Source organism: Gastrolobium bilobum, unplaced genomic scaffold (assembly GCF_033153095.1).
Source record: "Gastrolobium bilobum isolate Gb01-03AN ecotype WA unplaced genomic scaffold, APGP_CSIRO_Gbil_v1 utg39954, whole genome shotgun sequence".
NCBI lineage: Eukaryota > Viridiplantae > Streptophyta > Magnoliopsida > Fabales > Fabaceae > Gastrolobium > Gastrolobium bilobum.
The window spans coordinates 60,274-132,362 of NW_026900114.1; the positions used below are offsets into that span (position 1 = coordinate 60,274).

Genomic DNA, 72,089 nt, shown 5'->3' on the forward strand with positions numbered 1-72,089 from the left:
TCGGGAAACTTATGCTACGCCAATGGGAGGCCATGCTAGTCCTTCAAACTTTTTTGCGGCTTTCTGCAACGTTCTATTGAGCTCTATAAGGAAGGATGTTAAGAAGTATGTGAGTCAATATATGGTTTGCCAACAAGTGAAGTATGAAGCAGCGAAACCTTGTGGCCTTTTACATCCCTTACCCATTCCAGAAGGCATATTTGAAGACCTCTCCATGGACTTCATAGTAGGCTTACCCCCATCAAATGGGTATATTACCATCCTGGTAGTTGTTGATCGGCTCTCCAAATTTGCTTATTTTGGGAGATTGCCTCGTTCGTTTACTGCAGTAGTTGTTGCCAAACTTTTCTGTGAATTGGTGATTTCTGTTCATGGATTTCCTCGATCCATTATTACTTATAGGGACCCTATCTTCGTGAGCCAATTCTAGTCGCAGTTGTTGAAGCTGAGTAGGACATCCTTGCATACGAGTACAACCTACCACCCTCAGACGGGCAAACTGAGGTGACGAATCGTTGCCTTGAGCAATACTTACGTTGTTTCTGTCATGAGAAGCTTCATCGTTGGTCAGACTTCATTGGATGGGCCCAATTCCATTACAACTCTAGTGTTCACTCCAGTATTGGTATGAGCCCTCATTAGGCAGTATTTAGCAAGTGCCCAGTGTTGATACCTCATTACCCCCGTGGGTTAGTGAAGGTAGAAGCTGTTGATTCTTTGTTGGAGCAGCGGAACAAAGTTTTGTTACTTTTGAAGGCGCATCTATCACAAGCACGCAACAGAATGAAGGTTCAGTGCGATAAACATCGCAGGGATCATTCTTTTGCAGTGGGGGACTTAGTTTGGGTCAAACTACAACCGTATCGACAAGTATTTGGTAGAGAAAAAAGCGAACCACAAGCTTTCTAAGCGATTTTGGTGAAGTTGCATACAAGTTACAGCTACCTCATTGTTGCCAAATCCATTCAACTTTTCATGTGTCCTTGTTGAAGCCATATAGAGGAGGTTCAGATGCTCAGCCGCAACCACTTCCACTGTCAGCAATAGAAAATAGACCCCTGCAAGATCTTTTAGCAGTGCTGTCTTCAAGGGTTACAATGGTGAGAGGAGTTCCTCAGCGCCAATTTCTTGTTCAGTGGGCTCATACAGTTCCGAAGGATGCTACATGGGAGTTTGAAGCACATATCCAACATTGTTATCCCACCTTGGACCTTGAGGACAAGGCCACTTCCGAAGAAAGGGGAAATGTTACACGAAGGGTTTCAGTAAAGGAAAAGCAACCTTCTATCATACTTAGAGACTTTGTGGTTTGGAGTTGCCATGTTATTTTAGCTTGGGGCCTCGTGTCATTTTAGCTTAGGGCCACGTCAGATAGCTTGTAACTACAGGCAATTAGATGTGGACACATAAGTATGAAGTGTTATGTTAGTTACCAGTATTAGCATCATGTAAAAAGGGGATTATTGATGTAACAGAGGATTTATCTGAATAAACTTCTCGATTGTTCTTGTTCTCTATCGTTTTCTTTCTCTGTTAGGTTGTAACCTAACAGTTTTGATAGTTTTTTTTTTTTTTTAAATAATTTACCAGCTTATAATGATTGGCACTTTATTAATTATATGCAATATGATAAAAGTCACACGGCCACACTTTTGTTACTGCTCTTGAGCATAATTTAATTAAAAATGTGTTGATTCACGAAAAGAAGAGACACATATCGCAAACAAATATTATAGTACTGTTAACAATTAACAAATTGACTAATTAAGCAAATTAACATGTCTTTTGTTTCATAAAAACGATTCCTTTCCAACCTCTTTGATGGAGTTAATGTGCATATAATCTCAATTTGCGCACGTGTTCAATACCAAGTGATGTATTGGTTATACATACATGCCAAGTTTTATTATAGAAACATAGAAAATAGAAGAATTGCATATCATCTCAGTTTGCCCACGTGTTTAATAACTAGACATATATTGGTTATTCATGCATGCCAAGTTTTATCATAGAAACATAGAACTAAAGTTTAAGAAACATAGAAAATAGAAGAAAATGGGAGAATTTTTTTAAGAAAAAACAAACGTAAACAGCTATTTCAGCTTGAGCAATAGAACTAAATTCAGCAGGGGAAAGACTGCCTAGAGTATTCCCTTCCCCAGACACTCACGAAGTGGGTATTTGAACTGGGTCGGCCCTTATATATATATATATATAGACACACACACACACCGTAGTATATATAAGTAAAGTCTTTTAAACAAAACACAAAGACAAAGACAAAGAAAGGAAACTCCTTCAAATTGTTCAATGTGGCTGAGCAGTCCAGTCCCAAAGAGAAAATCAATAAAATGATTCTATTTCATGAAAATGATTCTATTCCTTAAGAAAGTCAGAGGTAAGGTAACACCCATGAAGATGCGGATGATCTTCTCCAACCACCAAAAAAGAAACAAGATTTTATTTTCCTTCTTCTTACCAAACCCTGAAAAGGAAAAAACAAGAAGATTAAAAAGTTAAAATTTAAGGAACATTATATCATTAGCAGAAGCAAAACTCATGTATCCATAACATACAAACCTCGGGAAGTTCAATGATAGTTGGTTTAACACCAAAAGCATGTGATGACAGGATGTTATAGTGTTCATATTGTCTCCTGCTATTCTCTACATATGCAGCATATGTTTTTGTCTGGCAATAAAAACAACAACATCCTCAGTACTGAAATATTGGCAAAAAAAATAAAAATAAATAAAAAAAGAAACAAAGAAATATTAGGAAAAAAATAAATAAGAGAAAAAAAAAGGGGGGACTGGTAAAGAAAGAAAGAAAGAAAGAAAAGGAGATATAAGGAAAAGGACTATCTGAAATAAAGGAAGAAAAAACAGGTCTAAATTCTTCACAATGTTGATAACTTTTCTCCAATCTATCTCCTAAAACACACCGTCCACCAATCCCTACTACGTTTACAAGTATTTTACAAATTCTAACCATGGACTAATCAGGCAAAACAAACCTTCTCCTCAAGAAGATGTGCTGCTACCATAGACTTCACCACTTCATACAAAACAGTGGCAATCTGAACATTCTTAGCCATCTCCTCCTCCCTTCAAGAAGAATAAGACATTGTAAATCACATGATTCGCGCAACATGTAAACAAAAGTTTTAAGGTCAAGCCTCACGGTTTTCTGGTGTATTCTCCATCCCAGATTCTCTTCTCATAAAATGCTTGGCAGTAGGACTGCAGCTCCCTAGCATCATTTCTTCTAGGCTGATTTTCTGTAAGCTCCTTTTCCTGCAACCAGGAAAATTTTAAAAATATATAATGTATAACGGCAAGTCAGGAACAATGATAAAACTATTCTTTGTGACTGTAAGGTCACTGGTTCAAATACAGAAAACTGTCTCTCTATCTATAAATATACAAGGATAAGGCTACATATAATGATTATCATCACCTCTATCTTCGCTAGTCGGGTTTAATAGAGGGTGGTTTTATTTAATGTATCAACAATTAAGGTCTTTTTTTTTTCTTTATTAGTAAATGATCAGTCTAAAGCTCCAACATAATTGTTGTCTAATATTATTTTTTTCTGATCAACTGAAAAGAGAAAATAATATCAGGCTGAGATTAATATTTAAGATATGAATCTACAGGATCCCCATCATTACCAGCTCATAGACACCAATGTTTAGTAACAAAATACCACCTTCAAGAACTAAAAGAATTGCAAGAAAGCAAAATTAGCCAAGGTACCATTTCAAGTTTGTTCATCTGGTAAATCTTGAACTGAGGAACACCCCACCCACTCGATGTTAGATCCATTCTATGAGCCTTCTCAAAGGCATAGAAGCGACCTAATTAAACAAACAGAGTAAACTTTTTAGTAAATTATCATATACTCTTCTGCATATATAATTGTAAAACACCTTTGACATGCTGAAGGAATATTTATATTCTATTTTCATCTCTCTTTTTTAGATGTTGACTTTGAACTTGTGCTTGCTGTCAGAGTAAGAATAGCCAGATGCAGCTTGAATTACATATGTGAACTATTTTGATGAAGTATTAATAACCTCAAAAAAAAAATTACGAGCTTAGAGCAATGATAAAACTGTTATTTTATAATTGAAAGGTTAAGGATTCGAACATTCGGGAAACAACCACTTTGTAAAATATACAAAGATGATGGGGAGTATTTTTTTTATTAATAGCCTCATAAAACAGACAAAAACAAAAGAAAAAAGAGCAGTTTGGCTGAAAATCTATCTGTACATTCACAGAGAATAATTCTCTAATCAAGAGTAACAAAAATAAGAAAAGGTGATTGATAGTAATATATATCATACAAAGATTAAGCAGAAAAGTACTCTATATCATAGTAAAGGTAATCTTCAATACCTTTACTTCCATTCCTGGGGAACATACTTATCACTTACAAGTAACAACACAACACCTAACACTATCCTGCAGAAAAGTACTCTATATCAAAACCGATTGAAGAATACTCACAAAGTAAGGCAACTCTGGGATTCTCATTCTCAATCTCAAAGGCTGCTCTGAAAATTGGCACAGTAGCAAAAAGGGAGGAAGGCACATACTCCACTGTCCTGTTAGGAACCCTTGTGACACTGTTGCTGGCCATGTCCCTGTCACCACCAATGCAAGTTTAAGGTTGTTTCTCTAATGTTCTCCACCCTGAAAGCACTACAGCACTTGGGGTTAGAGAGAAGAGTGGGGGTGGCTAAATTTATAGTCTTTTTGTCATGGGGGAGAAGAAGGAAACAAAAAGATTCATACTTTGTTTGGGAAAGAGGTTTTGGAATTGCTCTCATTTTTTTTCCTTTTTCAGGTGAAATCAATGTTGTTGTATGGTTACAGCCGTTGAGTCAGATGTTATATTTGAATGGGGTTTAACTGTTTAAGACAAATCTTTATCTTCATGTTTGTTCCATTTATGGAGTTTTTGTTTTCTTGTTTAAGTGGTTTCTTTTCTATGAGCATGAGTTCTTTGTGGGTAATAAGAATTGAAAATTAGTAAAATATATTCAGTGAGAATAATTTATTTAAGGAAAGTGATTAACGTTGCGATTATGTAATAAAAATAAATTGAAACTCTTTAATAAGTGATACCAACCAACCAAACTATGTCATGGGGGTCAATTTGGTTGTGTCATCATTTTTTCTTCTTCTAAAAAACAATGAAGAAAGAAAACACTTCTCTTTCTCTTTTGATGATCATATCATTTTAAAATTATCTCTTTCTCTTTTGTGAGTAATATCAATTAAAAATCAGAAAAATTATGTTGAGTGAGAATTATTTTTTTAAGGAAAATGATCAGTATTGCTGTCACACCCGAAATAAGAAATGTGCAACACTCACAAAGAAGATAAAAGAATACACACCATTGAAAAACACACAATGCTTCATTACAGTGCTATAGGAAGTTCTAAAGCTGTTCACTAGAATTACATTTTCAGCACATGGTTCTCCAGTTCTACAATTTCATAATGCCTTACACAAGGTTTCAAAAGCACATAGATTCAAAATATAAGACAAACTAATCCAGGGAATACAATAAAAAGATCAATGTAATATTGAATGGGAGGGTTGGGGAAGAGGAGATACTTAGTAAAAAAGGTGGGTCTCACAATTGCGATGTCGTAATAAAAGTAATATATTTTTATTTTTGCTGAAATTGTTTAAAATGTTGTACACGATAAATCAAATTATGTCACGCGGCATAATCAGGTTGTCTCCTACCATTATTTTTTTAAAAAAAAAAATGGAAGAAAGAAAACATTCATATTCCTCTTTTGTGTGGGTTATACCAATTAAAATTTGGGTTCGGTTTTTCTATAATTATTGTAGATAATTTATTTATATTGAGTCTAAAACGACATCATTTTAAGGCGGAAATCAAGATATTTTTCTAATTATAATTTATTTTAAGATTATAATAGTTTTTTTCATTATAATTTTTTAATTTTTGACCCAAAATGACTTTGTTTTGGGAATGAAGGTAAATAACTTATCTACGTTCACTTAAGAAACATTAAATTCTTAAAATTTAGCAAAATATGTTGAAGAGAATTAATTTTATAAGGAAAACGATTAATGTTGTGATTTCGTAATAAAAATAACAGAAAAATATTTCTGCAGTTACTGCAGATAAGTTATCTGCATTTACTTCCAAAACGATGTCGTTTTGGGATTGAAATATTAAAAAATTATAACTATAAAGACTGTAATAACCATAAAATAAATTAAAATTATAAAAATACCATGATTTCCGTCCCAAAATGACGTCGTATTGGGCTTACTACAGATAACTTATATGCAGTAACGGCAGAAAAAACATACCCTAAAAATAAAATGTTTTTATGTTTGTTGAATTGTTTAAAAAGTAATATGAACCCACCACATATGAAGTACCGACACTTCAAAAATCCTGATGTGTCGTGTCCGACACTTTCCGACACTCTCGGACACTCGGACACTCCCCGACACTTCAACACGCGTTATAGAAATTCAAGAAAAGGATTAAAGGTTGCGTTGCGTTGAGTTTTTAGTTTCAACTATTAGATTCGTTGGATTACGATTACTATTTTATTGAGTTTAATATAAATATTTGGGATATCTTATGTTTCTTTGCAAAATTTATGAATATTATAAGTTTAGATTCATTTTTTTGTTAAATTATTGAATATTAAATATAATATACACTACATAAATTAAAAATATTATTTAATATCAAAACGTGTCCTAACGTGTCGAAATCTAACATTTTTAGTAATTAACGTGTCAGAGTGTCGTGTCGTGTCGTAGCGTGTCACGTGTCCCGTGTCGGTATCGGTGCTACATAGCCCACCAAAATCTAATTGTCTCGTATCATTTTTTTCTAAAAAAGCAACAATGAAAGAAAATATATTCCTCTTTTGTAAGCCATGTCAATTACAAATTACTGAAAATAGCAAAATATGATGAGCCAGAATTTTTTTTTTTAAAAAAAGTGATTAGTGTTGTGATTCCATAATAAAAATAAGAGAAAAATGATTTTAAATGACATAAAGTTATGTCATTTTAAGAGAGAGATATATAATAATATTTTTTATTTAAAATTTAAATTAAAAAAATCACCCACTTTTTCTCCATGATTTTCATTCCTTGTGTTTATATCTTTCCTAAAGTGACAAACATCAAATCCTAATAATAATTTATTTTTATTTTTGCCGAAATTGTTTAAAAAGTTGTGCAAACTAACCAAATTATGTCAGGTGGCATAATGGGATTATCTCCTACCAATCTACCATTATTTTTCTCAAAAGCATCGAAGAAAGAAAATATTCATCTTCCTCTTGTGGGTTATACCAATTAAAATTTAGCAAAATATGTTGATTGGGAATTATTTTTTTAAGGAAAACGATTAATGTTTTGATTCCGTAATAAAAGTAAAATGTTTTTATATTTGTTGAATTGTTTAAAAAGTAATATCAACCAACCGCAATCTAATTGTCTCGTATTATTTTTTCTAAAAAAGCAACGATGAAAGAAAATAATCCTCTTTTGTAAGTCATATCAATTACAAATTAGCAAAATATGTTGAGCGAGAATTATTTTTTTTGAAAAAAAGTGATTAGCGTTGTGATCCCGTAAAAAAATAATTATTTTTATTTTGCTGAAATTGTTTAAAAAGTTGTACAAACCAACCAAATTGTGCCACGTCACACAATATGGTTGTCCCATACCATTTTTAGTAAAAATGCATCAAGAAAGAAAACATTCATCTTCCTCTTTTCTGGGTCAAACCAATTAAAATTTAGCAAAATATGTTGAGTGAGAATTATTTTTTTGAGGAAAGTGATTAATGTTGCAATGCCGTGATAAAAAATAATATATATTTCTGTTTGTTGAATTGATTAAAAAGTAATATGAACCAATCGCAATCTAAATATTGTCTAATACCTTTTTTTTTTCTTCTAAAAAAGCAACGATGAAAGAAAATATTCCTCTTTTGTAGGTCATACCCTATGTAGTACCGAAATCGACACAGAACACGTGACACGATATGACACGACATTCCGACACGTTAATTCTAAAAAATGTTAGATTTCAACACGTTAGGACACGTTTTGATATTAAATAATATTTTTAATTTATGTAGTGTATATTATATTTAATATTCAATAATTTAACAAAAAAATGAATCTAAACTTATAATATTCATAAATTTTGCAAAGAAACATAAGATATCTCAAATATTTATATTAAACTCAATAAAATGGTAATTGCAATCCAACAAATCTAATAGTTGGAACTAAAAACTCAACGCAACGCAACCTTTGAACCTTTTTTTGAATTTTATAACGTGTGTTGGAGTGTCGGGAAGTGTCGGACACGACACGTCAGAATTTTTGAAGTGTCGGTGCTTTATAGGTCATACCAACTAAAAATTAGCAAAATATTGAGTGAGAATTTTTTTGTTTTTAAGAAAGTGATTAGTGTTGAGATCTCATATATAGTGAAAATGATTTTTTTTTTAATTTTTGTTGAAATTATTTAAGTAGTACGAACCAACCAGATTGTGCCACGTGGTACAATCTGATTGTCTTATACCATATATTTTTTTTTTTTAAAAAAAAAAAAAGCAATTAAGAATGACAATATTCCTATTTCTCTTTTGGGTCATACCAATTACCAAATTAAAACTAGTAAAATATGTTGAATGAGACTGAGAATTATTTTTTCATGGAAAGTGATTAGTCTTATGATCCCGTTGTAAAAGTAATTTATTTTTATTTTTGTTAAAATTATTTAAATGTGGTATGAACCAACCAAATTACACCACATAACGCAATTTGGTTGTCATACCATTTTTTCTAAAAGAAACATCCAATAAAAAAGGCATCCCTCTTTCTCTTTTGTGGGTCATATCAATTAAAAATTAGTAAAATATGTTAAAGTGAGAATTAATTTTTCAAGGAAAATGATCAAGTGTAATGATCCCACAGTAAAAATAATTTCTGAGTGAGGAACAAAGCTTTTTTCTATAAAAATAATATCTTAAAAGTATTTAAGTATAAAATAATAGAAATAGAGCACCCATTAACAAAACTATTAAAAAAACATAACATGTTTGTCTCAATTCTCAATATTTTCAAAAGGTATCAAAACCCTTTTTTTTTTTACAATAAATTTTAGTGGATGTTGAAGAGACCACTTTTTATTTGCAATGGTGATATACACTCATTATCTTGTTGAGTTCCATATTATTTGTTTGATCAATTTTTTTTTATATTTTTTAATTATTATAAGAGAAAAATTCAAATACCTTCTTATGGTTTGGCATTTTATCACTTATCCTGTTATGCTTCTTTCTTTTAATCACTTACTTCTTCTGTGTTTTTTTTTAATTGTTCATAGGCACAAAATGAACAAATAAATCCAATATTTAACGGCGTTAAAGATAGACTTGAAGGAAAAAATTACAAAGGAGTTAAGTAATAGAAAAAAAAAATACAAAAAAATAAATAATTTTATAGCAAAATCAAAAGAAAATTTTTGAACTTCTCCGATTTTTTTTTTATAGCTGCGCTTGTTGCCATCCATTTGTCTTCTAACCACAAATTATACGTGGTCCTTCTATGTTGACATAAGAGGATTTATTCCTGTCTTAGATTGTTATTATTTTGTAAATACTTGTTAAAACCTTAAATTTTGATGACGGATCAAGGAAGACATGCAGATGGTAGAAATTGCAACGATTAATTTTTTCAAAGGCACTAGTTATTTCAAGAGGCGCCTACTAACAAGCATTGGTTCCATTAATATCCACATGTACTTTAAGTTCTAACTAACAACCAAAAAATAAATAAATAAAATAAAAACATTTTGTAAGAAAGGAATCAATATATCATTTTTGCGAGATTCTATGATTCATAATAACAGAACTACATCAATTTTCCATTGTGTGCTCTGTGAAGGTAAATGGATTAGTACTCATTGTTTTCAAAAATAGAAAAAAATAAAAATAAAAATAAAAATTGTACCTAGAAGTGAAGTACTTCACATTACCCTAGATAGTTCCTTCAAAGCATTAGCAATCTTGTCCTCAGTTGTTTCACTAATGTATGCAACAAGAGGACTTTCATTCGGCACAACATCTTCTCTTTGGTAACTTGCTGGACCTCTAAGCAATTCTTCTGAACCCTTAGAAACAACCCCCTTCATGATAATGGTCTTGTGAGTTCCAGAAATCAATTCCTCATAATCAGTATCCCCAGTTTCTCCAACAATGATATACATGTTTGCAACATTCAGTCTCCAACGGACAAAGAGATACCTAACATAATAGTAAACATTCAACCACTGAATATTCAGCATTGTTTGCAATTATAAAGTATAGCATCTAAGTAAGATCTGCATAAACAATGCACTAGCAAATTCCCTCACCTAAAAGAAGGGGAACTGTAGGATTGATCCTTAAAACTACCTATATCCAGCTTGGTTTCTATGGTCATGATAAAATATAACCTTCAATATTACATCAAGAAGTATGAAAAGTTACATCAATACATAATATAAAGCTATCCGGATTGATGTCAAACAGAAACCCTGTTTAGTTGCTTGTTGATTGTAGTTTTAAAGTAAATATTTTATGAGAAAAAGTTTTGTCCTTTTGAAGGACACAAGGTTGTGTCATTTTAGCAGTTATAACTATATACTTCGGGTAGTACATAATTATAATATTAAAGTTATACTTTTTTTCTCTCTCTTCATAAGCTGTCTGCTGACGTAAAAAGTGAAAAAAAATATAACTTTAATATTATAACTATGTACTACCCGTAATACAAAATTATAATTACTAAAATGACATAAGGTTGTGTCCTTTAAAAGGACACTAAACCCATATTTTATATCCTTTAATAAGAATAAACTATTTTTTACACATAGCTTTCAATGGGTTTGAAGGAACAATCTACAAGCAGATTTATTAAACAAATAACTGAATAAATCACTTCCCATTAACCCCGACTAACGATAGCCAGCGTCAGGTCAATTCTTATAATCAACAACAATATCTTTGCATATTTACAAATAGGCTATTTCACGAATTTAAACCCATAATCTTTTAGTTAAAAAGGAGTAACTTTAACCACTACTCGAGGCTCGCCCTCTAAACAAATAACTGAATTAGATTTTTTTTTTCTTGAGACTCACATCCAGTTTTCTTATAGCTTCTCCCCCAAAGGATTAAAATAAGATTTGTGCAAAATCTCTTAGCAAGTTTGCTAGCATCAAAGCCTTGAATTTGAGCAAGTGTTGAGTATTGTTTATAAAGAGCTCTTACCTGAGTGCCTGTGCTCTAGATGCAAGGAGTGGAATAACCTGCATGCTAGATGATCCCCTACAGTACATAGGATGACAACGTAGCCCTCGCATCCTAAGCTTCTGTCTCAAGTCATCAACCTTCCTTGCCTGAAAAACACAATTTCCAGGATCATTTTCATCAATAAAACCAACTGCCATACCTACTGTAAATATGCAACAAGTACAGAAGTGAATTTCACATACCTTAGCAAGATCCTTTATTTTGTATGAGATGCAATGGGCATTGCTTGATTTCAAATCTTCCTCAACGGGGCTGGAAGGTTTTTCTTCACCTTCAGATGTCTTCATAAGATTCCAAAGGGTTTTCTTTAGACCTTCATAACCCCAACGATAGTCAATATGTGCTGTATAATCTGGATCAGGCAAAAGCTTTCCATCTTCTGTATAAGTACCAGGGTAGTAAACTTCACTCCCGCTACTGCAAATTATAGCATCAAAATCATTTACTTGAATATTTCCTGATTTAAGGAGCTCTATTATCTCTTTCATTGGCATAGCTGTTGATAAAGCAAATCCCGAAACTCTGGCAGTTTGATGATCTAGTTGAACAGCTTTAATGATCCTTTGCACTATCTGGATCATCTTCTTATCAGGAGCTCCATTGTTGTCATAGAAATCAAGTGCTATAACAATCAACCTACGTCTTCTCCTTAATAGAGGATATTTTCCAGTTACATTGTCAGGAAGCTTATTTCCACCATCAGTGTCATTTGATCCCAAATCTGGCTTTCTCATCTTGCTTAAGACCCGCTTCACTTGGTCTTGCGTATCAGTCCCAGAACTTGCTGCGGCCAAGTCAGCATCAATGGAAAGCCTAAGGGACATGTCCTGAACATCCATAAGTGAATCATCGAAAGACTCTCTACCAGTTATATCATCCCCTTGAGTATTAGTTTGCCATTGTGGATGCCTCATCCGGCAAGCTGCCACCCGAGTCAAATAAGTACGACAGTGTTCAGGCCACGAGAAAAGGTGTATGTTCTTCCAACCATTTTTCCTGCACTCATGCCACAGGTTCTTCTCTGACAATAACTTGAGCAATGCATTAGTAATTGCTTTGTGATCATGAGGGTCGACAAGCAAACCATTGTTGAGGGCCTAACATATTACAAGAAAACATAATAAGAGGCTACAAGTCACATTATATACATCCAAAGGATCATGTGCATAACATAAAAGGTAAAAGAAATTTTGGAGTTTGAACTTTGTGGCAAGAGATTGTTGCATTTAAATGTGAATTTTATATTTTCCAATCCTATTTGAGAAAATACTTTACCAAGAAACATGGAGGAAGGTCCTCACATGGACCATTTAACTAATATAAAGGTAATTCTTCATTTACCCGATGAATATCCACTGGTCCCCCATTTTTAGTGGCCACCATTGGAAGCCCATGAGCTGCTGCCTGCATGAGTTTGAATATATTTAGAGTAAAAGGAGATCATTTTAACATTAAAATGAGAACAATACCACAAAACTAGCTTAGCTAGTCAAATTGTACCTCAATTAAAGTAAGACCAAAAGGTTCCACTAAAGCAGGATTTATGAAAACACCCTGAGAAAATTCAAATTATTAGCTGCTCATAATCGTTAAAATATAAGAAGTTAGTTTTATATGTATTAACTGCTAAACTTCAATAGACCTTGGTTTTTGCGGCAAATCGGTATATCTCTGGAACATCAGATTGCTTGTGATGTTTAGGGTATGCTACTTGTCCATACAGGTCGTACTTATCAATCATTTTTAACACTGTTGTGAGCATACTAGCATTCCCAGAAGACATCTCATCTATGTCATCCCTGTTTCCCATTATAAGCGTCTGTTTAAAAACATATTAGTCTTTCTACAAGTACTTAACAATAGTTTCCACTGAACTGGATAGTTGAATTAAGTAAACTTACAAGATTAGCAAGTTCTCTTAAGGAACGGCTTTCACCAAAGGCTTTTAAAAGAGTGGTTAGGTTCTTCTTTGGATCTGGTCTTGATAAAGCCAAGATCACAGGCTTGTGAGGATTTGTAAAGAAACGCATCACCTGTGCAAAGTTGTCAGTTGAAAGCCAACAACAGTAGTTAATAGACTTTCTCATGTGTTATTTAATATGATCATGTCATGTAAGATGATCTTAACCATTAATGAAAAAATTAACAGTAATGATTTTATAACTTCTTATGCCAATATTTTTTTTTTTTGTAATCTCTTATATCATTGATTCACTCTTGTATGGTTAGGATCCTCTAACATGACATAGTCATGTTAAATAACACATAAGAGGATCCACTCCTACGTGCAATATATGTAGACATATCAATTACTCACTTCTGACCAAATTTGAGGCATTGCTTTCGGTGAAGACCCTTCAACCCCACCAGTAAGCTGAGCAAGCTCTCCATCAACATCAGGGCCATCTTCTTGGATCACAACATTGCTAAAGTCCATACCGGGGGGGATAACCTGCAGGAAGTTTGAACCACTAGTGCTTAATTGAGTCAATCAACAAAAGTAGTCCATTTAGATGATGCAAAGAGCATATAAAAACAACAAAGAAAAGTAACCAACATATTTATCTGGTACAGAAATTGGTACTTTATAGGCATTGCCTTTTCCAAAGGAAGTTTGACCAAAGTTATTAAGCAAAGGATTAGTTGAGTGGCTAAAATTGTACTTCAATTTGATCATTCCCTCTGCTTTAAATTTTAGAGTGACATCAGTTAACATATTACCGCCATCCTTGGCATGTATCGACCATGACAGTTAACACCGCGTCTAGCACGAGCACGCAACACTTTTTCAAGCTTGACATCAAATCCATCATAAAGTCCCCACTGCTCCTCAATTTCTTGTTTTGTGCTAGTGACAACAAGTTCAGCAGCATCTAGGGAAAGTTCTTCTGCTTCTATCCTCCTCATCATCTTATATGTTGAATTGATATCCTCCTTTGATTGGCGTCCTTGCTTAAGAAGTTGTTCAAGCTTGTTTCTACCAAGTGAATGACCTGTCAGCACCATTGGTACATTCAAAGCACCTGAAAGAAGAGCTGCACTATCTCCAGCATCAGCATAATGTCCATGAATCACATATGGCCACACAGGTTGGCCTCCACCAACTTGTTCACCCAATACTTTTGACATGTTGAGAATGTGAGCTAATGCTCCATCTACAAATTCATGTATATAAGGCCAAAGAAGTTCTTTTTGGAGATATTTATCACGTGGACCAAAGGGTATTCTTATGATATATGCACCACTGCTCTCCCCACTGCTATCATCATCATCTGCACCAGCTGTTAACATTTCTGTAGGTTCTCCATAGCTCCAATCAATTTCAGGCGATGAGATTTGGCGCGTAAACAGATCTACTCTATATACTCCAGGCATTTTTGCAAGTGCACGAGCAAGTTCTACCACATATTTAATCTGGAAATACATTGCTTCAAGCATTAGTATACATTTAAATGGGAGGGGCAAAAGAAATTCTGGTGTAAATTTGTAATTTACACATGTAAGAATGTCAAGTACCTGCCCACCAGTATCAGAATCTCGACCAAGCTCCATGTTTTCTCCTCTAACCAATCCATGCAAACTGTGGAATAAAAGGACAAGGTTATAGTAATCATTACATTTAACATGTTTCTATTTCTAGAGTTTGTTTCCTTGAGCATTTCATAACAGAAGTGATGCAAAAATGAAACTACCTTAAAATACATAAATGGTTAAAATTTCACAGGAAGCATGTGGTATTTTGATATTATAGCGCCTGGCAATGTAACTTCATTTCTTTCTTCTAGTATTTATTAATAATATTGATTTTCAGACAACCCCCAACAAAAATTCCCATCATGCAAAACAAGGCAAAAAAATTGAAAGGAACAAAAAATGCCATCATGATTGGTTTATGGCAGCTGTTGAGACTTCAAAACTGACTCCCCTTCCTATCATCTGAATTACGCAATGTATTAGACAGATCAAATGTATATGAAGCAAAGCTAAACTATTTTGCTGATCACTGATAAAGGGAATAAATATGAATCTATCTTCCACTATGATTGATGAGTATTCCTTGACACATAGACACAGACTAAGAAATTTGTCAAGACAATTTATTAGAAGGGATGACAATGGGGGTGTGGATAGGATACCTTAAGAGGACAATATAAAGCTTCTTTTCCTTTTTGTCATCAGACCATACTTCCAAGTTAGATATCTGACGCTGGATTCTTTTCCTTGGGGTCTCACTTTGCACCATCTCCCCAATATTATCACCCTTTTCTCCTTCTGACAAGTCTTCAGACATGTCCTCTGTTGCATCCCTGCGTCCTTGTTCTCTCTCCCATCTTCGGTTAGCCAGCCTCTGCACTTCCTCCCACTCCAACTACACAAATAACACAAGTGTTTCCTATTAGTGTTGCATTAGATAACTCCCCAGTGAATGGTAGTTTCCCCATATTTGTTGGATGAAGCACCGAGTAGAATGAATTGAACACTTTAACCAAACAATGTTTGGTGACTTGAGATTATATATCATGTCAAAAACAGTTTAAATTATCCTTGCAGGAAAATGTAAAACTAAAATTTCCTTCCCTATCTTGAACTGGAAAATAAAAATAGTAATCATTGCTAAATATTCAAAAATGTGGTGCAGCTAAGATAAATAAATTGGATTGAATCCCTAAAATGGGCAATGTCAACTTAATGTACACATATAATATGACTAAAAGCTCTGCTTTAAATTGAAATTACTTGACATCTTCGTAGGAAATTTGGTACTTAACTAAGAATAGCAAGTTATCCTAGCATAAAGCCCCCTTAAAAAAAAGAAAAGAAAAGAAAAATCATCCCAATCACAAGGGATGAAAAACTAAGGAAAACTAAACATTCCTTTTTAAGAAGAAAATATCAGTCAAGAAAAAAACAATTTTTTTCCCTATGCATGCAGCTATGATGTAATTAACATTTGCATTAATTCAATCATGACCTTCAGTTTAGAATCTTGAAAACAAAAGGCATCATGCCATTACAAATGGAATCGTGAATGAAACCTTCTTTGAAATTATATTAACATAGAAATCAATTAATTAACAAATCATGCTGTATGTTATATTTCAAAATTCAAATCAAATCATCTCATTTCAAATGAATTATTTTCAATCCTATCATGATCAAACTATTCCAAAAAAGAAGAACCTGCTTCTTCTTGCGAGTAAGATGCCAAATACGCCAGCACATGTTCTCCAACCTTGAACTTCTCTCTCTGGTGTTCCTGGTAGCAACCACCTTGATCCAAGTGCGGTACAAGTCAGACTCATCAACACTTGTCACCACCTCTTCCACAAAATACTTTGTGGGATTAAAATGGCCACCATCTCTCAGAGTCACAGGTGAAGTTTGTTCATCAATGGTGGAAGCCCCAGTGGACAATATAGCCTCCAGGTACCCATTAATCCATTCATTCCCAGCCATTTCTTTTTCCTTCCCCTCACTACTTTCTCATTGATTTTCTCAAGAAAAAAAAAAAGGTTTCTTTGTATGTATTTAAACAATGCAGTGTTGCATGAAACCAGAATCCTAGTAATTAGAATGTTGTGAACAGACAGTGGAAGTGGAAGAAGGTTTCTTGAATGTTAAGAAAGCACAAGAATTGAAAGACAAGAGAAAGAATGAGCAAAAGGGTGTTTTGGGATTGATGGGGAAGAGTTCAAAGGAAGCGTTTTTGGTTGCTTTGAAAGAACGTGTGTGTGTGTGTGTGAGAGAGAAATGGTCAGAAGAGAGATAGCAGAGAGTGTAGGAGGAGGAGGAGAAGGAGAAGGAGAAGGCAAAGGAGAGAGAAACACGTTGCAAGGAAGGGTGGGCCATAGAGACAGACACGTGTACACTGCAAAACTCATATTGATTTACCTTTCTGTGACCTAGAGGTGTGAAAATGAGTTAAAGCTTCCATGTCAGTCCATAAAGCATTATATTTGACTCTAATTCATTAGAATTTTTGTGTGTTAGGTCATTTTTTAGTCCTAACCTTCAAATCTCTATAACTTAGCGGGTTGGGTTAGAGATGACCTGAGGGCCAAACTTTTTTTTTTCATCAAAATTTTCATTATTTAAAAAATTAAAAATTATATAAATTTAAATATTTATAAATATAAGTAAAAATTATTGTGATTTGATGGAGAATATAAGAGAAAGTGAAATATGAAAGAAATGAAAATAAAGTGTAGAAAAAAAATAAATAAAAAGAATAAAATAAGAATAAGTATGAACAAAGAGTCCTGTATAAGGACCTATCTTAGATGCATTTTTAAACATGGAAATCATGAAAAAACAAAGAGTCACATGTTATGAATCATGTGAAAGGTCATTCATAATTCATGTGAAAGGCCATCCATAATTCATGTGAAGTGTCATCCATAATTCATGTGAAAGGTCATCCATAATCCATGGGAAATATCATCCATAATATTTTACAATACCTCTTTGGATGTATTCTACAATTCAACACACTATTAGTATGATAATTATAGAATACATCAAAGGTCGTGAAAATCAAAGAGTCAAATTTTATGAACATGTGAAAGTTTATCCATAATATTTTACAACAAAAATAAATTTTTCAGTAGTGATATGTTTTAACAGAGATTTTCATTTGTGCATCAATAAAAATAAAATTTTATATTGACATCTAAGCATGTTATACATCCAAATTTGTATCGAAACATATCGTATACAATGCACTGTTCCCCCGCACTCCGGATTAGTCCCATAGCCGGCTCAAAGAGTCGAAGCTCGTGGGGATACCGGAGGGAGCCAACTCGTCTCAAAGAGATAATTAGGGTTGGGTAACTCCAAAAAGAAATTTTGTGGATAATAATAACTAGGGGTGTTAACGGGCCGAGCCGAGCCGAGCTTTGGTCTTAAAAAGCTAAGTCTGTGATTAAATGTGTCGGCCTTACCAAGCCTGTTACCTGTTACCTGTTACGAATAAAATTATCGGCCTGTGGCCTGCCTTATTTACAAAAAACAAAAGCCTGATTTAGCCTGTTAGAAAAAAATAAGACAACAAAAATTTATCCAAACAGAATATACAATCAACGACACTAGTAATTGCATAAATATTCATAAATTCAATGGATATCGAAACAACATAATATAGAACAAAATCATTTAAAAAATCTGTTTAACTAATAAAATATGGGTGAAGTGGATTGAGAGAAGAGAGAAAGTTATTACAAATAGTATAAAAAATATAAATAAAAATAAAAATTAATATACTAGGCCAGCCTGAGAGGCTCCAAGGCCGAGCTTTTGAATTGGAGCCTGAGACCTTTTTACTAAACGAGCTTTTATACAAGTCCAAGCCTGGTTCCAACAACCAATATTAGACATGTAAGCTCAGGCCTTTACGAGCTGAGCCAAAGGCCCCTGGCTCGTTTATCACCCCTAATAATAACTAATTTTTTTTGAAATGGTAGTAATTAAAGAAAATCAATTATTTTACTTTTAAATATATAACATACTAAGAGCAGTTATTCGATATTGGTATTAAGATAATTTTTCTATCATTACTTTTGGTTTTCCACTATAATTGTTGTATTCTGTTATGACTCCCGGTGAGAAAATCTTTATTTGATGTCATCATTTAATAATGAATTTAGTAAAAGTAGTAACTAAATTTTCACTTATATTAAAATTTTGTTTACATTTTCACTTGTATATTTGTGTACAAATCTTATTTTATTAAAAAAGTAAATTATAAAAAATTTATAATTTGTATAAAATATGTTAAGAAAGTGCTAAAAATGTATTTGTTAAAATATTTTTTAATGTATTGAATATGATAAAAAAAATGTGAAATTATAATTTTGAATGGCCCATGGGCTGACTTTTGGCCCGTGTGGGCCTTGATTATTGAGGTTCATTTGGCCCTGCGGGCTTTTTGGCCCTAACCCACAAGGGCTAGGGCCAAATGGGATGAGCTGACCCATTTTGACAGCTTTACTGTTTGTTACGAAAGGGAAGTTGCTAGTTCCTACACTATACTATGCTCTCTTAGTTGAGTGCTTCCTTTGCATATTCCTATGAGTGGGTTGGAAGACAAACGGAAAAATATTTGAGTAAATACCATTTTCGGTCCTCAGCAAATTTGACGATGCCCACTTTAGTCCATAGCAAATAAAAAGGCTATTCGTGGTCCCTAAGAAATTTAAAGTGGACCCATTTTAGTCTTTTTGAGGGACTAATGTGGGTCTTTTTTGAATTTGTGAGGGACCACGATTTCAACTAAATGTGTTCATTTTGAATTTCTTAGGGACCACGAATAGCTTTTTTATTTGCTAGGGACTAAAGCGGGCATCGTGAAATTTGCTGAGGACAAAAAATGGTATTTACTCAAAATATTTTTTTTCCTCTAAATATCACATTTTTAGGGGAAGGACCGTTATGGGCCAATATCACATTAAAATTTTCCTTTTTAGTTTAATTTTTATTTTTTTCATTGCATAAAGCATGTTTTTGGTCCTAATATAAAATACGGTTCCAATTTTAGTTTCTTACAAAAAAAAAAAAATAGTTTCGAGGTTCCTAAGAAATTCAAAGTGGACCCATTTAGTTGAAATTATGGTCCCTTTCAAATTAAAAAAAGCCCCATATTAGCCCTTGAAAAGGATTAAAATGGATCCACTTTGAATTTGATAGGGACCAGATAACTAATTTTTTTTGTTAGGAACTAAAGTAAGTACCGTATTTTTTGTTAGGGACTCAAATGAAATTTTACTCATTTTCATTTGATTATTTTCAGATATTGGGAAAAAAATTAGTGGATGAAAGTTAAAGCCAAAGAAGTATCTCCAAAATGTTAATAACACTTTAAGAGATTTTTTTTAAGAAAATGAAATTATTTCTTAAGGGAAAAAAAAATTAAAACGATGCAACTTTAAAAAATAATTATAAAATAATCTGATTTTCAAAAGTAATATCAATCTAATATAATTAGTTACGTACCTTACTCATGCGAGATTGGTTCTACATTTTCTTCATAAGTGATTGTGATGTGTTGTCATCATGCATATCTGAAAAATATTAACCATAATTATAGAGTTATTATCTTTGTAGCGGTCGAGCATGACAAGAATATTGAAGTAGAGATCAAATAATGGTAATTCAGTTGGCATCAGGAAATTAAGCAGGTGGAGACGAGAGTATGTATTCGATCTTTTCTAGTATCATTTTTAGGAGGGGTTTAAAGCCATAATCTCGAGACCCGCACGAATCGAACTAATTGCAAAATAATGAATTTATTAGAATATCTCCAAAAAAAAAAAAAAAAAAATATCGCACTAGAGTCTTGTAAAACTAGTCATAGTTTTTTTTAAAAATAAAATAAAATAAATTGCATGAAAAAATATAGACACAATGCATTTTATTAATATTGTTTAAAAGTGGGTCCGTTTTTTTTTTTTGTAGCAATTAGCGGTGTAAATGAGCTAGACCGAGACAAACTTTAGCTTAAACAAGCTAAATCTATAAAAAAAATATTTTGAACTTGGCTTGACTCATTAGCTTAGTACGCGCTAAATTATAGGCTTGGCTTAGCTTGTTTATGAAAAATTAAAGGCTTGGCTTGAGCTTGACTTGACTCATTTATAATTATAAAACATATTTTTTCCAAACTCTTATACATCCAAATGTTGAGATTATAAATGCATCATATTGTGTATTTCTTCGTCAAAGAAAAATTAATAATAGAACTCACTCAGTCCGCATATAATTACATCTTTTATACTATCTAGCCGGAACAAAAAAAATAATATTTTCAATACATTTAATTATTCCATTAGAGATTTGATTCATAGGCTAGTTTGGAACCAATTCAAGATACATTAAAGCTTAGACTTCATGATTGAATAATGAGTTCCGCAATTTCTTCATAAACATTAATTTAGTGACATAAAAATATATTATTTATTATAATAATGTATTAGACCAGCTTACGTACTTTCAAGTCAAGCCTCATTAAATCACGCTTGAGCTTGTTTGCTAAACAAGTTTTTTTTTTTTTTTTTTTTTTTTTAAGTTTGAGCCCGTTCTAGTTATTAGACAAGTCAGGCCAAGTCAAGCTTAAAGCAAGCCAAGTTTTGGGCCCCTAACAAGCCGCTCAGCTTATTTACACCCCTTGTAGCGACTACAAATCTTTTTTTAGTGCAGCAAACATAGAAAAATGAGACCCACTAACTAAGTAGTTAGCTATATCTGCATACCAAGGAGTTGCTGTATGGGAAACCATAAATAACTGCTTATCAGGGAAAGTCTTTTCAATAATTCCCTTATTGCTGTCTTGTTGTCCTTCATTAAGCCTGGACACATGATTAGCCACTTGGTTTGGGCATTAAAGGGTCCAACTTGCTGCCCTTGCCCTTGAAAATATTGGGACCCTTGGTTTTACTTCCAAGATTTATTGAAAAAATTATTCTGGTTCCTTTTGGGGTTTTCTACATAGAAGACAGACTCTGGATTGGATGGACACCTATTAAACAAATGAGGTCCACTACAGAAAACACAAGATTCACTTGAGTTTAAAGCAATGACTTGAGGATGAGGCAAGTGAACTTGAGGCTGAGCTAGTTTTTCCTCAATTGCTTGAACTTGGTTCCTAACTAAGGTGGATAACACATCAAAATTGACTGACAAGGTCGTTATAGAATCCAACTCATGCAAACCAGCAACTTTCCTTGGCTGATTTCTCTCAATAGACCATTGGGAGTAATTTTGAGTCATTTGTTCCAACAACTCATGGGCTTTGATTAAACAACCTGGACATGAACATGCCATTGGCAGCAGAGTCTTCTAAGGCTCTATTTTGTGTGCTGAGACCATTGTACAAGCTTTGTAACAGGGCCCAATAGGGTATGCCATGGTTAGGACACTACTTCAGGAGAATTTTAAACCTCTGCCATACATCCACTAAAGTCTCACCATCTTTCTGCATGAAATTGGTGATCCCACCTCTATTTTGTACTATCTTATTGGATGGGAAAAACTTCATGATGAATTTTTCAGTTAAGGCATACCAAGTGGTTATGGAATTGGATGAAAGGGAGTTTAACCACTCTTTGGCCTTGTCAGCCAGTGAGTAAGGAAAAAGCTTTAATCTCAGCACATCATCTGAGATGGCTGGCCTCCTAAAGGTATTAGCAATTTCAATGAAGTTCCTAAGATGCTTGTGTGGGTCCTCCAAAAGTAACCCATGGTACCGCCCCATATTCTGCAGCATGCTAAACATGATGAGTTATAATTTGAAAGACACTTCATTAACAGGTTGGACTATACTTGGATCAAGTTCATCTAAGACGGGAATGATAAAATCCGTCATGGACCTGTTATTGTCGTCCATGGGTTAGTTCCCTATCCTCCCAAGTTGCTCCTCATTATTTGTAACACCCCAAATTCTAACAATTTATAATAGAATAAATAAATTCAATAATTTTATAAATAACAGCGGAAGTTCAAAATAATCAAATTTGGGAAGTGTTACCGCCGCACTTGTACAGGGACAAGTGCAAGGCTAACTCTATTACATTCAAATAAAAATCTAAGACTACAGTTTTTTTTTATACATAATATTTATGACAGCTAGAAATATCCGAGTCGTGATCCTCACTGCCCACAGCTAGCCCCATCCTTTGCAACATGCTTCACTGAAAATCTGCTCCCCCGCAGCCGCAGGATCATTGCAGTCAAACAAACACAAAAGTCAGCAAAACTGGTAATCCCAATCAAGATACAAAACGAGGATAATATAACCCAATATCAATCAAGACATTTATTTAAGAATAATCAACATAATCAACTCAATTAATATTTCGAATATGTCATTTATTCATAACTCAAGCAATATTCAAATATGTCATTTAATCATAATCAAGTAATAATTCAAATAAGAAATTTAATCATAACTCAAATCAAGTATTAATATCATTATTAATCATGTTTAAGATTATTTAGTCCATTTAGTGTATAAGGGTAATTGTCAACTAACATATTTAGCAAAACATTAATCATAATATGATAATATTCACAACTCAATGACATTCTTCATAATCAAATCAAATAACAATTTTCATTAATAATGTTTAAGTTCATTATATTTAGTGGGAAGAGAACCATGGTAGACCCGGGAAACCCTGCCAGTCTACCCCGTGACCCGGGAAAAAACCACTGTTACCAGCCACGTATAATCAAAATTGGCCATAATCAATTCACATCTTCCTAGTGTGCACACCTCTTCCCAAAGTTGCTACTAGTATCCCGGGAAAAAACCACTGTTACCAGATACCACTTTGGGAAGAACGGATACAATCTTTTTCACATCAGTTTCACATCGGAGGCATAAAGCCCAAAAGTTGTGTTCATCACTTTGGAAGGTACCATCCCAAAGCTATCCTCCCACCATTAATTTATTACAAACACACACAATCAGGAAAGATTCAATCATAATTATTTATTCTTTAAGTATTATCATCTCTAAATGAGTTACTCAAGGGCATTATAATTTTCCAAAGTATCATAATTCAAACAACTATTATCATAAATTCTCGAATTTATATAACAATTCAAATCTTCAACATTCATCATAGTAAAATCCAAATCCGATCATCATCATAACTTTCCAATTTATTCAAGGATATAATAATTCAAATCTTCAACATTCATCACAGTAAAATCCAAATATGATCCTCATCATAACTTTCCAATTTATTCAAGGATATAATAATTCAAATCTTCAACATTCATCATAGAAAAATTCAAATCCAATCATCGTCATTCAAATAATCCCATCACATCAATTATCATAGTTATAAATATTCAAATGCAATCATTAAAACACATATTTGGAAAGTTTTTCTTAAAGAGTATTATAACTCCATAATTTTCATAATTATTCAATAAGATCCATATATTGCACCTGAATTAAGTCTTATACCATACATTTCACATAATTATAATTTCTAAAATAATAACATTTTATATCATATATTGCACATAATCATAACTTCTAAAATAAAAGTTTATATCATATATTGCAAGCTGATTCGGAATTCTCTTTCATTCCAACTTGTATCCATATTCTAATTATCATATGTAGTAATTTAAATTTAAAAAAAAACAAATACCTATATATATAGAAATGTTCATACCAAACTATTAAGAACATATACGAATTACATATAAGGATCATGCCCAAATTTCATATAATACAGATAACCTACAAACATCTAGGGATTAGGATTACTATTAATAAACTTCAAACAAAATTATAACCTAAGGATTAGGATTACATATATCAAAATTCATATCAATATAACCTATGACTCTCTAGGGATTAGGATTACCTGGTCTCCGTTTTCGCTAACTTCTAGAAGAAAAGAATAATTTGGGACAGAGAACCGGTTGGTAACCAGAAGAATAAAAAACTAAGAAGAGAGAATAGTAGAGGAGAAATGTTGAAGAGTGAATTAGTTTGTTTAGGCTAGGCCTCTATTTAATTTATAGTTGAAGTTTAGGGCTTACACATTACTGACTCAATGCTGACTCATCATATCTAAACAAATTATCAATCAACATTACCAATCAATCATTACCTATCAAACATTACCAATCGAACATTATCAATCGAACATTATCAATCAAACATAAATGCTTAAATCATCAATCAATTAATAATCCAATTAATTACAATTTATCATCTATATATATATATATATATATATATATATGTATATATATATATATATATATACATATTAATATTATTTTATTATAAATAATTTAGAGTATTACAAAGTATCAAAATTATTTTCCAATAGCATTCATATCGCACAAAATAATTTTATCAAAAATAAAATTAATATTCTACTTTGTTATCTATGACCATATATATATATATATATACATATATCATTACTACTAATTTATAGTTTATTATTAATATTATTATATTATTATTATTATTTTATTAATAAAAATATGGGGTATTACATTCTACCCTCCTTAAAAGAAGTTTCGTCCTCGAAACTTAAAAGTTTGAGCTCCTCAAATTAACTAAAAGGCATAAGGTTAAAGTTAATAAAAATATGAGGTATTACATTCTACCCTCCTTAAAAGAAGTTTCGTCCTCGAAACTTTTTTTTTTTTTTAAATCCTTACAAAAAGTAAGCAAACAACAAAGAGTCATTCATAAACAAGACAACATAGAATACAATAAATTTAAAACACTTCAAATTAATGAATTGCTAACTTTAACCAAGCTAGAAGAAAAAAATTTCGAAACTGAATATCTTCTTTAAATAAATAGAAAATTTTATTGCATATATTATCTTTCATTTGTTAGAAAAAAATTTATCACTTCAAGAACAACTATAAAAGAAAGTTAATTACTTTTATAAAAATAAAAACGAGTTACTAAAGATAGCGTATAAAAATTTTAAAGAATAATATCAATAATAGTTTTAAATCACAAAATAATTCCAAACATATAATCATCAAAAGTTCAAAGAAATAAATCATATTTAAAGGACAAGAAAAATAACCCTTCACTACCCAGCTCTCTCGATTTATTTATTTATCTTATGTTCTATTATTTTATTTCCTATTTTTTTATTATTATTATTTATTTTTTTATTTATTTAACTCAGGGATCTTTGATCCCTCAAGTCAGTATCAAAAACAAACCCCAAGCCGAACCAGGGGCTCTGATACCATTTTGTAACACCCCAAATTCTAACAATTTATAATAGAATAAATAAATTCAATAATTTTATAAATAACAGCGGAAGTTCAAAATAATCAAATTTGGGAAGTGTTACCGCCGCACTTGTACAGGGACAAGTGCAAGGCTAACTCTATTACATTCAAATAAAAATCTAAGACTACAGTTTTTTTTTATACATAATATTTATGACAGCTAGAAATATCCGAGTCGTGATCCTCACTGCCCACAGCTAGCCCCATCCTTTGCAACATGCTTCACTGAAAATCTGCTCCCCCGCAGCCGCAGGATCATTGCAGTCAAACAAACACAAAAGTCAGCAAAACTGGTAATCCCAATCAAGATACAAAACGAGGATAATATAACCCAATATCAATCAAGACATTTATTTAAGAATAATCAACATAATCAACTCAATTAATATTTCGAATATGTCATTTATTCATAACTCAAGCAATATTCAAATATGTCATTTAATCATAATCAAGTAATAATTCAAATAAGAAATTTAATCATAACTCAAATCAAGTATTAATATCATTATTAATCATGTTTAAGATTATTTAGTCCATTTAGTGTATAAGGGTAATTGTCAACTAACATATTTAGCAAAACATTAATCATAATATGATAATATTCACAACTCAATGACATTCTTCATAATCAAATCAAATAACAATTTTCATTAATAATGTTTAAGTTCATTATATTTAGTGGGAAGAGAACCATGGTAGACCCGGGAAACCCTGCCAGTCTACCCCGTGACCCGGGAAAAAACCACTGTTACCAGCCACGTATAATCAAAATTGGCCATAATCAATTCACATCTTCCTAGTGTGCACACCTCTTCCCAAAGTTGCTACTAGTATCCCGGGAAAAAACCACTGTTACCAGATACCACTTTGGGAAGAACGGATACAATCTTTTTCACATCAGTTTCACATCGGAGGCATAAAGCCCAAAAGTTGTGTTCATCACTTTGGAAGGTACCATCCCAAAGCTATCCTCCCACCATTAATTTATTACAAACACACACAATCAGGAAAGATTCAATCATAATTATTTATTCTTTAAGTATTATCATCTCTAAATGAGTTACTCAAGGGCATTATAATTTTCCAAAGTATCATAATTCAAACAACTATTATCATAAATTCTCGAATTTATATAACAATTCAAATCTTCAACATTCATCATAGTAAAATCCAAATCCGATCATCATCATAACTTTCCAATTTATTCAAGGATATAATAATTCAAATCTTCAACATTCATCACAGTAAAATCCAAATATGATCCTCATCATAACTTTCCAATTTATTCAAGGATATAATAATTCAAATCTTCAACATTCATCATAGAAAAATTCAAATCCAATCATCGTCATTCAAATAATCCCATCACATCAATTATCATAGTTATAAATATTCAAATTCAATCATTAAAACACATATTTGGAAAGTTTTTCTTAAAGAGTATTATAACTCCATAATTTTCATAATTATTCAATAAGATCCATATATTGCACCTGAATTAAGTCTTATACCATACATTTCACATAATTATAATTTCTAAAATAATAACATTTTATATCATATATTGCACATAATCATAACTTCTAAAATAAAAGTTTATATCATATATTGCAAGCTGATTCGGAATTCTCTTTCATTCCAACTTGTATCCATATTCTAATTATCATATGTAGTAATTTAAATTTAAAAAAAAAACAAATACCTATATATATAGAAATGTTCATACCAAACTATTAAGAACATATACGAATTACATATAAGGATCATGCCCAAATTTCATATAATACAGATAACCTACAAACATCTAGGGATTAGGATTACTATTAATAAACTTCAAACAAAATTATAACCTAAGGATTAGGATTACATATATCAAAATTCATATCAAAATTCATATCAATATAACCTATGACTCTCTAGGGATTAGGATTACCTGGTCTCCGTTTTCGCTAACTTCTAGAAGAAAAGAATAATTTGGGACAGAGAACCGGTTGGTAACCAGAAGAATAAAAAACTAAGAAGAGAGAATAGTAGAGGAGAAATGTTGAAGAGTGAATTAGTTTGTTTAGGCTAGGCCTCTATTTAATTTATAGTTGAAGTTTAGGGCTTACACATTACTGACTCAATGCTGACTCATCATATCTAAACAAATTATCAATCAACATTACCAATCAATCATTACCTATCAAACATTACCAATCGAACATTATCAATCGAACATTATCAATCAAACATAAATGCTTAAATCATCAATCAATTAATAATCCAATTAATTACAATTTATCATCTAATATATATATATATATATGTATATATATATATATATATATACATATTAATTTTATTTTATTATAAATAATTTAGAGTATTACAAAGTATCAAAATTATTTTCCAATAGCATTCATATCGCACAAAATAATTTTATCAAAAATAAAATTAATATTCTACTTTGTTATCTATGACCATATATATATATATATATACATATATCATTACTACTAATTTATAGTTTATTATTAATATTATTATATTATTATTATTATTTTATTAATAAAAATATGGGGTATTACATTATTATTCCTATTTCCTGGGTTCTCAATCTCTTCAAAATCAGGGTTTGGAATCTGCCTATTTGCTCTTTGGATCCTTATTCTACGCCTTCAGGGTCAAAAGCTTCTAAGAAAGGGTGGGGAGTTGCACTCATGCACTCCTTGAACTAACTAAAAAAAAAAACGAAAACTAAACTAGCTTAATCAAACAAGAGATCTATTCAGCAGACTCTACATAAATAAAAAAACAAGCAGTAATAGAGAATTCAGAAATTGAAGTATCAACTAACTCAGAAACAAAGGGTGCATATCAACACATATAAAGTAAAACAGTATCTCAACAAACATAATTGTAAAACAAGAGAAAATAACAAACTAAGGGAATGAAACTGATAAAAAAAAAGAAATAAAAGATTGAAAGAAAATTAAGAGACAAATTAATAGCTAAGAAACTATATAATAACAATTGAAATGACAAAGTAACTGTAAAAACAATATGCAGAAACTCAAAATATTAACAAAACTAAAAACTAAGCTACCAATATCAAGGAGAAGATACGTCAATAAAAAAAAAACTAACACAATGAAAAAAAATAAAATAAACTAATAATGTCAAAATAGAAACAGCAAAAACAATTAATCCAGAAACAACAACCACACAGAAAATTAACACAATTTGATACTGTACGACTTCGATCCCCATAAATGACGCCAAAAACTTGTTGGCCTTGCTAAAGAGTATTCAAGATATGAGCAAGTATACATCGTCACAAGCAGTATATGGGTATTTAAGACCCTATTATCGTCCCACAGAGATCTTATGGCAAAAAGTTTCAAAAGCCAAATTAGTGATTCCCTAAACTGAATTTCTAAATAAAAAGAAATCTATGATTATGTTTGATAAGCCGAAAATAAAATAAACAAACAAAAGATTAAAAGTTCATTTGAGGTTTTCTGATTTAAATTTGAAAACATTTTCTTAATGCACAAAATGAAAGAAATAAAATAAATTGAGAAAATTATTTTTGGACTTTTCAAATTGATTATGTTTTCACAAGATTTACTAAGAAATTTAAATGAATTAAAAACAATCAGAATTAACAAATGTTGCAAATAAAAATGGGTTGAGTTCTGATTCCTTCCCCACAGTTCTTAGTGTCCAATTGCTTAACAAAATTCTTTCCTAATTATTTTTCAGTTGGCAGAATATAGTGAATTTTTAATCCTTTAAAAATTCTTTTGCCTTTTGTTCTCACACAACTTATCCCTAAGCAGGTGAGACAAAGAGCTTGAAGCTCAGGTCCTTTTGGACACATGGAGGAGTAAAAATCATATATGAACTACTCCTTCAAATAATACTTATTTGAGTCTATGAGCTCAACTTATTTTTCAGAGAAGATTATTTCCCAATAAACTTCTCCTAAATAAACATATTCCATACGGCCGAAATGAAAGAACATTCGAACGTATACACCAGAGTTAAATCTACAGAAATTATACATTCATCTCAGAAAAGCAATCAACATAAGTCACTGTGGTTTGGGTTTAGTCACTCAACCCTTGGAAAACTTAGCTCAAATCCATAAGTATTGAGCTCAACTACAGGAATACAAGGAAATACAAAGAAAATGAAATGCAGAAAGCTAAAACCACAGAACAAGTATTATCCACTAAGATAGTCTCGCCATTGGGCTCACACTTACAAAACAAAACAAAAATAAAATAATGTCTTACAGTACTAGAAAAGATAAAAAAAATGCAAGTGAAGAAGAAGAAAAATATCTAGAGATGAAGAGAGTGTCTCCTACAAGTTTTTCTCGCCTCTTATACTCTCTTCCCTCACATGCATGGGCTTTGGACCTTTTAACCAACAACATCTACATGCGCTCCTTCCGCATGAACCACACGAGCATCTCTTGTGCATTTGCCTTCTTGCTCCAGGCTCACACCAAGCACTCCACAAAAATCCCACTACCCGATTTGTAACAAACTCCATGTCACTATTTGGTTATGGTCAGTGCAAGAACCCGCACCCCTGAATAACTAATTAAATAAGATTATCGATGTCAGAGCATGGATTTGATAAAGATTATGCATAATTATGATAAAATAATTATTTGAAAAGTGGAATAATGCTAAAAGTTGCTTTTCAGACGAAAAGTGCAGATACCGGTTCTGCTTCGTGGTATAAATGCGTACCGTGAATTATCCCGAAAAATTATAATAAGTATGTGAATATTCCTAGAAAAATATCTAGGTCAAGAATATCAAGTTTGGAGTAAGAATAATGAGTTTTGATGTTAGAACTAATACCGGCTACGTATAAAACGCGTACCGACAAAGTGCTGCGAAAATTATAGGAAAAATATGATAATTTCTAGAAAAATGGCTTAGTTGACAATATTAAGTTTGGGAGTGAAATGATTAGCGGAGCTATTAGAACTAATACCGATGGATTAATTAAGAGCATTTATAAGTAGAATATGTGCACAAAATCCTAGGCAGATTATTGAACTCTATATAGGTGCATTTGGCTGTCACCTTCTCCCACTCTATTCAATAGCTCCCCTTGCATGAAAAGCCCTCAAGACACCACATTTCCTTTGGATTCTTCATCTTCAACCTTGTAGACACTTGAGAACAACCTTTGTGAGGGAGAAAAACCACTTCTTGTGAAGTGTGGGTTTTGTTTGGGGTGTGTGGTAGGGTTGTCCATTGAGTTGTTGGTGTGGAAGCCATTTCTTCAGCTTTGATGGTCCAAGAAGAGATTTGGTGAAGGAAAGGACCAAGCTTGTGAGATAAATTCGTGGTCTTGTAATGTCAGAGTTGTAGAGCTGTATGGAAATCACCAAGACACATTCTTTCTGCTGTTTTGAGCCTTTGGGGTATATTCCTTACCTTTGTTCTTGAGTTTTGTTGTAAAAGATCAAGTCTTGGCATGATAAATGAAGTGATTAAGTAACTAACATGAACACTGGCCTAAATGGGTTTAAATATGCATGCTTAAACGTTTGGAAGTTTTAAAAATGAAGTCTTGAAAGGATATCTTTGCAAAAATATAAAACTGCATCCTGTCATGAAATATCCGGATATGATATCCGAATATGGGACTTGTGATATCCGGATATGTCCCCGTGAAATATTCGGTTATTATGGAAAAACCATGTTTTATGTTGTTTTGTCCAAACAGAAGCGTGAGTTTAGTTTCTGGACCCTTAATTGGTTAGCGTGATCCTCTGGAATAATTAAACTAAGTTAGAACCAATGATATGGAAGGCTTATGGCTTTGAGAGAAGCCTACAGTCATTAAACGAAAAAGAAAATATTGTCCTAATGCAATGAACGTGTAGACTATGAATATTGATGATATCTCTGGTTTAAACAGACCATGATTGTGCTATTTGATGACCGTGGACCTTGTGTGGACTAATAGTTGATATTGCTAGCTTGACAGGCAAGCTTTTGTGTCCTCGGTTTTGCCCATTATTGGTTCTACCATACCTCATTGAGGGATGGTTTATATTCATGTTGTATTTTTCTGAAATTATGTGAAGAATATTTGATATGCTGTTGAGCTATTTACGAGTGTTAATGCCATATGCTATGTATGTGGGGTGTTCCACCTAGACGGTAATCCCTGAGTATGTGGTAACATACAAGATGGAAACTCTGTGGGTGAGGTGCAAGCGAGGAGCCTTGTACTGTAGGTTGTAGACGTATGTAATCCCTACCTTTTATTCTCTGGCCAGTAGGATGCTTACAAACATGACATAGACATATGCTGCATTGCATGGATATCTGCCATTATACTGTTATTATCTTTTTGAACTTATATTGCACATGTAAGTGAGCTTGAGGTAGAGAGATCCTTGAGGACCCCTTGTCTTACTGAGATTTCATTTTAGAGATCTCACCCCGTGTGGGGCACATTTTCAGGTACAGGTACCTCTGAGGTTGAGACCTCTGGTGGCAGGAGGCCGAAGTTGAGCTGATTGATGCATGTTTCCTTATTGCCATAGTATCATATGTTTATGCTTGATTCCTATTATATGACTAGTGTATTTGAGACATGACTTGATGTCGTTTTATTTGGTGAGCATGGGGGTTGTCCATGCCACATTGGTATCAGTATGTTTATTTTCGACTTGAGATGTAATATTGTATCAGGATATTGTCTGGTCTACGTGCCGTAGTTCTATGACTTGATACTTATTTATGGTATAAGGTTATTCAGTGTAGTTTTTATTGTAATTTACGTACATGCATTATTTTGAAAAAGAATAAGTAAATCCACTTGGTTAATATAATCTGTTTCATAACTGGAAAAAGTTAGCTTCCACATTTATTGAGCTGCGCTATTACCATTTGTATGTTTAATACATCGGGTGTACACAGGGTGTTACAGTCAGTGTGTAGGGTAAATTTCTTTGAAACAGAAAATGGTTAGGATTAAAATATTGGGTGAATAGTTGATTGAACCACCAAGAGGAGGGTTTTGGGGATTAGATAGCGAACACAATCACAATGAAAGATAAATCTGAAATGGCTTTGTGGTTGGATTAGGGTGAATGGTGAGATGAAATGGGAAAAAGGTTAGGGTTTGATGCAATTTTGAGTGGTCAGACTACATGTATGACTTTAGAGGTTTATCCCATTTTTCTTCCACTTTTGTCCTTTTATTTCTCACTTGGTCTCACTTTGACGCTGCAATGTCAAGCCTACTTTTGTTTTATTCTTCTTTGCTTTGAAAAATCTTCATTTGTGGGCCTGAAAATCAAAATAAAGCCCCTTAGCTTTTAACTCAACAACGTTTCAACTTAATGTAATTGGGGTCAGAGTTAACACAATGTATTCTTTCTTTTAGCATTTTCAGATCAACAAACATGTGTTATAAGTCATATTTCATGGACTTATCAAGCACCATTCTTAAACCCGTGAACAACGTGAAAATATTTAGAGAACAACATATTAAAAAATAGTGTACAATAATTTGTTTTTTTTAATGTGTAACAAAATCAAAACAATGTTATACTACAACACTATTTTTAATTACATAAAAGCTTAGGGGGAGAGTGAAAGTTCACTAATTAAGGATAATAAAAATATAAGCAAGTAATAATGAAAAATGTAAACGATATAAATTTTTTTATATGATTTCATTAATATAATATATGTGTTTGAACAACAACAATAGAGAATTCGCAATAATACAAACAAAAAGTACAATGGATTTGTTTTTCCATTTTAAAAGTGACGGTACGTAAGCCTGAGGCTTTTTGACCACTGTAGCCCTTTATTAATAATTATTTACCAAATTTCCCTCGATTAGAAACTATTACAAAAAATTAACCCTCCAAACAAACATAACACCAATCTGCCCCTGTTTGACCGTTGACCACGAAGCATACCCGGGTACCCCACTCCATACCCGGGTATATTTTAAAAAAATCAACTGTATTGTAATGACTATGCTTTTATGTATTGTTTTTCATAGTGAGAGGACATCCACTGTATTGTAATATTTTCTAATGGTTATGGTAGACATTACCCTGACGTATATGACGTGTATGAAATGTACGTTTGACAGGTCGTATGTGTACCATTTGGTTATGGTATTAAACGATCCCACGAACCTAAACCATGTTCCATTACAACCATTATGAGTCACATATGGGTGTCGTAGTAGACGAGACTCATTGAAATTGCCAAAAAAAGGGTTGATCAGCTGCTGAGTTAGCAAAACCAACTGGTTTACCCGGGTAACTCGTACTGGTTTACCCGGGTAGTATGTACCCGAGTAGATCAATACGAGTTACCCGGGTAGACCAGTTGGTTTTGCTAACTCAGCAGCTGATCAACCTTTTTTTTGGCAATTTCAGTGATTGTTATTTGATAATACGATACAGGATGACTTGTTGACCACAGAATTGGGCACATACTGTAATCGGATAGGTTGATGTGCGCGAATGAAATTACGAGGTATGCACGTTAATAACAGACATCGAATTTACTTCAAAATTCATTCAAAACTAGGAAAATACAGTACAAGTTAGATAACACCAAATTTCATAACTGGGTTCTTCATATATTTAAAAAACTACACGGGAACATCATCAGATAAAACCCTATACCACCAAAAAATGGGCTGCATACATACATTAAGATCCAACTTACAACCTAACAAAATACATAAATCAAATCTACCCCAGCCATGTCACCCTAAACCCTACTGCCTGGAATCCGAATGTGTATCCTGGTCATCATCGTCATCCTCATCATCGTCTTCGTCCTCAACAACCTCATCACCTATGTCATGACCCCCTGCTGATCCACCCTCCAAGCGTGTCATCCTGCTTTCCATCGTTGTTCGCCACTTGCTTGTACTCTGTCTGTAGCCCCTAAACTCACTCATCATGGCGTCCTGTCCACATGTCAAGCGATACATGGAGGCCATCACATGATCAAATGTCCATCCTCCCTCAGGAGCTGTCCATCCCCCCTCAAGTAATGGTGGACCTGGTGGTCGCCGTGTACGGCTGCGACGTGCAGGAGTGGGATCAACAACATGGACAACATCATCAAGTCCTGCATCAACATCATAAAAAGTAGACATTAAAATGTGGATGGTGCAAAAACATTAACCCTACTGCTACCCTAAATCCAAAAAACATTTACCTGCACCTGCATCCTCCATCTGAGCATCGTGCTGAAGGGGGACCTTTGGTGGTTCAGGTGCCTTCTTCCAGTACCACACACCTGCTGGGCTCTGCATAATCCTGCATTGCTTCAAAAGGCGCTCCCCAAAGATGGCATTCCATCCTGTGGCTGTCTTCATGGTCTCAGTTGCCATAGGAACACCAAATCTGTGCAAAATCTTCTGGACCAGGAATGCAAATGGCAATTCAGCCTTTTTTGACTTGGCCGCCTTCCACATCAAGATGCATATGTAGTGCCTCCAGTTCACCTTAATATGGTGAAGGAGGGCCCACAATATCACAAAGTCACCTTCCAGCACCTTCGAATGATTATGAGGGCGCTGGAAAATAATGTGGGTCACCACATAATGAAGTATGCGGGCAGACACTGACAAATTGCTGACAGGATAATGAGCAAATTGTCCGGCCTCTGCATCTGCCCTCCTGGTCTCAGCCACAACAACCTCCCTATTATAACCACCAAATATATGATAGCTGTCTCCGTCATATAGTGCTGACCCTGTCTCACCGTCGAAGTCAAATCCCAGCAACTCTGTCCACATAGGAGCAGTAAGGATGATATCAATCCCGCATACACGGGAAGTTAGCTCACCATGCACATAGCTCAGGTTCTGGTAGAATGCTCGCACCATGACCTCTGAGTACGGGCACCTCATCTCCGCAAGCACCAGCAAATGTGTTTGCTGAAGAAGTGGGACTATGTCGAACCGCTCCAAATTGAAGAACGCCGAATCCAGTGATTTCGGCTCATAAAAAACTTCACAAACCGCTCGTGTGCACCAGCTTTATCCTCAAATAAATATCCGAACGGCAGGTCCGGAGCCTGATGCACAGCCTGAGGCTGAGAGGAGGAAGATACATCATGTCGGTGCTTGCTCCTCCCTTCAGTATTCACCGCTCTCTTCTTCCCAGCGCATCTGTCCTCCCTGCAATAACACTGTAAAACAAAATTAAAAAAAAAATTCAATTTCAGAGAATATGGATAAACAGGTTTAGGGTTAGGGTTAGGGTTAGGGTTAGGGTTAGGGTTAGGGTTTTTTATTAGCAACAAATCAGAATGCATTTTGAAAACGAAAATTAACAATACGCAAAGCAATAAATTAAAATGCATACATGATTACATCAAGGTCAGGCCGAATTTTATGATGAATCAGAAATTCAAACGGAAAAAAATAACAAATCTTGAAATTTCAATCGGTAGAAGGAACCCATACCGTGCGCCAAGGATGATGACAAAGTCTTGAGATGATCGATCAAACATGCTCCCAGAATGGACGAAATCGCACTTCAGCAGCTCTCTACCCGGGTACCCTTTGTGGGTTTTCCAAATGGGGGCTGCTGGGGCTTTTAAAAAACCCTATTCGCGAAATCTACCCGGGTACCCCCCTACATACCCGGGTATGGTTGATTTTTTTAAAATATACCCGGGGTATGGAGTAGGGTACCCGGGTATGCTTCGTGGTCAACGGTCAAACAGGGGCAGATTGGTGTTATGTTTGTTTGGAGGGTTAATTTTTCGTAATAGTTTCTAATCAAGGGCAATTTGGTAAATAATTATTAATAAAGGGCTACAGTGGTCAAAAAGCCTAAGCCTGAACTATTCAATAGCAATGAATTGAATACGATTCTCAAGTTACACAATTCCTAAACCTCATTCATTACAAAACATCAAAGATACTAGTTGCTCAATGAAAACCCCAATGAAATAACAGATTTGACGAAAAAAAAAACTTTTTATTATACTATTGTCAAGATACAGCACGCTCAAAATTTGATACTAATCATTAAGAATAAACAATAAAATTAAGAAATGGTATAACAACCCTTACTACCAAATTAGGTCAAATAAGGAAATCAAGCAAGTGTTCAAGATATCAAGTATATGTTCAAGGAAATTGTGAGAAGTTAAGGCAAGTAAGTAATGATCAAATAATCATGAAATTAACATGATAAGAGGAACAACGATACAATTCATGACTAACAAGTCAATTAGGACCTAAATAGAATTATAAGTTATGTTGAGAGATATAGATGTCAATTTGGTAAAACAGAGATATTTTGGTAATTTGACAAACTAGGTCTGAATTGAATTCTGTCAATTTAGTTAAATTGTATGGTAAATTTCATGAAACACAAGTGTGCTTTATTTAAATAGATATTGTGTAGAAAGATTAAAAGAATTATGAGTAAATATCCTTTTTGGTCCCTAACAAAAAACATGGTCTCCACTTTAGTCCCTTACAAAAAAAAAATAGTCTCGAGGTCCCTAACAAATTCAAAGTGGACCTATTTAGTTGAAATCGTGGTCCCTTATAAATTCAAAAAAGACCCATATTAGTCCCTCAAAAGGACTAAAATGGGTCCACTTTGAATTTCATAGGGACCAACTAACTAATTTTTTTTTGTAAAGAACTAGAGTGGGGACCGTAATTTTTATTAGGGACCCAAAAAGGTATTTACTAAATTAACTAAGTGTTATTAAGTCAAATCAAGCTAAAGTTTCATAAAATTATGCCTAAACTTGAATTAGATGACATAATTAAATTGTGTAGTGAATTTTATGGTTTCAAAGTGGTCTTATATTAATCTAATTATGGTTAGATTAATTATTAAAAATGAGTCAAAGTTCTAATTAAAATAAACCAATAAGAAGCCTTATAGGTCAAAGTGATGATTAGGTAACAAAGTAAGCTTAATAGCTAAGTTACCTTGATATTTGAAGTACCACAATCAATTTTTCCTCTTCAAAAAGACTCCTTGGACGACGTACTTACAAGGGAATTAATTGGTTAGCGAGTTATTCAATTTAATTAGTTAGTAATCAAAGAAAGTCAAAAAAAGTGACTAGGAAGCTTTTAAGTGTCTTTAAGTGTTTCTTTCTTATTTCTTCACCCTAAACCACAAAATTTTCTGCTCTTTCTCCTCTCCATGGCCAGCCACCCTTCAAGAGCTTGGAGAGCTGTTGTGCAAGTTCGCAAACAATTATATAGATCAATTACACAAATACACAATTGTGCGTGTCACAAGTAATAGAGTGGATGTTTGAGTCCAAGTATCGTACCCACAGAGATTGAATAAAGCTACGATTATATGTGAAGCAATAAGAGTAATAATATTTGAGTGTTAACTAATAAATAAAATAATAAAAAAATATTAAACTAATGTAAAACTATTGATTAATTAAGAAAATAGAATTAAAAGATAGGTTCAAGCATTCATAAGGTAGATTGGGATCAATTTTCCCAATATTGTAACTGTACCAGAATACAGTAATGACGCTCTAGAAATTATCCAATTAGTTATCAGAACACTCAAGCATGCAAGTGCTTTCACTAACAATACATGTATACTAATCCCCATATCTATATGCTTCATAGTTGTACCTCCATTAAGTGCAAGTTCTTTGTGATTTTGTGGTGTGAATGATCTCTTTACCCACTATTAACTAATTTTACTTAGCTAAACCACAATATTTAATAACTTTCAAGGCTATTCTATATCTCTATAGCCCAAACCTTATATTACTATCAACTATCTCTCAAGGAGTTTACAAGATTGAGACAATTTAACACTTTATTAAATAACTTAATGGAAAATTATATAGCAAAGTTTAGGCAAACTGACTACATCACAATATGGGTACTCTTTCACCCAATCTTAGACAATTTAGCTCATGCTTGAATAACAAGATACAACAAAGAATGATAAAGACTCCATAGAACTAAGATAAAATAAACAGGAACATTGCTGCAACTATGCTCTCACAACAACCTTGGGCTTCGCCACCATCCACTGTATCTCAGCCACCGGTGTAGTTAAACACTAGTAAGCGTATCCGTGAGTTACTAATTAGATTTCTGAGTTATAAATATGCTAATTAAACAAACTTATTATTAATTACTTAAAGTTGGGATATTGGGGGTTTCCGGGTAAAAATTTGATAACAGTTCAAAGAAAAATTACACCGGGTGTCACTAAATGACAGAAAGCCACTTAATGACATGGCATAAACCCTAAAAACATAAGGAACCCTTCCTCTCATTTCTGATCAGCACCCAAGCAGCCCCATCTCTCTCTAAGTTTGAGTTTTCAAATTTTCTCCACCTTCTCTCTAAGATTCCACCATCTAAACTTCATCAAAATCCTAAACACTTTTCACCAATCTTGTTCCTTAGCTCTTGAACTTGTGAAAGCTTGTGTTTTTGAACCTTGGAACCTCATTTTCGTGGCTACACTCTCACCAAACAGCAGCTGCAATACCTTCCTTTTATGGGAAAAAAATGGTGGTTGAAGCTCCTTGTTGAAGAACACTCATCCTTTGGTCGTTCTTTGAGTTTCTAGTGTATGTTCCTTGCATTTTCTTCTTGAAAAAACCTACATTTACTCTTCTAAAGTTATGTTCTTGGTTCTAAATCCTTGAATATCTTATGAAAGTGTGTTCTTGGTGAAAAAGAAGCATTCTTGGTGGGAAAAGGTTTGAGCTTGTGTTAAAGGAGCCATCTTGGAGAAGTAAGGCTTGAATCCACGGAAAAGATGACTCCAAACCCTTCTTCCTCCCACTTTCCATTTCAGCCATGATGATTATATGGTGTTAATGATGTATTTAAAAAAAATGGAGTTTTGGTGTTTAAATGTGTTGGTGGAAGTCTTAAACTCAAGAAAGATGAAGACTTGTAAGAAAAAGTATCACCTTTGTCTTGTGTGTGAGTTGTTTCTTGAAACGGATGAACTAAGAACCCTAAAACCAACCTTGATGATTCTGCCTTATTCATTTAAATTAGGGTTTGATGGTTAAAATTATTAAAGATGACACCTTTGTGGACTAATGGCTTGAGGTACTTGATTAAACTAAGAAAAAGTGTCAAAAGACAAGTAAAAACCCTAACTTTGTGCACTATGCAATTCAGCCATATGGTGTAATCCAGGGTTTGGAATTTTAAAATATGTTCTAAGACTTAATTAGGACACTAATGAAGGGATTAAGTGAGGTGGATTAAGCATAATTGATTAATTAACTCTTAAACCCAAAAATTTGACCTAATTAGGGTTTAGGACCACTAATCATGTAATTAGTGAATCAAATAAACTAATGCATAAGTGAGGATGTAAAATTACATATGGAAAATAAATAAATGAAAAACCCTAAATTTATGTTCATTTAGGGTTTCCAACTAAACCTAATTAGGATTTGCTAATTAAACACACTTTGGTTAAATGACCAGTTTTTAGGCTAACTTTGGGAGAGTGTAACAGCCCGTTACGTACCGATATTGTTAACATTAATTATGATATTAAACGCAGTTACAATCACATCAATTCATTTATAAAAATGCGAGTAAACTTTTTCTTTTTCATTACGCGAGCATTTAAAAACAATAATAAAGCGTAATGAATAAAGACTGTGATCATAACTAAAAATTTAACGCGGAATAATTAAATGAAATGCCTAAATATCATACAATACTTCTCTCAAGTCACTAAGGGGTTCCCATAAACCCACTTAGCCAAAATCTCACTTTTACAGTTTGTACCTATCCCAATATGGTTCAGTATTTTGGATACTGCGGAAAATTCGCTTATCTCGAACCTCTCATCTTTTAGTATGTTATTCTAGACTTAATTATATTTCCAACAAGCTATCACAGACTCCAAACAGTTCTCTTTTTATCCGGTTATCACCATTTGAAGTTGGACAAGCAAATTTGCCAGCCAACCTCAAACAGAGCTCCAAATAGCCCTCACTCTTTCAACTATTAAGGACAAAAAACTCCACCAATTGCTCTCAAAGTTTTATGTAGTTAACTAGACACCTCAAGCTTCAATTTGACATATCATGCACCTAATTTGACCAAGCATTGAGGCCGAAATAATTTTCCCAAAAATAGGTCACGACAACCCCAAGTGCAGGGGATTTCTGGACAGTATGTGTTCAATGGCTTCTACAGGGCAACGTGCTACTCCTGTGGTTCTCAAATTTTGACACAAGGTATTAGACATCTCAATATTCAAAATGGTGTATGGCACGTCCCTATTGGACTTCTATTGAGGGAGATATGCTCTCTCAAAGTTTATCCAAAATCTTCCATTTTATAGAAATTTTGGCAACATCTCCTTTGTTTTTCAAACATAACCCACTTTTGTAAAAGTGTGTTATCTATCATTAAGGGTACCCAATAGACACGGGTGGCACTCAAGGACCAGGAATGCCTTGGTGCTCTTACAACCCATCACAATTTATATCAATTCGCTTAATTTACAACTAATTATTTCAATTATCAAAACTTAAACCATTTCAATCACTTGATCCATTTACATGCATTCTTTAGACATAAAACATAAATCATATCCTAGAATAGGCCTATTGCCCTTTCATCATATAACATGCTTCAATATTACACAAGATCCAAATATTACAATTTACAAGTTTTCCAAGGAAACATAATACAATTTAAATCTCCAATTACAACATCATAATTCCTCAAATAAAACATGGTAAATCATCAACTAAACTTTGACAAAATATGACATGAACAAAGATGGAAATATGAATAATCCTAGATTAACATACAATGTTCATGTACTAAGTCTAGCCTAGGTCAAGTGGCCTCAAAATGCAAAATAGCTCTATGTCGAAGCTCATCCTACGGGCCTCTTGCCCGAAGCTCTTGCCCCGCTGCTACTACCTGAAATAAAGTCCCCAAAACGGGATGAGATATACGAATATATCTCAGTAACCCATAGGTTCTAGAAATTACTCCGTCCAATGGCTCACTCAGATGTACATTAACAATATACCACAACATCCAAAAAGGGAGTAAAAATACGATTAAGCAGAGATTTAGTGAAGTAGGAAAACATAGGGAGTAAAAATACGATGAAGCTGGAATGGTCGATGCCAAAGTCACACAACATCCGGCCTATTGGTCTCGACATATAGCCTACGTGTTCTCATCCAAGGAAGTGTTCCCAGAACATCAACCAAGGTATCCTCAATCCATATACACTCAAGACTTTCCTAGTGTGCTCCTCAACGGATAACACACCATGACCCCAGGTTAAATGGAACTCCCTTATGGAAACCTATCCAGTGGAAGTTCGTAACGCCTGAAGGCAACAGTCTACTGGCCAGAGACACTGTACATCCTATGTACCACTATACATACAATAATGTATGAGCATGTTATAATATATCATTAACATACAACTCCAACCACTACCCCCAAGGGGCATGGTGGAGCACACACGGGGACTAAATTCTTGTACCAAGGGATTACCTGATGCCAACTCCCTCTCTTGGTAGCTCCAACTCATAGTGGCACCGAGCTTGGTTCACAAGAAATACCTACACATAGGCCATTTCCATTACAATTATAATCAACCAAGATATATACATGCTTATTAAAGTATTCATGTATATATTCATAACAACTTACCACAATCCCTTTGGTTAAGGACCAAAGGCAACCCACCAAGCTCAAAGCTTCGAATTTACATCCGTGGGAGACAACCTACAATGATCACACAAGGATCATCAATACAAGGTGCAACCAACTAATCACAAAGCACCAAAGATCCCTCCCCCACAAGCATAGGTTCGACCAATGGCCTTAAATTCACAAAACCATTTTCTTAATTTTATTTCAATTTACCATTAGCATCCCAAGATTACCACAACACTCATTCAAGTCCTTAATTCCATTTAATATCAACCTAGCACCATTCTCCATAATTTTCTTTAAATGTCCGAAATCTTCATGGAAGCATACATGAAGGTTTTCAATTCAATTCAACATTCTGACACACCATACAATCCTAAAATTAACTCATACAAATACTCCACAACTCAATTACACAATCCTACAACCAAGCCATTTCACAAAGTCATGAACATTAATATCAAAATTGCGTAAGTTACCAAATAATTTCTTAATAATTTTTATGGTTTCAATCACCCTAAAACATCATTCTAAGCCACTTTTATATAACACACATTTTCAATTTGAGCTCTCTAACTACATCAATCCAAGCATACCAACCTTAGGTCACCAAATTCAGATCTAATGATTCAACCAATGAAATGTGTTGAAACCTACTCATAAGTAAGGCCTAGGACTTCTCCAAGTGATATCCAAGCAATAGCTTGAACAAACAACCCAAGAACACTCAAATTTCCTCACTTGGCCACGGACATGGGTGTCATATTTATCTCAATTTAGTGAATTTCAAGGCTTGCCAATGGTTTGGTTGGGTTTGGATAATGATTTCCTTGAACTTTCATGTACAACACTTTGGCTTTTGGAGAGGATTTGATGGTGTTTTGGTTGAATCAAATTTCAAACCAATCTTTGCTCATCCATGGAGGAGGCTGCGGGTGGAGAAGGAAGGAGGAGAGAGAAGGTGCTGAATTTTTGTATTTTTCCATGTGGCTTATGTCCACTTAAGTGGGGTGGGTTCTACCGCCACCTCACGCGATTCAAATTAATTCAAATCTCCCGCCTATTCCTCTAAACATCCATAAATTAAAAAACTATTTAGAAACTCCAATTTTTAACATTAATCATTGTCCTTTAATTGTCCTTAATCGGATGAATCCAGAGTTTTTCGGTCATTCGGAGAAATCACAGTTTTAAGCTGTTATGCGCGTTGTGGGCATGCTTCCCCAAACACTCTAATTTCCATCAATTTTTACCAGAAATCATATTTCCTAGTCCTATGTACAATTTATAACTTATATCCAAACCTAGAGCTCAAAATTCATTCGGCATGATTTACGGTGCAACTGTATTGCGATATTTTTATCTGGTAAAAACATTATTCACCGATTTTTCAGAAACTTGCCTAACCACTCAATTTTTCGTTCTGAATCCATTTTCAGGGTTAGTTTTTCTATTTGAGACCTCCTACTCAATTTTACTTTTCTAGGTTTACGTGTTTGGTAAATTACCATTTTACCCTTCATTTGTATTTTGACCCTAATTTCAGGATTTTCACTAATCCTACCCTTTAATCCACATTTAATATATAATTATATATTTTAGAAATACGAGATGTTATAGAAATCATATCTCCTTCCACAGAGGTCCAATAGGGATGTTCCATACATCATTTTGAAGCTTGAGATGCCAGCTATGTTATATCAAAATTTGGTACCATTTAAAGATGTGTAGCGTTCTGAAGGTCCGATTGAGTGGAGACTTCCCAGGGAGGCCATGTGCAGTGGCTGTACGGGTCTATATCTTCCACGAATTATTTCTCCCTCAATTCTTACTCAAATTAGGCTAATGATATATCAATTTAAATCTCAAGGTGTCTAGTTTTTTGTATAAAATTTGATAGCAATTGGTTTAGTAAAGTTTCCAGAATCACAGAAATGGTGAGGATGTTTGGGGCTCTGTTTAGAGTTGACAGACAATTTTGCTTCTCCAACTTCAAATAGTGATAATTGGAGCTAGAGAACTCCAAATGAGGCGTGTGATACCTTGTTCGAAAGGTATTTGAGTCTAGATTAACATAATAATAGATGAGAATGTTATAGCAAGTGGGTTGCCACAATGACTAGAAAATAGAAGCGTGTATAGTTATAGGAAAACCATAAAAATGAGATTTAGGCTAAGTGGATTTATGAGAACCCCTTAGTAACTTATAATAATTAATGTTCAAGGTTATGAATGACATATATTGATGATAAATGTCTTGATTAGTTGTAAGTTAAGTGGAAAAGGCCTTAATCTAAGAGAGTTTATTGATGGAGTAAGTGTCTAATGAGTTATTATGGTCTTAGGGAACAAATAAACACCTTTTGTGCCCTATGTGTGTCACGACCATAAAAGATATATATGGCTAGGATGAGTTGAAAATAATACAAGTTATCTTGGTTGCCTTAGAGTGTAATTCTAAGATGGTTGAAGTGCTTAAATCACATAGTTGACTTCGTTGTAAGGTAACACTTCCTTTTGAACTAAAATTGTAATTATGTAATTAATGGTCTAGACTTATGTTGGGCATATTATTGGCATATGAGTATGTAAAAAGGAAATAGAATCAATAAATGGGTAAGTCTTGTATTTACTTGACTAATTAATATGTCATTAATGTATATGTATAATTCCTTCTCTAAGTGTGCCTAAAGATTCTTGCTTGTGAGGACATTTGGTGGAGCATACGTACTTTCCTAGGCAAGTAGGCTTGAGTATAGCTCTCTGAGGTAAACTCTTTGTTTAGGATGTTCCTCTTCTCTTGTGACTCTACCATGATGGTGGGCATTATGGTTGCAATTGTATGAAAGTATGAGATACGTTGTATATGTGCATTCATCCACATTCATATAGAGATTATATGATTCATTATGTTATGATGCACTGATTATATATGTTATGAGATTCGTGGTCAGTGAATATGTATGTAGGCTCTTGGGTCATTCCCTTGAGTTATTTCATGCTCTTGAGACATTGTGAGTAGACTGCCTATGACTAGACTCTGGGGGTTATTGCAAACTAGCATGTTGGACATGCCAGGTGTTGGGTATTCGAGGACGAGTCCTAGAATAGCTAACCAGGATCAGATATGTTGCTATGTTTATGCTGTATGATTATATATATACTTTATATCTTACTTGTCATGCCGAAAGTGAGTTCAAGGGAATAAAGGATTATCTATAAACCTTGAGCTTACTGAGATTGTTGTTATCTCACCCCTTCTTGGGGACATCATTTCAGGTACCTACCATAGTTCTGAGCCCTCCATGGGCAAAGACTAGGCACGTGGCTAGTGGAGTATCAATGTATATTTATTTGATAGCATGTTTAGCTTTAATCATGCTATAGTTATGTACTTTTAGATTATGTTAATTGTGTAATAATGGTCATGACTTGTATTTGATGAGCTTATGGAGAATTATGTATTTGTTTAGATGCATGTGTTGATTATATGAACATGCTGTAATTGATGTTTAGTTTGGGCATGGAGCCTTTATGTATGTATTGACACATTGAGGGGATCACAGTCCGTGTGAGACTTATGAGATATCTGATTATATAAACTGTGTCTATCATGATTATATTATTGAGTGAGATTCTTATCTCCCAGTTATCCATTAAATAGCCGTTATGTTGTTCGTGAGACTCTAGCGGAAATGATACTTGTTGTCATATCCGGTTAGTTAATGGCCACTAATGATGCCTAATGGGATTAGTTAGTAGTTGTATGTTTAGATTTACGCTTACGCAATATCTCATGTGAACGATTTTGGAAATATTTTTAGAAAACGTTTCGGAAAAAGTTAACTCATATTTTTATAAGTCGATTTCATATTTAATAAAATGAAGTCTTTCGCTGTGTACGCTAAATATCATGTATGTTAACAACCAGAGTACTATGGGGTGTTACACTCCTAATATGGGACATAGCCTTGGAGTATAGCTCGGATAACGCAAAAATATGATAATGTCAGATATACCCCTGGATTAAAGCCCCTGATAATTATAAGTATATGTTGGATTCTCCTAATGTGGGATATAGCCCTGGAGTATTGTCACTGGATATATTTGTATATGTTGAATTATATATTGTATGTTGAAATATGTGATGTATGTTATGCTATGTTATCTGACTTTTCATGCAGTAAGTGAAATCTTGGGTGGAGATGTATAACACCTCGCATTTCTAAAACATATATTAATATATTAAATATAGATTAAAGGGTAGGATTAGTGAAAATCCTGGAAATTAGGTCAAAATACAAAGGAAGGGTAAATAGTAATTAGCCAAACACGTAATCCTAGGAAGGTAAAATTGATTATGAAGTCTCAAATGAGAAAAATAATCTTGTAAATGGATTTAGAACGAAAAATTGAGTGGTTAGGCAAGTTTCGGAAAATTCAGTGAATAATATTTTTCCGAGTAAAAATATCGCGGTACAGTTGCACCGTAAAGCGTGCCGATTGAATTTCGAGCTCTAGGTTTGGATATAAGTTATAAATGGTATATAGGACTAGAAAATATGATTTCTGATGAAAATTGACGGAAATTAGTGAGTTTAGGGAAGCGTGCCCACGACGCGCATAACAGCTTAAAACTTCAAATTCTCCGAACGGCCGGAAAACTCCGGATTCATCTGATCAAGGGCAATTAAAGGACAATGGTTAATGTTAAAAATTAGAATTTCTAAGTAGGTTATGAAATTATGGACGTTTAGTGGAATCGGAGGGAGTTTTAAATTGGTTTGAAATCGCGTGAGGTGGCGGTGGGGCCCACCTCACTTAAGTAACTTAAGTTCACATGTCATGTTACTATTCATCATCACCATCACACCCCCTCTCTCTCTCAAACCCGCGAGTTCCCCCCCCTCCATGGCTATTTTTCTTCAAAAATTCAACCTCTCCTAACTCCCTCAATATATCATCAAATCAAGAAAATTTTGTCATGAAACTTGTTGGAAATTACCATCCAAACACAACCATGGTAGTCTTGAGCCATGAAACTCCCTAGATTTTGAGAAAATCCCCCCAATCCCGCGGCCTTTAGGTGTAGATTTTCACTCTTGGAGTTTTTTGGTCCTCCAATGCTTGGATATGTTGTGGAGGAGTCCTAGGCCAAGCTTTTGAGTAAGTTTTAACACTTTCCTTTGGTTGATTCATGAGGTTTATGATTTGTGCCCTAGAGTTAAATGGTATGATTGGTGTAGTTAGAGAGCTCAAATTGAAATTGTGTATTAGATGAAAATGACTTGGAATGATGTGTTGGAGTGATAAATATCATAAAAATTATTGGTGAATTTGGAAATTTAACTTAGTGAAATTTGAGCATGTTTTCATGAATTGGTGAAATTGACGTGTGTTGTAGGATTGTGTAATTGAATTATTGGATGTTTGTATGAGTTAATAGTAGGATTGTATGATATGTGGAGTAGTTGAATTAAATGGAATAACCTTTGGAGGGTAGCTAGGGACAATTCGGCCACAGGGAGGAAAATTGGGATTTGATGTTGTGAAATTGTGTGATTGATATGTTGTGTTGTTAAATGGTAATTAGAAGGGTTGTGTGATGAGTGGATGCCTTGAAAATCAAAGGAAAAATGGTTGGATTGTGTGGAAATTGAAATTGTACCTAGAGTGGAATAAAGGGAAAAAATGGTATTGTGATGGTGTAGGATGGAAAGTAGGACCTAAAATGATGTCGTGGTAGCATTATGATGCTAAAGAAAAATAAAAAGAAAATTTAAGAAAATATTTTGGAAATTTAAACTATGATGGCCGAACCTACCATTGTGTAGGGGAATATTTTGACGTTTTGTGATTTTGGTGGATTCACCCTGTACTGATGATCCTCGTGTGATCATTGTAGGTTGCCTCTCGCGAATTTGAACACTGAACCGTGAGCTCGGTGGGTTGCCCTTGGTCCCGGACCAAAGGGATTGTGGTAAGTACCCTTGAACCATGCATGTATGCTTGAGAACTTGCATGTAATTGATGAATGGAAATTGAATTGGGAATGTCCTGTGTGTAGGCATTTCTGTTTGTACCTAGCTCGGGAACTGATAGCGACACGGCAAGTGCACCGATCATGAAAGTAATAAAATGTACTGAGTACGAGATCGTTCCCACGAGGATCAGAATTTCAAGCCCTAGTTCACTAATTGCGTTTTAGTTGGACAATCAAAGGTTTGGTTTGAGAGAATGGTGAATTCAGATGAAGAGAATTGTTGTTCAAAGAACTTTAAAATTAAAAACAATTAAGAACATGCAATATGAAAGTTCAGAATTAAAAGAATGAATGAGATGATGTTTGATTAAGATTTAAACAAGCATAGTTAAGGTTTCGACTTCACTCAATATCCTCAATATGTTATGAATTAAAAAGCCAAGAATCTGTTTCTTAATATATTGCCAATCAATTCTATCTAAGTTAATTAGGGCTCAATTCCTTGTTACCCTAAATCTATGTGATCTTGAAAGAACTCTAGTTCCCCGATTATTCCCCCAAGAAAACATGCATTAAGATCAAAAATTACAAGATTGCATAATTACCTTATGTCTATTCCTATTCCTATTCCTAGAACACAAGGATTATGATAAATTATCAAGTCAAGGTTCATGCACCAACATCTCTATTGTCATACAATTCCCCAAAATCATTCTATAAGGAACAAACTCATAGAAAATATTAAAAATAGACAATCTATTCAATTATAAAAAGAACAGGATTCAGAGACAAATTAATTCATAAACATAAATATTCAATTGATTTCCATCTACCCTTAACTACATAAAAAACTACTCTAGCATACTGAAAAGAAAAATAACAATAAAGAAAAGAGAACCCCAAGCCTCCATTGGTGTGATGTTGACTTGGTTTCTCAGTGTTCTAGCACTCCGCAACAGGATTCCTCCTTGAAGTATGAATGAGATGAATGAATTGGTGAATGGTCTGGAATTGTGTATTGGTTTGTGCTACCAAGCTCCTTATTTATAACCACAGGAGTTGTATCCATAATCTAATCTTCCAATGAATCCATACAAGATTTGTATTTGATTTCATCTTTGTTTCCTTTTTCATGTAAAATCTTGGAGATTTAGTTGATGAATTAGAGTTTTAAATCTTCGTTGTATCTTGCTTCAATCTTCTCAGGAATCATCTTGATTTGTTTCCGTTTTAGTTCCATATCCTATATGAATAAATCTTCTTTAAATCTTCATGGAATCTGTTGCGTATCTTGATCAAATTTTCCTTTGAACCTTCAGCAGCTCTTGGGTCGATTTTTGCTGTTGAATTACTTGTTGCTGTCTGTCTTAGCACGTTTTGGCGTCCAGTAACACGCCAAAACGTGCTGTTCGAAGGGTTTTAGGATGCTTTGTGGACGTTTTAGCGTGAATTATCACGCCAAAACGTGCTCTTCCAGAGGTGAATCCTTGAATTCTTCCCTTCTTGTGACTTCATCTTCATTTGATGTCTTCCTTTGGTTCCAAATTGCAATAATAAGTGTTAAAAACCTTGTAATTCAACATTACGACAACATGTTAGCAAGATATTCAATTACTGTAACTTTTACAACATAAAACCCTAATTTCCATGCAATTCACAACTTTTATCAATCAGAATTAAGCCTAAAAACATGGTAAACTAAGGGTTTATCAGGAACGTATTGCATTGGAGCTGTGGAAGAGGAGATTATTCAGGTAATCCCTTGGTACTGGGGTTTGATCCTCGTGTGTGCTCCACCATGCCTTTTGAGGGTAATGGTAAGAAATGTATATGAATAATATAGGATAACATGTTCGTGCATATTGTATGTGTTGTGGTACATAGGATGTACCATGTCTCTGGCCAGTAGACTGTTGCCTTCGGGCGTTACAGACTTCCACTGGATAGGTCTCAGTGAGGGAGTTCCAGTTGACTTAGGGTCGTGGTGTGTGATCCGTAGAGGAGCACACTAGGAAGTCTCGGGTGGTTATGGATGGAGGGTGCCTTGGTTGATGTTCTGGGAACACTCCTTGGTTTAAAACCCGTAGGCTATATGCCGAGGCGAATAGGCTGGACGTTGCGTGGTTTTGGCGTTGATCATTCCAGTTTCATCGTATTTTATTTCCTTATTCTTCCCTACTTCACTAAACCCCTTGCTTTATCCCGTTTTAAATGTTATGTTATATTTTTTATGTGCATCGAAGTGAGCCATGGGGTGGAGTATTCTCCAGAACCTCTGGGTTACTGAGATATATCCGTATATCTCACCCCGCTTTTGGGACTTTATTTCAGGTGGTAGCAGTGGTCTTGGGGCGGCGAGCAAGAAGCCCGTAGGAAGAGCATGTGGACGTAGCCATTGTTTTGCATTTTGTGGCCACTTGGCCTAGGCTAGACTTAGGGCATGAACATTGTATATGGGTTTAGGTTTATGTATATTGTCATATTTGTTCATGTCATCTTTTTGCCTAAGTCTAGTTGTACATTCGTCATGCTTTAGTTTGAGGTTTAAATTCATTATGCTGTATTTGGAGAATTTATTGCATTATGATTTACATTGGAGAATTGTAATTGTAATATTGGACCTTGTGTATTATTGAAGGATGATATATGATGCATGGGCAATAGGCCTATTTTAGTTGATATTTATGTGTATGTAGAAAGAATGCATGCAAATGGGCTAAGGTGATTGAAATATGTTAAGTTTTGAAAATGTAAGTAATGTGATGTAAATTGAGTAATTAGATATAAACTGTGAAGGGTTGTAAGAGCACCAAAGCATTGCTGGTCCTTGTGTGCCACCCATGATTATTAGGTACAAAATTGAGGTTAGATAACACATTTGCAAAGATGGGATTTATTGGAAAAACAAAGGAAACTCTGGCAAAATTTCTAGAAATTGGCAGAATTTAGGTGAACTTTGGGAGAGTATATCTCCCTCCACAGAAGTCTGATAGGGACGTGCTATATGCCATTTTAAATCTTCAAATGTCCTCTAACTTGTGTTAAAATTTGATAATTTTATGGGTTTCACGTCGGCCTGTAGAAGGCAGAGAGCACGGGCTGCTCATATGGCCACTGCACTTGTGGCTGTTCTGGTGCGAGTTTGAGAAATTTATTCCCGCTTCGTTTCTTGGTTAAATTAAGTGTATGATATGTCAAATTGAATCTTGAGGTGTCTAGTTTACTGTTTAAAAAATTGAGAGCAATTAGTTGAGTGGATGTTGCAGAATAATTGATTGAGTGAAGGCTGTTTGGAGCCGGTTTGAGGTTGGCTGGCAGATTTACTTGTCCAACTTCAAACGGCGATATCCGGAGCAAACGAGAACTTTATGACTCGTGTGATAGCTTCCTAGAAACATAATTAAGTCTATAATAACATACTAAAAGATGAGAGGTTTGCGGCATGCGGTTTGTCCGCAGAAATTAAAAGACCAAACCATATTCAGATAGGTAGAAAACGTAAAAGTGAGATTTTAGCTAAGTGGGTTTATGGGAACCCCTTAGTGACTTGAGAGAAGTATCTTATGATATATAGATAATTTAAATAATTATTTCGCAAATATTTTATAGTTACGGTCACAAATTTTTATTATTACGCCTTATTATTGTTTTAAATGCTCGCGTAATAAAACGAAAAAAGTTTACTCGCATTTTTATAAGTGAATTGTTGTGATTGTAACTGCGCTTAATATCATAATTAATGTTAACAATACCGGTGTACAATGGGCTATTATAAGATGACTCAATAAACCCATAGTCTTATTGGGATTCATTTCTCACCCCATTGTGGGGTTGTAATTTAAATTACAAGTATAGCAGTAGCAGAGGAGCCTTCAAAGGGTAGGGGACCAGTGCAGAACGTTCCAGGGATACATATATCAGGATGACGGAAGTTAAGACATTTTGGTTATGTGTGTAGACATGTTTATATTGTCATCAGGATAATTGTATTAAGAAGTTTTGTAGAACATTATATGTCAGAATTAAGTATAAGTAAGTATGTCATTATAGAGGTTGATATCAATAATGGTATGGAGCTATTTTATGGATTTTTGTTCACTTATATGATTTATAATTACTGTCTATTATAACATGTGGTAGTTTTAAAACATATAATTATAATTTAAATAAGAATTAAAGGGTAAAATTAGTGAAAATCCTGAATTTTGGATCAAAATACATAAAAAGGGTAAAACGGTAATTTGACAAACACATAACCCTAAACAGTGAAATATCAGTAGAAGGTCTCAAATGGGAAAACTAACCCTGGAAATGGATTCAGAACAAAAGATTGAGTGGTTAGGCAAGTTTCTAGAAACTTGATGAATAATGTTTTTACCGGATAAAAATACAGCGGTACGGTTGCACCGAAAAACATGCTGAGTGAAATTTGAACTCTAGGTTTGAATATACGTTGGAAAAGGTACATAGGACTAAGATTAATAATTATTGATGAAATTTGATTAAAATTAGGATTTTTGGGGAAATGTGCCCCACAATGCACATATCAGCTTAAAACTGTGATTTCACTGAATGACCGAAAAACTCCATATTCATCTGCTCAAGGGAAATTAAAGGACTTTGTTTAATATTAAATTTTGGATTTTATAAATAGTTTAGAAATTATTTAGAGATTGGTGGTTTAAGCGAGAGATTTGAAATAACTTGAATTGAGGGAGGTGGCAAGTTGGACCCACCCACTTAACTGACTAAGGCCACATGTGCACTAAGCAGTGGCATTTGCGATTCTATTTCAAGATTTTAACGGTGTAACTTATATCCTATGAAGATTAGGTAATAAAACAAGACTAAGGAGACCTTAGGGGAATGGTCATAATAAATCCCTATGTGTTTTGTGGTAAGTTGAGTGAGTGACCATAATTAACAGTTTAATAATGGTTAAGTAAAATAGAAATGGAAAGGTTAAAGAAATTTATTTAGATAAATGATGCATGTTAAAAAGAGTTGTAAAGCCTTAATTTAGCATTCGTAAGTGCGAAGAATGAAGTAGGTATAATGGAGTAAATAATGGTAAGAGAAGGATTAAACTTCAGGATGTTCTCTTGCAAGATTTCGATTATGAAATGGGTAAGTAAGCTTATATGTAAATTATAAGTAAGAAAGTGGAAAAAATCATGTATAATATGTAATTAACTTGCATGCAAGTGATGATTTCAATTAATAATGAATGGAAAAAGTTTGTCCACGCTTTAATGAGTTTAGCTTCCGCATTTATTCAATTAAATATGTTGCGCTTAATACCATTCTGATGATAATACACCGGGTGCACACAGGGTGTTACACTTGGCACTATTTGAGCTCCACCTTCTCTCATCTTTCCTTCTCCAAACCCGCGGCCATGGCTGAGATTGGGGGGGGGATTCATGCTTTGATTTCTTCCACAATAACTCACCAAAATCAACAAAGTTTGTAATCAAATTTTAAATAAACCATCATCCAAACCTAACCCAAACATCCTTAGCCCTTGAAACCCTCTATATTTGGAGAAGTTCCACACCCATGCCCACAGATTTTTGATGAAAAATGGTGTTCTTGGAGTTGCTGCTTGAACTATTGCTTGGGTATTGTGTGGAGGAGTCCTATGCATTGATTGTTGGTAAGTTTCACCACTTATTATTGGATAAATTTTGAGATTTAATTTTGATGACCTAAGGCATGTGTTGTGTGATTGATGTGGTTGGGAACCTCAAATTGAAATTGTGTATTAGATAAATGTATCTTAAAATGATGTTTTATGATGATTAAGCTCATAAAATTTATTGAGAAAAAGTTTGGTAACTTGGGGAAATTTTGGATGATGAACTTGAGACTTTGTGAAAATAGATTGTTGTGTGATTGAGAAATTGAGTTGTGGAGTAGTTGTGGTTAATTATATGATGAATGATGTGTTTAATGTGTGAAATTGAATTGAAAATTCCTTGATGCCATGAATTGAAGATTTCGGCCTTTAGAGAGTAATTAGGGAAAGATGATGCAAAATTGGTGCAATTGAGTTTGTGATGGGTTGAATGATGTTTAAGTGGATTGGGTATGTTTTTGATGCATTGAGTTTGAGAGAAAAATCCCTTGGCACTCGGTGGTCATGATTTTAGCCATGAGGAAAAATTAGGGAAAATGATGTGAGCTATGATTAAATGCAATTGACGACTTGAATTGGTGTTGAGATAGGCTAAGGAAGCCATAGGAATGTTAAAAGAAAATTAACAACATGAAAAGTATAAAAATGGCCTTGAAGGCCAAATGGGTGTATGTGTGGTGGAAGTGTATTGTTTTGTGTTTCAACTTGGTTTACAAGCGAATTGATGATCCTATGTGTGAGCATTGTAGGTTGCTTCCCACGGACGTGATCCTTGAGGATTGAGCTTGGTGGATTGCCTTTGGTCCTTGACCAAAAGGATTTGGGTAAGTAATTATGTAACATTTGCATGATTGAGTTTATGACCAATTAAGTGGTCTTTGTGGTGCTAATGAATATATGAATGACCTTTTGTGTAGGCATTTCTTGGTTGGAGGAAGTTATAGGGTAACTTGCATTTGAAGCTACCTAGCTTGGGAGCTTCAAGAAGGCAATCTCTTAGTATTGGGTTAATCTTTGTGTGTGCTACACCATGCCCATTGGGGTAGTGGTTGGAAGTTATTTGTGCAATGGTGTGATTATAACATGTTCATGCATATGTAAATGTTGGGTACATAAAGTTGTATTGTATCTCTGGTTAGTAGATAGTTGCCATATGGCGTTGGGGACTTCCACTGGATAGGTCTCCGTAGGGAGTTCCAGTTGGCCTGGGGCCGTGGAGATGTTATTCGTGGAGGAGCACTCTAGGAATGTCTCGGGTGTTATGGGTGGGGGCATCTTGAATGATGTTCCGGGAACACATTCTTATATGAGAGCCCGTAGGCTATATGCCGAGGTCAGTAGGCTGGATGGTGAGTGGTTTTGACTCTGACCATTCCAGCTCCATCGTATGTCTTTCTCTTTTGGGTCCCTATCTCTCTAAATCCCTTTCTATATCCCTCTCTTTGTTATATCCCTATATATCTAAATCTCTTACTATATCCCTATGTTGTTATAATTCATTATTGTATGTTACATCTGAGTGAGCCATTAGGTGGAGTGATCCTCTAGAACCTTTGGATTACTGAGATATATTCGTATATCTCACCCCGCGTTATGGGGGCTATGTTTCTGGTGGTTGTAGCGGTACGAGAGCACTGGGCAAGAGGCCCACAGGATGAGTACATGGAGTGTAGTGTTATTTTGCCTTTTAGGCCATATTGGGCATAGGCTAGACTTATTTCATGAATATTGTGTTGCATGAGTTATGTATTTCATGCTTTTGTTGTTCATGTAGTGTTATTTGGCTAAGTCTAGGATGTTGTAATTATTGGCATTGATGTATTTATTGTAGTTATATTTGACATTTTGATAATTATAATTAATGCTTTATAGACATTGTGTAAATTGTAAAGCATGTATGTGATGGAAGGGAAATAGGCCTATTTTAGGTTATGATTTTATATGTGAATTATCAAGAATGCATGAAATGAAATTATGTGATTGTAATGAGTTTAAGTTTCAATGAAGTTAAGAAATGGATTGTAGAGTTAAAGAAAATGATGTAAATTGTATGGGTTGTAAGAGCACCAACGCATTGTTGGTCCTTGTGTGTCACCATTGTCTATTAGTACCATTTGAGGTTTAAAACACACTTTTGATAAAGTGGGATATATTAAATAAACAAAGGATGTGCCGTCAAAATTTAAAATAAATGAGCAGTTTTAGGCTGACTTTGGGAGAGTATATCTCCCTCTATGGAGGTCCAATAGAGACATGCCATACATCATTTTGTCATTTTGAATCTTGAGATGTCAGCTATTTTGTGTCCAAATTTGGTACCATTTTCAATTGTGTAGTGTCTTGTAGGTCCGATTGAGTGGAGACTGCCTAAAGAGACCCTGTAAAGGGGTCGTTCGGGTCTGCACTTTCGAGGAATTTTTTCTCCCTCAATTCTTACTCAAATTAGGCTCATGATATATAAAATTAAAGCTCAAGGTTTCTAGTATTCTGTATATAAATTTGAGAGCAATTGGTTAAGTGGTTTGTCCAGAATCGCAGAAATAGTGAGAGATGTTTGATGCCCTATTTTGGGTTGGCTGAAGTTTTGCTTGTCCAACTTCAAACGGTGATAATCGGAGCTAGGGAACTACAAATGAGGCGTGTGATACCTTGTTGGAAAGCTAATTGAGTCTAGATTAGCATACTAAAAGATGAGAGTGTTATAGCTTGTGGGTTGCGCACAATGACTAGAAAATAGAAGCATGTTTAGTTATAGGAAAACTGTAAAAGTAAGATTTATGCTAAGTGGGTTTATGAGAACCCTTTAGTAACTTAGAATAAAGAATGTATGATGATAGTTAAGCTTTTATTTTATTAATTCCGCGTTTAGAATTCAGTTGTGATCATAGCTTATGTCATTACATTTTTATTGTTTTTAAATGCTTACGTATTAAAAAGGAAAAAGTTTACCTGCATTTTTAAATAAATTGTTGTGATTGTAACTGCGCTTAATATCATAATCAATATTAACAATACCGGTGTACAACAGGCTGTTACATCTATCAGGTGTTGATTATTTAGTAGGATCACAATTCCCTGGATTAGTTGAGTTTACAGTCGTTATGTTGTGCATGACGATCTATCCGGATTGGTACATGATGTCATATTCGGATAGTAATATGATCATTAGTCATGATAACAGGTTATTAGGTATAGATTCTGTATAGGTATGTGAATATATAGATATTTTTTTAAAAAAAAAGTTAAGTAACCTTGTTATTTAATCAATAGATCATTATCTGTTTAAATATTTCGCTTTAGAATTTATTTATTCTGCGCTTAAAGTACCATATGGGAGTAACAAATTGGTCCGGAATGGGGTGTTACAAATGGTATAAAAAATATATTACTAAAAAAATATTATCATATTTAGGATGTGCGTGACAACCTTCCCAGAATCATTTTTTTTTCAATTTTTGTTCCCGTGAACAAAAATAGATAGAAATAGTGTTTTATAAAACTGATTTATTTTTTTGTTCCTGAGAATAAATTGGTTCAATTTCTGTCTAGGAAACAAAAAAAAACAAAACAATTTCTGCTTTTTTGTTCTCGGACATAAAATGAAAAACACTTTTATCTCTCAACCACTCTCCGCCACTACCATAATCACCACCACCATCCTAACACGACCACCGCCACCATCGTCGTCGGTGTTGTCGTACAACCATCAGCGTCATCACCATCACCACTACCTCATGCCACCGCCACCATCATTATCACCATGCCACTGTTACCACCACCACCACTACCATCACTGTCACAACCATCATCGCTACCACCATCGTCACAGTCACTGCCTTCACCACCATCACCATGCCACCACACCCACTACCATTGCCGCCACCACCACCATCATCGCTATCATTACCACCACTGTCGCTGCAGCCACTGTCGTCTCTACCACCACCTCCACTACTACCATTACCACGCCACCGCCACCACTGCTACCACCACCACCACTGTGCCGCCACCATTACCACCACCATCATCTCAGTCACTGTTGTCACCAACACCACCACTACATCACCACGCCACCACCGCCACTGCCAACACCACCGCCACTGCCAACACCACCATGCCACAACCACCATTATCACACCATATGAAAAGGAAAGTAATGATCCAAATTTTTTTATGCCTAATAGGAATGATTTTTTATTCTATTATTTATTGTTATCAAACACAATTATCATTCTCGAAATAAAAATAGAACATGCTATCAAACCTATTTTTTTTCTCATAAACTGTTCCAAGGCGCGCATAAAAATATAAATAAATTATTTCTTTTTAGAAATAATGTCAGGGAACAGAATGGTTGTCATACACACCCTTAATATAACATATTAACTTAAATTAAAATTTTTATAATTTATCTTTACTTTATAAAATTTATAAATTTTAAAATATAATGAAACATTAAGTTTGAGGACTATCAAAAAATGAGATTTGCACTCAACATAAAAATATTCTCACTCTAATTTTATTTGCCTAGTTTTGATTAGGCCAGGTAATTGAATCAATAGTGCACCTTTACATTTTTTTCTTTCTTTCTTATAAAAGTAAAAATATTATACTTCCAATCATGGGATCAGGTTCTTTTATGGATCCATTATAGAAGGTCTACAGGCAATTATGCATGGACACCGACACGAGACACGGGATACGACACGACACGATACTCTGACACGTTAAATCTAAAAAATATTAAATTTTGACACGTTAGGACACGTTTTAATATTAAATAATATTTTTAATATTTATGATATAATTTATATTTAATACATATAATAGATGGGGTAACAAGAAACTGATATTATTTTTGTAAGAGTAGAGATGGGTTGTGATAATAAATGTCCCATATTATAAATTATTATGCATATTCTATTTAAAATTATATAAATTTTTACAATTTACAACTCAACAATTGATATACTATAGTCTGTAAGTGATTATTATATTCACTTTAAATAAAAAATCTGACCTTCGTAGCAGAGTCACAGTGAACATGCGGTGAGGCCAAGCAAAGTCATTATTATATTTACTTTAAAAAATAAGTGGCTAAGAGACAACCACATAACACAGATTTTTATCCATGAGAGCATCACCATCAACATGGATCAAGATTCTGGCGAAGACAACCACATAACCACATAATCCTTCTTTTCTTTTCTTTTTCTCCCTTTTCATTGCCACTTCTTTACAACCCAACCCAGACCACACATGATTCCGGCGAAGACAACGATGAACATGAGATCCCAGCAACCACCAGACCGATCCGAAGGGCGTTTCTTCATGGCCGACGAGTTGGTCCCAAGTCAGCAACCGTCACTACATTCATCGTCGCTTTCTTCTCCATTCTTCCTCTTCTTACAATTTACTTTTATATTTTATTTTTGAATTATTTTAATTTTACAAAAATTTCAAAATTTTTACGTTTCTGTCCTTTGACCGTGTCCGATATGGTCAAAATCGTGTGTCGGGATAGTCAACGTGTCCAAAAATATTGACCGCGTGTCGGTGTCCGACACGCATTTTTCAAACAAAATGTTGTGTCCGTGCTTCGTTGTCTACTGGTGGGTCCTACACAATCTTTCTCGGCATATTTAGACGTTCTAATGTTTGATTAATCCTAGGTGCACTAAATCTGATTTGCCTCTACTTTGATTTGATACGTCTTCAGTAGTCACATGCATTTTGAAAGTACAACTTTTTTTTTTCATCAAAAGTACTGTTTTTTGTAGGGGTGTGCAAAAAAAATGGTTCACTTGCTCTGCCCTTGACCTGACCTGACCCATAAATACCTATTTTTTTTTAACTTGGTTTAAATACTGACCCAGTTTTATTTGGGTCAGTTTTAGACCTGACTTGTTTTAATAATGACCCATTAACCCAAAACTTGACCCACACCCATTATGTGAAAAAAAAATAATGACGTCAAATTTTTTTATGGAAACTATTTCCATAAAAAAAATTTGCAAAAATTTGACGAAAATGTTTTCATCAAAATTTGTGACTAAAAACAGTTCTGTAAAAAAAGTTGACGGAAATTTTTTTTGCCAAATTCTTTTACGGAATCTAAATTTCGTCAAAATATTTCACAAAAAAACATATTCATGAAAAATTTCGACGAAACACATTTACATCAAAAAATTTTAACGGAAAAAATTTTCATCAAAATTCTTTACAGAATTCATATTTCAGCGACAGTTTTTGACGGAAATTTTTTGACAGAAAAAAAATTTCGTCTAAATTTTAGCAAAACACTTTTCCATCAAAATTTTTTGACTAAATATTTTCGTCAAGTTTTTTTATAAAAAAACATCTCCATCAAAATTTTCAACGGATGACATTTCTGTCAAAAAATTTCGTAAAATTTTTTGATAAAAAATATTTTGATAAAAAATTTGGACAGAAAAAATATTCTGTCAAAATTCTTTAGAGAATCTAAATTTTGTCGAAAGTTTCAAATGAAACATTTCCCTCAAAACGATTTCCGTCGAAATTTTCGTCGGAACACATTTCCATCAAAATTTTGAACGAAAAATATTTCGTCAAAATTTTTGACAAGATTCTTTTTTCGTTTAAAACATTTGATGGAGGAAATCATTTTCGACAAAACTTTTGACAGAAACTAAATTTCGTCGAAAATTTTGATAGAAACTTTATTTTTGTAAAAATTTTCATTAGAGAAAAAATTCCGTCGCTTTTCGACAAAAAATAATTTTGTGACGAAATTTTCGTCATTTGCAACGTAGAAATTTCATCGAAAATATGATATTTTTTAGTATTGTGAAAAGTACTTAAATAATTTTGTTAGAAATTTTAAATTTAATTTAATTTGTAAAATTTGGGTTTGAATTTATGAATTTCCTATCAGTAGACATTATGTAATTTTATAATATATCATTGTTAAAATTAGTGATTTGTCATCTTAAGAGGGGAATAGCGTTCTTTCATCCTTTACTTTTCATTAATTTTCACTAATTTTGCTTCACATGTGCATGGGCTTAAAATTACATTCCTTTATTTATTTAACAAATATCAAATTTATTATAACTTATATATTTTAAAACAAATAAATAATTAAATTACATGAGTTTAAAAAATAAATCAATAACTATAAAAAAAATCAAATTAAAAACATGTTTTGAAACCAAGTCAAAAACAGGTCAGGTCGAATTTGACACACTTCAGAAACCAAGTCAGACCCACTTCAGAAACTAAGTCAGGTCAGATCTGACCCGGTTCTGAACTAGTTTAAAAATATCCAAACCAAGTCGGACCTGACTTGGATTAAATTAAAGCGGGTCGGGTCAAAATATCTGACCTATAAAAACTAAGTTGAGTCGAGTCGGCACAAAAACCTGACCTGACTCGATGAACTGGCTTTTTCCAAAGGTATATATGGAAAATAAGGAACCGCGGAACCTCTATCCCTATTCTATTTTTTTGTCCCCTTCTTTCTTTTTTTTCAAAAAAAAAAAGTTCTATACTATTAAACGGATACAAAATTTTTATAGGAAATCGACGCAGGAAGTGTCTAATGAGATACTACACATAATAAAATAATGTTATTCCTTGGGACTAATACCATATTACGTATTTACCATATCGTTTGTTTTATTTTATTATTTGTCTTTTTGGTTCGAAATTTGATTTCCACTTTATTGAACTCATTTCAGATCATGGCTGAAACGTCAAAAAATGGGTTGGGTTTTAACTTCCTGAAATATGAAAAAGTATCTCATAGAACCTTCCAATCGTCTTTCAACTATTTACTCAATTACTTCTTCCGAATGATAGAGATATTTTTCATAAATATGATGTCTCATGCACACCCCTAGTTTTTTGGATGCATTACATGATAATGCAAATTTTTTTATCTATCTCTCCGTTTATATACATTAATTAATTGGTGTGGTCCATTTATTAATAATAACGAAAGAGATTCCTCAACCCCCCCCCCCCCCCCCCCCAAAAAAAAAAAAAACGAAAGAGATTGATGCAAAAGTTTCATTTAACATGAAAGAATTCATTCCACTACTCTTAAAGCTGCATATTTAATCAACTTGAATTAATTCTTTATCTTGCATTTAGCATTTTATATGACATTCCATATTGTTTTTAAAGCTTTTACTACTTTTAACCTAGGTAGCACGGACACGAGAATTTTTTGACAATTTGCGTGTCGGACACGTGTTCGACACGGACACACGGTCAACTCTCCGACATGTTTCGACACGTTTTCCGACACGCAGTCAACTTTTTTCGACACGTGGTCAGTGCTCGAACACGCTCGGACACTTTTTTTTAATTTTAATTTTATTTTGTTAACTAAATATAAAAGAAATAACTTATAAATTGATTTTTTTCTGTTATGAAATTTGACATAAAAAATTAACAAAGTACGAAAAATTATTTATATTTATATTTATGTTATGAAATTTAAATATTTTATTGGTTATATGACTTATTATGGACTCTTATATGTATTAAATATAAATTATATTATATATATTAAAAATTTTATTTAATATCAAAACGTGTCTCAACGTGTCCAAATATGATATTTTTTAAAATTAACGTGTCGGCGTGTCCTATCCGTGTCCGTGCATCATAGCTTTTAACTACCAAAAAAACGCTTTTACAACTTTCACTCCCGTATTATCTTCAAAATATATATTATTTTTAAATTGCATATTTTACATTAAATATTACGTGTGATATAATAAATATTATAAATTAAATAACAAAGTTACAGATCAAATAATAAAAACTACATTCTCATAAAAATTATAATAAAACTTTATATTTAAAATTCAATACCACAAAAGCTAACTTTTTATGCGTAATATTCTTTCAAATCGTACTTAACATTTTCTCTCAGTAAAATTTTTACACTAGCTCTTGTTATTTAAATGAGACAATGAGCCTTTTTATGTACACATTATCTTTGGTAAAAGAAAACTCATATATCTTTTTTTAATTTTATAATACTATTTCCTTTATTTTCTGAATTTTCTCAAAACTGATAACACCAAAACGAAACTCACAGTTTTAAAAAAAGAAAAAGAAATACACGATCTAATCAATAAAACATTATAATTAAGGAAAGTTAATTAGTTTTATTTTTATAATAAAATAACTTGACTAATTGGCCGATTAATTAGTTCATAAAGATTGGGTTCAACTCTTATTCTTTACACCACTTTAAAACACATATTAACCCAAATCGACTGACACTTAAACCAAGCAATCTTGATTCAATTTGTTAGAGAAAAAATTAAAAAAAAAATTGTATAAACAATATTTACACAAGTTGACTAAGTAGTGCATTCGAGGGGGGAAAAAAAAAGGAGACAGAAAAAGACACTATCCTTAACCTTGACTAATGTTAGATAGGCAGATTTTATTTTATTTTATTTTTGTAAATATTAGATAAGTAATAAATTTTGTTTTGAATTTTGGAGAGAATAATTTGATAGTTTCTTAAATTTGGATGAGTAAGTGGTCTTCACTCTTCACTATTTCATGTTATCCAATAATCTTGTTTGAATATCCTGAATTTTGCCAAAATTTTAATTTATTTTATTTATCTTTCTGTGAGTATTAATTAGTCTTAAATGTTTTAAGGATATGAAAAACGAATATTAATGAGTCACCCCCATTCCCCCACGTCGAGCACTTACCATCAAGTATATGATGGTGAATAAAATGGTTAAATGTTAAGTGTCTCTGTGTGTGCGTTTGATGCGAAACTTTGAGGCAAGTGGTGCATCGTGGTAACGCCACCATCAACCAAACATTATCCCTTGTCAACTTTGCCTTAAATGTTTTGAACCCTTTAGCACAAAGTTGCCATTCTGAACCAGAAATATTCACTGTTTGCAACAATTATTAGTTCAAATTGTGTCATCTCAACAACAAGTTTCCCCCTATATAGCAACCAGTCAAAGAAAATGTAACTCATGTTTGTGTCATCTTCGGGGTTTACACACATAACTCATTTTTTTGGCTTATACATTTGTTTGTTATGGACAGATTCCAATAATATTCTCTTTAGTTTTTGTTTTCCCTTTTAATTTTTGAACCAAGAGGGGTAAGTCCCTCTGTGTGCATGTGGACCTAAAAGCAAAGAGAGGATCGAGAGGAAGGTGAAAACCTTCAAAGCTAGTTTGGAGACAATTTTGCTAGACATCATGCTTGAGTCTATCCAGATTCTCTTAGTTGCTGCTATAAATCTCAATTATGATATTTTATTTTGAGATTTGGATGTTAGAATATCTACATACAACAACCAAAAGAGTTTATAACAAGTTGTGAAAGTCTATTTCATGGACTTAAGCAAGCATCCAGATCATGGAATATCATTTTTGATCAAGTTATCAAAATTTTGATTTTGAGAGAAACTTGATGAATGGTGTGTATTTGTATGTAAAGGATCCAAAAGAGAGGTAGTAACTTTTCTAGTACTTTATGTAGATGATTTGCTCCTTATTGAAAATACGTGGAAGTAATATCGAGCATAAAGAGTTGGCTGAGTAAGCATTTTGATATGAAAGTCCTAGGGAAGCCAATTATATTCTTGGTATAAAACTCATATGAAACCGGGAGAATAAGTTATTTGCATCACCTTAGGCTACTTACATTGACAAAACGCTTGCCAAAATTCAACATAGGGAATTCTAAGAGTGAAATTATATCTCTTAGATGTGGAATTCATCTTCCTAAGGAGTAGCTTCTAAAGACTCATAAGAAGGAAGAATGCATGAGAAGAATACCTTATGGCAATAGGTAGTCTCATGCATACCATGTTGAGTGTTAAACCAGACATTTATCACATAGTGGGAGTAGTGAGATGGTACCATTCTGGACCTAGTGGAACACTAGATTATTTGTTAAGCATGTACTCAAGTATCTTCGGAGAACGAGAGAATATATGCTGGTATATTCTAGTGGGAGTCTTGAAAAGCTAAGCTTTCACAGATTCAGTTTTTCAAGTGGATATTGACTTAAGAAATTAACCTCGAGCTATGAGTTTTTCACTAAACTCAGATAGCATTAAAGGTGGATCTTGTAGACCTAGTTACTAAGAGTTTGCCTGAACTTGTGTTCGAGAGGCATATTACTTATTTGGATCTTAGGAAGATCCCAGACTTGCATTAAGCGAGTGGGAGATATTGGGTTTATTGTGCTCTTGGAGTAAGACAATAAAACAATATAATCATTTTCTGAATTTTACAAATGTGATATTTTTTATTTATTTTGCGCACTATTTACGAACATCAAGATCTGAATCAATTATGGAGTATATAATCATATGGATATGTTCATGGAGGACATGATCATAGGTTCTCACAATTGATGAATAGATTCACAACTGTTAAATAAAGTTAGGCATTTTATTTAGGCTGCAATATTTTATGAAATGGTTTTGTCCTAATCATTGTAAAATATTGGTGTGAATTAACATTCATATTGAGACGATCAATAAGATATTTGATTGAGGTTGTTTTTCTGTCATAAGGTATCAAATCTCCAGTTAACTGTAGTTATTTGATTGCTTTTAATCTTGAATTTATTATAAATAGGTAATTAAATAGTTTTCATTCTTTGATTTACCAATGGGTGAGGTTCGATCTATTGACGACCAATAACTCAGAATTTTGGGAGTGAGATTATTTGATTATCGATATTTATGAGATAAACAACATAGAATTTGTAGGATATGTCCCCTTGAAATGTTTCGATACTTGGATATTGAAGACATTGGCCAGTGCATGTAATTCATTAGAGAAACTATCATAGTCAAGGGAATAAATAATTGATTGAGTTACAGAAATCTTGTCAATCAATTATAGATATTCTACAAAAGGGCAATGTATATTTGTGTTATAAATGTTATTAATCTTGGAGTTCAAGTTCGGGCTTTTATTGGAGTAGTACTATAACACCTCGCAATTCTAAATTATATATTAAAAATATTAAATGAGGATTAAAAGGGAGGATTGGTGAAAATCCTGAAAATTAGGCCAAAATACAAGGAGAGGGCAAAACGGTAATTAGCCAACACGCAAACCTAGGAAGATAAAAATTGAGTAGAAGGTCTCAGATGATAAAAATAACCCTGGAAATGGATTCAAAACAAAAAATTGAGTGGTTAGGCAAGTTTCAGAAAATTCAGTGAATAGTGTTTTTACCAGGTAAAAATACCACGGTACAGTTGCACCGTAAAGCGTGTTGATTGAGTTTTGAGCTCTAGGTTTTCAATACAAGTTATAAATGGTATATAGGACTATGAATATGATTTCTGATGAAAATTGATGGAAATTAGTAAGTTTTGGGAAGCGTGCCAACGGCGCGCGTAACAGCTTAAAACAACATTTTCTCCGAACGATCGGAAAACTCCGGATTCATCTGATCAAGGGTAATTAAAGGACAATGGTTACTGTTAAAAATTAGAGTTTCTAAATAGTTATGAAATTATGGACGTTTAGTGGAATCAGAGGGAGTTTCGAATTAATTTGAAACCGCGTGAGGTGGCGGTGGGGCCCACCTCACTTAAGTCACTTAAGACACATGTGCATATGCACTATTCATCATCTCCCACCCTCACTCTCTCTCTCTCTCTCTCTCTCTCTCAAAACTGTGAATTTCTCTCTCTTCTCACCATTTCTCTTTCAAAATTTCTTTCTTCCATTACTCACTCCATACAACTCCGAATCAAGAAAAGTTTGTGAGCAAAGTTGTTGGAAATCATCATCCGAACTGTTAGTATATGGATGTCCTAGAGACATTATTTTAATTAGATTAGGACATATGTGGACCTTTGTATTGTCGCAAATAAATAAAAGCACTATTTATCCTGTTTCATATTTTGTCTCAATATTACTGTTAATATTTTATATGAGTAACTAGATAAATCCCTTAGAATAAAATAGGTATCTCTTGAGTATCTGTGATGAGATCACGATCATGAGGATTCAAGGATACTGGATATTTATTCCTAATTTTATGTTCCTAGTCTAGAGACACTGAGAATGGGGATCAGTGATCTCGGGTAAGACTAGCACGACTTATCTACTTGTATTCGGATGCAAGGTAAAGACCTCATGAGCTACAATTATGGAGATGTCTTAGCTAAAGTCGTGGGTGGATCTATAAGGGTATAGCTCGCACTGAACAGACCCACAAAAGAGACTCTCTGAGGAAATCTCACAGAGAGTATCATTAGAGTAGTCTCTTTATATTGGGTATGTCTTTCCTTAGACCAGAAGTTATTACCTAGACTGTGTTCTAGAAGGCATGCTTTGATTGTATACCTCGTCTGCCTGAAACAAGGAGACTCATAGGTATACTGTTGGGCTTGTCCTGAAAGAGCACAGGGCTAGGGTGATAAGCTGAAGGAATTCGTCAAATCTCTGTGAGAGATTAGGTTATCTGTAAATCGGAGAAATCGGGATGACATTTACAGGGACTCGGGAATCTATGCATAGTAAAAGAGATCATGAGATGATCTGCCTTTAGAGTCAGTAAATTGAATATTCCCTATTTCGAATAAAGCTTACCCTAAACCGTAATGGTTGATACGCTTCCTTACCCTAGGTTTATGGGAATGTAACCGAGACGAAAAGAAATACATACGGCAACCAAATATGTGTAATAGGATGATCAAGTCATTAATCTAACTAGCTCTGGGGCAACAAAGCATTGCTAGTGCTCTGTGTTGTCAATAAATGGGTTGTGGGCTTGTTGGGCCCGAGCCCATTTATGTCAGTGGCTATGTTGAACCTAATGGGTCACACACTAACACCTTAATGTCATGATGATATAGCATTAAAGGTATTGGGCCTAATAATGGTTGTTAGCCCAAGATGAAGTTTGGAAGCTCACCTAAGAGGGAGAGGGCGCATGGTATTGTTAATGGGCTTGGATGGTCCAAGACATTACTAATTAATTTAATTAGTTAAATTAATTATCAAATATTTAAATTTTGAATTTTGAATTTTGAATTTGAAATTTGAAATTTGAAATTTGAAATTTGAAATTTGAAATTTGAATTTGAATTTTGAAATTTGAAATTTGAATTTGAAATTTGAATTTAGAATTTAAATGTTTGAACGTTTGAATTTAAATGTTTGAATTCAAATTTGAATTGGCTATGAAAAGTTGTTTCATAACAAAAGGATAAGATGAGATCTTGTTGGAACAAATCCCTTGTATCAAGAGAAGATCTATGGAGATCTCCAAGGGCTGATTTGGGGCGCCATTTTGGTGGGAGATGATTGTCATCTTGTCAAACCAACAAGCACCAATCAGATTTGGTTGTTGAGAGAATCAGTGAGCTAATTGGTTCAAACTTGAATGCAATAGCTCAAATGTATCTGGACCCTTTTTGGGCTGAATAGGGGTGCATGAATTGGTGGTCATATGATGACCATTGGTTCAGAATTTTGATTAGATAAAGACCTAGTCTTATGAGGATTCAAAGCAGAGGTTGTTGGGATTTTTGAATTGCAACAACTCCACCTTTGTCTCACTCACTTGTGCGCCACTTTCATTATAAGTAAAGTAAAAATTCTGATTTGATACACTAATTCTCTCTCTCTCTTGTGCGCCTAGTTGGTGAGTTCCTCCTTAAGGTTTTTCACAAGAACCTAGCCAATTCTTCTATATACTATTCCCACTCTTGTGAAGTTTTCATGCTGGAGACTTCACTCTTCTAAACACATATACCTAGCCTCCTTCTTCACCTATTGAGCGCATAGCAAGCCTCTCTGTGGTGGTCAATTGGTGGCTTTCAAGAAAGCGTTCTTGCATCTCGATGTGGGTGGTGTGGATCAACGTTAGAGGGTTTGAACCCTTCAAACCTAACACTGATCGTCTTGGAGTTTTGAACTCACAAACAAAGGTAACATCACATGCCATAAAGCGTGATTCTTGATTGCATGTGTAATTTCGCATGTAAAAAATTTTGTTTTTCCCTCTCACATGCTACGGCCTTCAAGGCCATTTTACTATCACGAACACAACCTATCGATTAGTTTTCCTTAAAACCCTCCCATTTGAGAGATATGGGGAAAAACCAGTCACGAAAATGGAGAGGATTTTTGTGATTTTGGAGTTGTTTGCTTAAGCTATTGCTGGGAGATCACTTGGAGGAGTCTTGTGACTTGATTGTGGGTAAGATTCAACACCTTTCATGGATTGATTTGATGATTTAATTTCATGAAAACATAGAGCTTTTATTCTTGACTTATGGAGTTAGAGAGCTCAAATGGAAAATGTTGTACATGAATATGTCTTAGAATGATGTGTAGGAGCCATAAATGCAATAAAAATTATTGGTGAAAAATATGATTTTTAACTTAGGAAAATTTTGATGGTGTCGTGACTTTGTGTTTGGAATTGTTGTTAGGATTGTGTAATTGAATTGTTGGAGGTGTGTATGAGTTAATAATGGGATGATAGGATGTATTACATTGCTAAATTGAATTGAATGGTCCTTGGTGTGGACATTTGTTGATTTCGGCCAAGAAGGAAAAATAAGGGAAATGATGTTGTTGAAATTATTTGGATGATGTGTTGTGTATTGTGTGGTAATTAGATGGGTTGTGTGGTGGTTGGAAGGTTGGAGAACCAATAGAAAATCATTGATGGTGTTGAGAGGTGTAATGGAACCTAGAGCAAAATATTAGGCAAAACGACGTTTGAATGATGTAAAATGAAAAGTGGCACTTGATATGATCTTTTGTTAACCTAAGGATGCCTAAGAAAATGAGAAAGAAAATTTACAAAAAAAAAAATTGTAAATTAACACTATAGAGGCCGAACCTACATTGTGTAGGGGAGGATTTTTGGCGTTTTCGTATTTTGATAGATTTGTCGTGTATTGATGGTTCGTACATGGTTGTTGTAGGTTGTCGTACGTTGATTTGAACCCCGAACTGTGAGTCGGTGGATTGCCCTTGGTCCTGGATCAAGTGGGATTGAGGTAAGTGATTGGAATCATGCTTGTATATCTGTTAACTTGCATGTGTTCGTATGAGTTTTAAGTAATTGGGAATGTCCTCTGTGTAGGCATTTCTGTGAGTAACGAGCTCAGAGAATATACTGCTTTGGAGCTAAGTGGAGAGGCTTATTAAGGTAACCTCTTGGTACTGGGGCTTGATCCCCTTGTGTGTTCCACCATGCCCGTTGAGGGTGATGGTAGGGAGTGTATGTAGGTAATGTAGAATAACATGATCATGCATGTAGTATGTATGTTGGTACATATGATGTACCGAGTCTCTGGCAAGTAGACAGTTTTGTCTTCGGGCGTTTCGGACTTCCACTGGATAGGTCTCCGAGAGGTATTTCTAGTTGACCTAGGGTCGTGGTGTGTTATCCGGATAGGAGCACACTAGGAAGTCTCGGGTGTATATGGATGAGAGGGCTACCTTGGTTGGATGTTCTTGGAACACGCCTTGGATGAGACCCGTAGGCTTATATGCCGAGCCATTAGGCAGGGCGTTGCGTGGTATTGGTAGCGACCATTCCAGCTTCGTCGTATTTTATATCCCTATGTTCCCCAGTTTCTCTAAATCCCTTGCTTTATCCCGTTTTCAAGATGTTATTTAATATTATTTATATGCATCGAAGTGAGCCATTGGGCGGAGTTTTCTCCGAAACCTCTGGGTTACTGAGATATATTCGTATATCTCACCCCGTCTTGAGGGCTTTATTTCAGGAGGTAGCAGTGGTATAGGAGCAGCGGGCAAGAAGCCCCTAGGATGAGTCGTTGGAGGACTTTATATATTTTACATTTTGATGGCCATTGGGCCTAGGCTAGACTTAGGGCATGAACATTGTATTTGTTGTTAGGATGAGTTTTATGTCATAATTGTTCATGCTATTTTTGCCTAAGTCTAGGTACATGTAGTTTATGGCATTTGGAGATTTATGAATTATGTTGTAATTTGGATAATTGTAAGTATTGTAATTTGGATCTTGTATAATTGAAGCATATGTAATATGATGAAAGGGAAATAATCCTATTTTAGGATTATGATTATGTGTATGATTAGCATATGCATGCAAATGAACTTTGATGATTGAAATGTGTTAAGTATTAATAAAGGAAGCAATGTGATACGAATTGTGTAATAACTATAAACTATGATGGGTTGTAAGTGACCCAAGGAATTTTTTGTCCTTGTGTGTGCCACCCAATGATCATTAGGTACATTTGAGGACTTAGAACACATTGTTAAATTTGGGGATTTTTGTAAAAACAAAGGAAACTCTGGCGAATTTTTTGTAAATTGGAAAAAGTTAGGTGAATTTCGGAAGAGCATATCTCCCTCTACATAGGTCCGATATGGACGTTCCATACGCCATTTTGAAGCTTGAGATGTCCTCTATCTTTTTGTAAAATTTGGTAAATATCTGGATTGGAAGTTGGCCTGTACGAGGCAGCGAACGCAGACTGTTCAGTGGGCTACTGCACATTGGGCAGTTCTGGACCAAGTTTGGGAAATTTATTCCCGCTTCGTTTCTTGGTCAAA

General features: G+C 34.0%; 1 protein-coding gene and 1 non-coding gene across 2 annotated transcripts; one reads left to right on the forward strand and one right to left on the reverse strand.

Annotated features, from left to right (window-relative positions):
* Window positions 1-10,068: 10,068 nt before the first annotated feature.
* Window positions 10,069-16,852, reverse strand: LOC133295369 (probable sucrose-phosphate synthase 3). The gene is made up of 12 exons (XM_061494193.1): window positions 16,577-16,852; window positions 15,532-15,764; window positions 14,912-14,975; window positions 14,117-14,809; window positions 13,713-13,847; window positions 13,297-13,428; window positions 13,038-13,214; window positions 12,896-12,949; window positions 12,737-12,799; window positions 11,578-12,492; window positions 11,354-11,481; window positions 10,069-10,345 (listed from the first exon to the last, which is right to left on the reverse strand). The coding sequence occupies exons 1-12, from the start codon at window positions 16,850-16,852 to the stop codon at window positions 10,069-10,071; spliced, it is 3,147 nt and encodes a 1,048-aa protein (XP_061350177.1).
* Window positions 16,853-22,287: 5,435 nt separating this feature from the next.
* On the forward strand, window positions 22,288-22,393 carry LOC133295370 (small nucleolar RNA R71). The gene has a single exon (XR_009749329.1). It is a non-coding gene; the product is annotated as a small nucleolar RNA R71 (small nucleolar RNA).
* Window positions 22,394-72,089: the final 49,696 nt, after the last annotated feature.

Excerpts from the sequence above, each read along its gene's own strand:
- LOC133295369 (XM_061494193.1), bottom strand. The coding sequence starts at position 16,852 with ATGGCTGGGAATGAATGGATTAATGGGTACCTGGAGGCTATATTGTCC. Across the intron at positions 14,976-15,531 it reads CTTTATATTGTCCTCTTAAG|TTTGCATGGATTGGTTAGAG; the intron begins GTATCCTATCCA and ends TTTATTCCACAG. Across the intron at positions 13,429-13,712 it reads TGCCTCAAATTTGGTCAGAA|GTGATGCGTTTCTTTACAAA; the intron begins GTGAGTAATTGA and ends AACTTTGCACAG.